This window comes from Triturus cristatus, chromosome 2_1 (genome assembly GCF_964204655.1).
Source record: "Triturus cristatus chromosome 2_1, aTriCri1.1, whole genome shotgun sequence".
Classification (NCBI taxonomy): domain Eukaryota; kingdom Metazoa; phylum Chordata; class Amphibia; order Caudata; family Salamandridae; genus Triturus; species Triturus cristatus.
Window position 1 is genome coordinate 62,143,888 of NC_140581.1, and position 72,089 is coordinate 62,215,976.

Sequence of the window (72,089 nt, forward strand, 5' to 3'; positions counted from 1 at the left end):
ACATTAAAAGGGTTAAAACAATAAAAGAATTTTAGTAAAGAGCCTTAAAGAGCAATATATATGCTTGTATAAGAAAACATGCACATTTTAATTAGGGGTGGGCGGAATTTGCGAAATTAACTTTCGCAAATTATCGCGAAAATGTTTAAAATTATCGCAAACAAGCGGAAATATCGCGAAGATGCGGAAGTTTTTTTCCGGCATGTTTGCGAGATTTTCTGCATGGTTGCGGGTCGCCAACTTACCCATGTGGTTGCTTGCAGGTGCGGCAATCTTGTTTTGGGTTGTCTCGCGGTGCATGATCGCGAGAAGAAAGACGTGATCGCGCGACGCATGACGTCACTGCGGGCGCGAACTGTCGCGAGACAGCGCAAATGGCTAAAAACAATACAACATCTCATGGAGAACGCGACCGGATCAAGAAAACTTGTCGGCGAACGCAGGGATTCAGGTAAGGCGATCGCGCACGCGCGAGAATGTATTAATTTACAGCACGAGCAAGAAACAAATTATCGCCAAGCTGCGGAAACCGGAAATTTTGACATTTTCGCACTCTCCGCGGAACGCGAACATGTCAAATTATCGCAATTTCCGCGAACGGAACGAAATTTTCACCCAGGCCTAATTTTAATATCAAGGTTTTGCATATTTTATCCTCTGAGAGTGTTTATATGACTGAAAACGGTCAGTCCTTAAGGCATGAGTGCATATTTATCTGCCAAATAAATGTGGAAATATACTCATTTCAGATTCATTTTTTCACAAAACCCAAAATATATATGGATAACTATAGATACAATTATTTAAAAAAATATGGAAATGCCCAAAAAATAAATACCATAAAACCGGGAGCTATAATTAAATGTTATAAAAGACTACTATTAAATTAGTTTTCACTATAAAAAGCACACACCTTCTTTTTAAAATTTACTTAAAAAACATTATAGGTTTTAGACACATTGTGGTCAGAAATTAGCATTTAAAAAACCTTAGAAATTCACTGAAAAAACCATAGGTTTCAGGGGCGTTATAGTTAGCTGGACATTTCACTCATGCAGAACGATAGAAATTCCACCGTTATAGTTAGTTCAGCTAAATATAACTCGCGCCCCCGCAATGCACTGCTCATGACATCACATGTTACATCATTCATGGCATGGTCAGTGACATCACTGATGACATCACTAATGACACCTCAAATGACATCATCCACGTGATCATCCGATGCATCTCCTCACACCCTAATATAACCTTTGATACACCCATTCTAAAATACAGATTTACATTTTTGAAATCATAGACACCAATACCAGTTACTACTTACCCACTCACTGATTCTTAGGTCTACACACACATCTACTCATTCACCCATACAATCACTTATACATGCAGTCACTCCTCTATACAACACTATGATATGCAGTCATACACCTATTCAGACAGTCACATACCACCACTCAACCATGGAGTTACTCACAGACCTAGATAGTCATATAAAGAATCAATCAGACACCCATTTACTCACCTATACAGTAAAACACACAATACCTCACTAATTCATACAGATAGTAGTGCATACTAACTCTCTTATAAAATCAGTTATACAAGTACACAGTCATCCATACAGCCACTTTCGTAATCACTCACTGTCAAATATAGTTATTTATATACACCATCACTCACATAAACTGCATTTTACATATGTAGCTACTTACATGTACCACTGAGATCTCCATTCACTCAAAAGCACACCCATACACATACCAGTAATAGGTCTGTTTCAACATGCACTCTTAAACCCATACAGGCAGTGAATCAACTAGTCACACATCTATGCACAGAGTCATAGACCTCCAACCCACCCACACACACACACTCAGGCACCGCTACAAATATTGAGGCAAACAATCAATAACCCATATAAACTAGCTACTGATTAACCCATGTACTAGCTTACACAACAACAGACACACAGTTTAGTCACTAATGCATGCATTCAGTAAGACACGTTTAATCAGTGACTTATACAATCAGTCACACAACTCGTAAATCCTTCATCCAGACACTTATACACCCACTGATTCTTCAATGCACCTTGGCATATTTATAAAACATATTTAAACTTTACAGAAACACACAGTCACTGGATGATGTCATCAGTGATGTCTTTTGAGATATCATCAGTGATGTCACTGACCATGCCGTGAATGATGTAATATGTGACATCATGGGCCGTGCATTGCGGGGACGCAAGTTATAGTTAGCTGAATTAACTATAACAGTGGAACTTCTATGGTTTTGTACGGGTGAAATATCCAGCTAACTATAACGCCCCTAAAACCTATGGTTTTTTCAGTGAATTTCTAAGGTTTTTTAAATGCTAATTTCTAACTATAACATCCCTGAAACCTATTGTTTTTTCAGTGTATATATATATATATATATGTATATGTTCTACATTTTAAACACAGCATCTTGCTCTCCGGGCTGTTCGAGGCCTACCCTATGGCTGACTTATACATATTAAAGGAAAGTTTGGTTCTGGCAAAAGGCTATTTTTCAAATTTGAAATGGCAGTTAAACTGCACAAACCAGCTGCAGTGGCAGGTCTAAGACATATTTGAAAGGGCTACTCAAGTGGGCGACTCAATCAGTGTTGCAGGTCCACTAAAGCAGGAAAAACAAATGATGAATGGCATTCTTACCAAATTAAATATTCACCTCTAATCAGTTTGGATCCAGCCATTTGCAAATTAATCTTGACACTTCTCCCTATGGGAACAGTCCAGCCCAAACTGCAAGGTTAGATCCTCCCTGGACAAGCATCCTGGGACAATTTTTGGGTCATCACCCCATATCAGCCAGGTTAGCTTGAATCCAGCAAGGGACCCACGTCTGAGCAGACCCTTCCCACTTAGGGGGAATGAGGCAAAAAGAACACATGATGGATGGAATGCTGAACAAATCAAACATTCACCCCAAGTCACACGTCTGGATTTAATCCATTGTGTTTTTGCTCACCATGCCACATTAGTTTGGACCCAGCCATATGCAAATCAGTCTTGGTCCTGCTCCCCATTGGAATAATCCAGCCAGAACTGCCAGGTCATGTCCTCCCTGGACCTGAAACAAGCATACTTGGACTGGTATGATTCCAGTAGCACAGCGAGCATGGGGCCCACGTCTGGCCAAACCCTTTCCACTTAGGGGGACAAAAACCAGCCCTGTCATCAAAACTGTCATCTTCAGGTAGTCTGAATCAGAACCAAAAACATGGCGGACCCTTTGAGTATTGCTGTGCAGTAGATGAAGCACATTATCTGAACCAGAATGTATGGGAACTGGGTCGCTAGAGTGCAGTCAGATTGCACTTTCAATCAGCGTCAAGACAGATTGAGCTGAGGGTCAGCTAGTGGAGTCAGAAACAAATGTTCCTCCAGTGCCAGACAAAAATACACAGCACAGCCCCCTTAAAGGTATTAACTTTCTGTAGCATCACCGATGGCCCAGGGAGTTTGGGGTGCAACGGCAACAGTTGTGGAATTGGCTCCTCATTCAGGAACAAGTTCAATTTGCACTTTGTTGCACTTGAAACTTCTCTTTAGACAGAGAGTGTCAGGATGGGGTTGAGTCCTGCTTCGACTTCCTATTCTTTTTTTCAACTTGGACTTTTTCTTCCTGGTCAACTATGACTGTGAAGAAGGCCAGTTGTGGGAGTGGCCTCAAGAGCATGATTGGCTCTTCACCCTCAACTCGAAGCCCAACGTACATGACTTCTAAGATGTCTTTCGATGTTCATGACATACAGTTTAATTTTTGAATTCCAAATCACTTTCAGTTGCATGAGTATGCATTTTTTGCATGACTTGGAGTCATGCCTGAGCCCAACCATGAAATACACACCTCACGCAGGTCTGTTACTGACATCTGTTACACCAGTCATAGCATGAATTGAACCCTGTACTCAGAGGTGTGGACTTTGTTCCCTTGTACCCTGGAACTCAATTCGCACAAAATCATATATTGATGAAAATGGAAGTACAGCTCTGGATTTGCGTACATAATCACAGAAAGAAAGGAAATTATGTTGTCATGCCTAGTTTGCAACATCACTTATGGGGTGAAATGAATCATATACATAGTGATACAGCTCCCTCTAGCTGCATGCTGGATCACAAGTATGAAAATCTTCAAAATTCAGTCTGGTGCCGGGGATTATTACAAATGTGAGGAATCTGTGGTTAAAAGAACCTATCAAAAGAGGTTTATCTGTAAAATTACAATGCCAGAATCCTCTTGTAGTTAGGGTTATTAATAGGTCTTCATCTACAACATGATTACACCAATCAATCAATCCATTTCATTGTACTACCTCGTAGCAAAGACGTGGAACACCCTGCCTCTCCACCTCAGGCAATCATCTTCACTGCCTCAATTCAGGCCGGACCTTTTGACCTGGCTCTTTGACTGAACCAGAGTGACTTTGATGGATCAGCAGTCTCCCCCAGCACCTTGAGACCCACACGGGTTAGGAGTTGCACGCTCCAAGACAATTGATTGATTTAATTATTTACGTTGGGAACTTTGATGGAGGTCCATGTAGAAAGTTAAAAAATACATGTACAAACATACATTTACACCGGAAACAGCCTTTACCAAGCAGTCAAAACCCCACATGCATTTACCACACATTCTAAACCACAAAGGCGATATTACCACACAAGTCTTTACTACGCAGGATTTTACAATGAATATGCCTTTACCACACATGCATTTACAGCAAAATTCATAGTGAATGTTGATTGGTAAAGGCGTGTTTGGTGTGAAAGTTTTAAAGGTAAATGTTTGTAAGTATTCAATTTTGGAGTAAAAAAAAAAATATATATATATATATATTATCTACTGCCGGTCGCCAGTAGATAGTTATAGTTAGGACCGAGTTTCCATAGGAAATCTCAAAATTCTATTTTGAATAACTTTGGCGCTGATTGACGAATCTTCGCAAAATTTTCAAAACTAATGGGGCGCTCCGCTCCGCTCCTACCCTGAAAGTCTCGGGGTGATTCCTCAAGCGGGGGCCGAGAAAAAGGGGGGGTCCCAAAACACGTTTTCCCCATGGATTTTTCCATAGGGACTTTAGTCGCAGCTACAGCCCGAACGGCTGAACAGAATTACGTGAAATTTGGCAGAGAGGTAGCCATAAGGTCCGTTTGGTGCCTTTTGCAGGTTTGGTGTAAATCTGTTCAGTATTTTCTGAGAAAATAGCATTTAAATCAATATATATATCTATACGCGCGAAGGGTGCGCGCACTCGGCCGTCCGCGAGTGCACTTCTGATTGGTTGTTACATCTTAGTAAACATTCGAATCGGTCGAAACCAGGAAGTGTCGGCCGCCATTTTGTCTCTCGCACTGAGAGGGGGGTTAAACACAAAGGAGAAAAATATGTAAAGGGGGCACGCTGGACAGTTCCATGACCCCCTAGCAGGGGTCAAGGAGTCCCAGGAGGTCCCCCAAGGGCAATTAAAAAAATGTAATTTTTTTCGGTAAATCGCCGAGTGCGCGAAGCGTGCGCGCACTATAGAAATGAAAAAAATTCTGCGATGTTCGCGCAGCGTGCGCGCACTGTATAAATGCTTTAAAAAAAAATCACAATGTCAATCCCCCCATGTGCACACGCTGAGCGCAGCGCAGTGTGTGAGCATGGCTTATGTAATGTTTAACAGTTTATACCAAAACCCTTAACATCAAACCGTATCATGTGTCCTCCTTGTGCGGACGGTGCGCGAAGTGCACGTGCGTACATGGCCCATTAAGCGTAACGTGGGTGCGCGGTGCGCGTAGCGCACTGCGTGCCCACCGTGCACCGTGCACCGTGCGTGCACAGCACTAACTGCGTAAAGTGGGCGCGAGGTGCTCACCGTGCGCGCACGGAACAAACTGCGTGAAGTGGGCGCGCGGTGCGCAAAGCGCACAGCGTGCCCGCCTTTCGCGCACCGTGCGCGCACGGCACGAACGGCGTAAAGTAACTTAGCATTTAAAAAAACGTACAAATTCACTGAAAAAACCATAGGTTTCACACACGTTATAGTTAGGAATTAGCATTTAAAAAACCTTGCAAATTCACTTAAAAAACCATAGGTTTTTCGCTAAGCAACATTTCTCCTATCATCAAGCCCCACGCTATGAAGCATAGCGGCAGGAAAAGTAGCGATAACCCCTGTTATCGCTACTTTCCTTACGCCAGCTTCAGGATTTACTTAGCCATGATATCCTATGGAAGGTGGATATCATGGCTAAGTATGTGAGGCCCCATTATCAAGCTAACGCCAAACTTTGTGGGATTATCGCTGGATTTCCAGCGATAATCTCACGTGCGGCAGTTAGCACTAGGATTTTTATCGCTTTTGAGATAAGCATTGCTAATAGCACGCTATCTCAGCGATAAAAATCCACTCTAGCCGGCGATAATTATCTTAGCACTAAGTGCGCTTAGCGATAATTATCGCCGGTTGTTGCTGATATGCCCCTCTACTTCTGCCTTTTCCGACTCTCCACTCCGGCTACTTTCATGTTTTATTTTTGTGTAACTGAATCTGCTTTGCATTTGCCTAGACGTCTCAATAACAAAAAGTCATTTTATCGGGTTTCACTTAAGCAGTTCACAACTCCATTCATTCAGGCATACAAGGTTCACCTCCAACTGAGCATGAATATCTAGAAAACCTATCTGATTTACTGGCTCCTCTTTATATCGCACTCCAATACAAAAATAAAAATATAAGTATAAAATAATGTCATTTACAATGCCAATAGCTCTAACTTTCACACATGTGAGACCTATTGCTTAAATAACTTTTTGCAAAGTATTGTGAAATGTTCTCAGAAGCCATTTCTTGGGCCTTCAAGTTGCGTCAGCGTGCTGGGGGCACGGCAGGTGAAGACATTTGGCAGGCATGGGATATAGCTGCAGGGGAGGGGTCATTGTGCAGTAGGACATCCCACCTTTTGCCTCCTCCTATATTTGCATTCCAGGCTCTTTAAAAGAAGAGCGTCTGTGGCGGAGGCATCCACTGTGCAGAGGGATCCTTCAAGCACAGACTGAAGCACCTGTACCTGCAGTGACCTCTTCAGACACCAGGTAAGGGACAAGCAATGTGCGTGAGTCCAAACCAGCGCCCCTGCTGCAGGTACTAACCCAGACCAGCACCTGAGGCAGTGGACTGGCCCTGACTGAGTCAACAAAGTAACGCAGGGTCAGACCTGATTCTCTTATCATGTGTTTTTTTTACCATCCCTTCTGATTGTTCATGATAAACATTTCATTTCAAAATAGAGAAAGCGTTTTAGCTGTGCTGTTTTTAGGCAACCACAAATGGGGAATGCAGCCAGGGGATTCGATGCCACACAGCCTGAAACAGTCAGTGCAATAGAGAAGGAACCAAGTAGAACAACCGTTGCCCACCTCAATGGTAAGCTGCACATTGACCATGCCTTATGCACATTAACCCCTTGAGTGCCCCGCCCTTTCCACGCCCTGTGCCGGGCGTTTCATTAGCGGGCGGGGCACATGACGAGATAGTCTCGTCATGGGCACTCAAGAGGTTAATCATGTCTCCTTGGATTATGTAAATACGACACAGCATCTGTAAAGTTGTGTATAGTTAATATGTTTTTTTTTTAAAACAGTAGCATTTTAACTATTAGCCGTACATATATTACATCTTTGTCACACTTGTATTTTGCAGCCACGATAAAGCTTTTTGTAAGGTGAAATGAATTGGCTGCGCTATCTTAAAAATATGTAATAAAGGAAAATCTGCATCATCGTGCAAGACCCATGTTTACTAAATGTGTTTGTATTCAAGTGTTCCTGTTCTTAGGAAAGCCAGCTAGCAAATCTGCAAAAAAATAAATTTGCATGCCTGAACTCACCGTTGATTATTTCACAAACTCCAAAAATGATGTAGACGTGACAATGAAAATAACTCATTTCCACCTCCGCTGCTTTCTCTCATATCAATGGATTTAGATGTGTGGAAATGTGCACTTGAAGGGCCATCTTGTCTTGTTTTTCTCTCTAACGAGACAGTATTTTTCCATGTAGAGATAACTCTACGAAACAGGAAGATTTTGACTACTTCAACTGTCCTGTTTTTTTTTCCAGTTGTCCATTGATATCGATAAAGTAAGTACATGTTAGACTCAGTGACTGACCAAGAAAATATCTGGGCATGTATGTGGAATTTGTATAGCAGGAACCTCGCCAGACAGCAAGAGTGAGAGTTTCATGGTGTACTCCCATCATCCAAGGGAGAGGTGTCAGCATGTAGGGGGCTGGCTGCAGGGCTGCAGGGCCTTTGGTCATGCCAGGCAGGGGGTTGTATTTACATGGAATAGTTAGCCTTAACTTAGTGGACAGAATTGTGTCAGCATGATAATTTCTATATTACATAGAAGACTGTGAGCACCATATGGTAACCTATGTACACGTGCTTGTTTTTATTCTGAAGATAGGCTATCTGTAAAGTTTTCACCACAGTATGAAAGGTGCAGGTAGTATGATCTCCAGCACATTTAGATCTTGGTTATTTCTAGTAAATAGTGTATTTTTGACAACTGTTGCATGGAGTGTACATTGGTCTTAGTAGATACTTTTGTAATATTTCTTTGGGATAGAGTAAACTTTCTTCAGAGAGTAAACACTGTTTAGCGTACCCACTTCTCTACTGATATCATCTTAATTTCTCAGTGTAGGTTGGTTGAGTGTCTGGAGTTTGATTGGATGAGTGCATGGAGAGTGCCTGGGTGACTAGATAATTCCATGGGTAGTACCTGAGAGGATGCAGGCGTGTATGCATAGTGCCTGAGGGAATGGTAGAGTGCAAGGATAGTGTGTGAGTGATTGGATGTGTGCATGGGTAGTACCTATGTTGATGATTGAGTGCACGTGTAGTGCCTGAGTGATTGGATGAGTGCATGGGTGGTAACTGAGTAAATGCATGAGTTCTAGGATACTGACTGAGTGATTGGATGAGTGCAGCAGTAATGCCTGGGTGATTGGATGAGTGCAAGGGTAGTGCCTGGTTTATTGCATGAGGGCATGGGTATGCCTGAGAGAATGGTAGAGTGTATGTGTACTACCTGAAAGAATGAATGAGTGCAAGGATAGTGTTTAAATGATAGGATGAGTGCATGGGTTGTGCCTCAGTAAATGCATGAGTGTAAATATAGTGTCTGGGTGATTGAATGAGTGCATGGGTAGTGCTTGAGTGAATGGATGAGTGCAAGTGTAGTGTCTTGGTCATTGCATAAGTGTATGGGTAGTGCCTGAGACAATGGAGATGTGCATGTGTAGTACCTCAGTGAATGTGTGAGTGCAAGGGTATTGCCTGAATGATTTGATGAGTGCATGGATAGTGCCTGGGTGATTTTGTGAATGCATGGGCAGTGTGTGAGTGATTGGATGAATGCTTGGGAAGTGCCTGAGTGAAGGTATAAGTGCAAGGATAGTGCCTGAGTGATTGAATGAGTCCATGGTTAGTGTCTGCATGATTGGATGAGTGCATGTGTAGTGCCTAGGAGATTGGATGAGTGAAAGCATAGTGCCTGAGAGAATACATACATTTGAGGTCAGTGTCTGAGTGAATGCTTGAGTTCATGGGTAGTGCCTGAGCAATTAGATGAGTGCATGGGTAGTGGTTAAGTGTTTGGATGAGTGTATGGGTAGTGCCTGGGTGACTGGATGAGTGCATGGGTATTACCTAGGAGAATGGATGAGTGCATGGGTAGTGCCTCGGTGATAGAATGAGACCGTGTGTAGTGTCTGAGTGAATGGTTTAGTGCAAGGATAGTGCTTGAATGATTGGATGAATATATGGGTAGTGCCTGTGGGACTGGATGAGTGCAAGAGTAGTATCTGCGTCATTGTGTAATTCCATTGGTAGTACTTGAGACAATGCAGGAGTGGATGCATAGTGCCTGAGTGAACAAATGAGTGCAAGGATAGTGCCTGGGTGATTGGATGAGTGCATGGGTAGTGCCTGGGAGATTAGATGAGTGCATGGAAAGTGACCAGGTAACTGGATAAGTGCATGGATAGTACCTGATACAATGCAGGAGTGTATGCATAGTACCTGAGTGAATAGTTAAGTGCAAGAACAGTACGTGAGTGATTGAATGAGTGCATGGGTAATACATAAGAGAATGACTGAGTGCAAGAGTAGTGCCCGAGTGAATAGATAAGTGTAATAGTAGATCCTTTTCTCTGGCAGCTTCACTATTCACCAACTGCTCAGAATGTTGGGTCTACCCAAATATAAAACAGCAACCCTTCCCTTGTCCCTGTTGTAAGTCTCATCATGTTTCGGAAGGCATCAATGCACATGGTTATGCCTTTTCCAAGTGACATGATACATACAAAGACACCTAGAAATAGTAGAATATCTGTGGCTCAGACCGCATACTCTTTAAGTTTCTGTACAGGAATGTGTATGTGTTCCTTTTTTCTCATAATACAGGGCACATGGATATTCAACAGTCTATTTGAGGGGGTTCTGTGACACCTATATAGGTAAGACATGTCTCCCTCGGCGACTGAATGATGGAGCGGAACTGAGAGGATTTGTGCACCTGTATGGGAAGCTATCAGGTTTTTAATCTAGTATCTTAAAACACACAGCACATGTCAGAATACATGAACAAGTAGACACATACAAGAGTCACAAGAGCACACAGACCTTTAAACTTGTCTGAGTGTACTTCCCATTGCAAGCAGACACCTACATTTATGCGGCCTATTTCAAGTTTACCTTTCCTGAGACTCATACGAAGAAGTCTAATCCATAATCTCTCTGCCAACATGTCTGAAACCTTACTTTTCTCTGGCAGCTTCACTGTTCAGCGACTGCTCAGACTGGTGGGCCAAGCCAAATATTAAACAGCAACCCTTCCCATGTCACTGTTGTAATTCTCACCATGTTTCTGAAGATGTACCTACTCACACCACTGTAGAATCTTTTATACACCCACTGCTGCTCCCACACAACCATTCACAAACCCATTCACAAATCCATACCAGTACTTTACACACCCACTCACTGATTCATTAATCTATACACACATCCGCTCATTCCCCCTACTGCTACTCATAGATCCACTCAATCACTGATACAGCAATTGACATACCAACTCTTACAGGCATACAGGTGCTGATACACTGAGTAAATCACCCATAAAACTACTCACACACCTAGACACTCATGCATACAGTCAGTCATACCTCCACCTACTTACCCAAACAGTTACATACTCACCCACTTACTTACTCATGGAAAATAGGAACATTTTCCTACTCAGCTATACAGTCACTGACAGAAGTATGCGCTCATCTATATAGACACTCTCACATTCACTCACTCACAAATACAGTCACTCATTTACCCCGTCACTCATGTATACTGCCTTTCACATACTCAGTTACTCACCCATACTGACACATGCACTCAATCACTGACACAGCCATACAGACACTCAGTCACTCATACAACTTTTCATATATCCACTTTGACATTAACTGAAAGACAGATACACACATTCATACAACCAGTCACTCACTCATTCCTTCACCGAGACTCCTAATCACTCACTTATACAGTCAGTCACACACACACTGAGTCATCCATACACTCATTCATAAACCCACTGATTTACCAATACACCTTTGTATATATATTTAACACTCATAAAATTTTAGAGCTTCTCGGCCTTCAAGGTCCCTCGGGAGTAGTGCACCACAAAGCCCGTTTGCAGAGTAGTGGTAAAAGGGGGGCAGGGCCTCCGAAAACCTCTTAGCAATCCCACTGTGTGGGAACTACTGGAGGTAACAGGTAGGATAGTATGCCCCCAAGGACGGCCTTTCAGGCCAGATACCCCTCCTATTACCTTCAGTAAGTCCCACGCAGCAAAGTTGCTGAGTTCTGATACCAGGCCATGCCCTCTTTATCCACCACCCTGCAAACACACCTCCTGGTACACTCTTTGTTGGGGGATGAATACCCCATCGGTGCAGGGGGTAATTAGGGGCCAACTAACCTACCTAATACCTCCAGTAAGCCGGGAGCTAGCATTGCTATTGGACACAGTGAGCTGCTAACATGCAGCTCCCTTTGCTAGAAAACAATTCTGCTTCCCTTCATGGAAGTGAGAGCATTATCAATGCTCTTGCTTCATGAAGCAAAGTAGTGTTTGCTATGGAATGGCGGGTGGGATGAAGAGTAAGGTGCAAGGTAGGCTGGTTTCCCAGTGTGAAGAGCTTTGTTAGTAAGAAAAGCAGTTCTGAAACTGCAACGAACTTCAGTAGGGAGCCAGTTCAGTTCTTTCAAGGCAGGGGAGATGTGGTTATATTTTTTGATTCCTCTGTCCATTCTTGCTGCTGCATTGTGCTTGGTTTTAAGAGGTACAAGATGGGATTTTGCTGTGTCTGTGAGGGTGGCATTTCTGAAGTCTAATCAGGATAGAACCAGTGTTTGTGTGGAAGATTTAAGATGATGCAGGAGTAGGTAGGGTTTAATTTTGTTTAGAAGTTTTAGGTTGTAGAAGGCACTCTTTGCATCATTCTTTATATGATCTTTAATGTTCAGTTTACAGTCCAGTATAATTCCAAAAGACGTGATGGAGTTAGCTAGGGCTACCGTTCCATTAAGAGCGCCAATGGAGTTTAGCCAATCTTGCATCTAGGGTGACTGCTCTGCATTTGATATGAGAAGAACTTCTGTCTCATCCTGGTTGAGTTTTAGGTGGTTGTTATAGCCATAGTTGGACTTCTTTGACAGTGGAATATAACCGATGCATGTCTTCTAGTGAGAAGATTTCCATGTATAGCTGGGTGTCATCTGTGTATAGATGGAAGGGTATTTTTCCGGGGTTGAAAATGACGGTGAGGGGCCCTATGTTGATAATAAACAGAGTTGGCGAGAGGAGAGAGCCTTGGAAGACACCCCAGGCATTGCTGTTGTATCAGAGGTCAGATTGTTTGTTTTTATTTGTTGAGAGCATTTTTTAAAAAAGGGTGTGAACCAGCGAAGGACCATCCCATTCACACTAATCCCTTTTTAGAGGTAGTCCAAGAAAATTGTATGGTCAACCTTGTTGAAGGCCGCCGCTAGGACTTGGATAACGAGAAGGCAGCATTGGTTTGTATCCAAGGATTTGTGTAGGTCATCAACTATGTTCTTGTCTATTTTTTATCACTTTCAATCTCATTTGATCTAGTCACTCATGTTTAGCACAATGGTCTAAATATAAAATATTCTTAGTGCTAAGCTATAGTTTCCAAAAACTCCAAACTTTCCCCTGAAATGCCATTGCTTTAATCTTTGACCTGACTGATGCAAATAATTTGCTTAATGTTTTCCAGGAGCTGGTATTCCTCCAACTGATTGAAACAAATCAAAGGCATGGATTCCACACGACTTTGGTCCTTTGTTTTCACAGTGATCATAGGTGAGTGACTTCACATTTCAGATCTCTCACAAATCTGCATAAGTAGACTATGATGGCTTACCAGAGGGATTAAATACAAGGTAATTCATCATGGTATATGGACAAGAGAAATAGACAGTCCACTCCTTGTGCAGAATGACCCATCCAAAACTCGACCTAATCACTCTTTCTACATATCTGCACTTGTGTAGATAGCTACTTTAAATCACATTCTGCGTTTGTTTATAGTAAACTTATTTACTTAATAAATTAAATGAATTTGGTTGAATATAGGGTGTTAAAAGGTCAGTGGTAAATCCACTTGTTAAATTTACAAAAAACTAAGTGACTTATTTATGAGTAGTACATGTGTGATGCAACTGTTTGAAGACACGCAAAGCAACTTTGAGTGACTCTGAACGTCTTCAGTTATCTGGAGTAACACACTCCTGTGTTGAATTACCCTGCACTGGGTATGAATTCCATGGGGACTGCATTGGTGTTCCCACGCAACTCCCATAGATTTTGACGCATCCTGAGATTTGCAAGAACTTATAAACCGTGGGAGGAGCCAAAATATTACACATTCCCACCTTCCCAAAGGCAGCCTAGCAAGGAGCAATATCTCTATTTCTCCTTGTTTCTTCTTATTTATGTGTGTGCTGCTTTCTTCAGCATGTGTTGCCTTAAATATGCCACATTATTACCCTTTCCCTGTCTGCAGTGCATTGCAACAAGGTGACTTGCTGCGCTGCATCAAAAGCTCATAAATGAGCCCTTCAATTCAGAAATGCATCCCTCCACTTGAACTAGCAGTTAATGGAAAGTTGTCCCAAGCAAGTATTTCCTGGTACATTACAGTGTTATCCATAGGACATATTCCCTGGGGTGGCATTTCCCCAGAGTATAATTGTACACAGTGTGGAATAACACACTGGATAAATTGAGGCTGATGCATAAATGCATATGTTTCCCATTTCTTTTTTTCTCCATGGGCTACCCTCTTCTATTCTCCTCCCTCTCTTTTGAGTTTGGGGTGATCTGGTCTCCTTCCCACTCTGAAGGGGATTAGCTCTAGCACTTTCCAGAGAATCTGAAATACCCTCCCCCAACACTCTGGACAACAATTTGGTAACAGTGCCTTCAAGAAGGGGATGAAAGCTTTCTTATAAAATGGTCAACTCAGCATTAATGGGGGCATCAGGCTGATGGGACCTGGGATACTGGAATACTGGGTCCACTGTCAGCATCCACTGGAGCTATTATAAAACAGGTTTCATCCCATTCTATTGTCATCAAGATAGGGTCCATGTTGATGCTCAATTCATACATGTGCATGTACTTTGTTTGCATTGATATTACTTTTTTATTTGTCCCTGGGATGGAATACACCAGGACATTAAGACCCTGCATGGACTGTGCTTGGCACCGGAACCTGGTTCTGATCAGCAGAGGCAGATAGGGAAGCATAGGGGTACCCTGTGACTCACAGGGGTCAGGAGGGTAGGAAGTGGAACAAGTAGCTTCCACGTGGCGCATGCTCCTTACTCCAAGGCTAGTGTACCGTATCTTCCAAAGCCAATAGTGCTGTGATTGCATGCACACCCACCACCATGAAGTGCCCCACAAGCACATTATGCATCCACCACAGTGAAGTACCCAGAAGCAGTTCAGTGTGAGCATGGCTGACCTGGGAGTCATGTGCACTCCAGAAGCCCTTGTGGCTGCCCTGAGGTTCCTGATGAAGTTGCAAAGTCTATAGAGATTGCAGGGGCCATCTTGCAGTCAGGCAGAATGAATAAAAAACTATGGAGGTGGCCAATTTAAAGTAAGACATTGTGATGTCTCCATAGGAAAAAGCCTGGGCAACCATTTTGGAGTTGGCAAAGGAAGTCTTTCTCCAAGTTAAGGTCAGGTCACTAAATGTTGTGAGGGCACTGGACACCTAGAGAAGTAAAGGACTGGACTGATAGCCCTAGCAGTCCTAAACAAAGCACACACATATGCAGGCAGTGGAAACAGCTAGTTAGTCATGTCAGAGGAAGACATCCCTATCTTCATATTTCACCATCCTCTGCCATTCAACCTCTCTGATTTGCTGATAAAGGTTGCCTGGTGTGAGAAATGGATCAGGTGCTTTGAGCAATACTTAAAAGCCACCTGCAAGAAACACACAGATGAGCAAGCCTGAGACCTGTTCCTCAACCTTGTGGGAGACGATGTGCAAGACCTGCTTGTAACATCCCCTCTTGAATTAAATAACTACATACAAGGGTCAGATCAAATGTCTTACAGACACGTTCAATACCTCATGCCAACAAGTGGATATATCATGTAACATACTGTGAATTTGAAAGAGGAGGCATATTTGAAAGGTGCATTTCAACTGACTTTAGAACACAGATTCTCAAAGAAACCTACATGCTTAACAAGACACTAGCCATGGCAAGGATGGAAGCCAGGGCCACATCACATTCCAACACCATGGAGAGTGGCCAAACAAGAGCCCTGGATAAGAGTCCACCACATGGTAGGGGAAGTAACAGATATGACAGCAAGACACTATCACCAACGATGCCGGAAGTATAACAAGGGCAATCACTTTGCAAGTATCTGCCAATGTGGGCCCTAACAGCAGACAGAGGTCTGCCCAAGTGGCTGAGGATGAAGTCAAATCAACATGTAAACAGACAACCACGGTTCACCTGATGCCACTTCGATACAAGAGGTAAAGGAGTGCTTGTATCTCATGGTGGATGGTGATGTGGGTGGCCAATCTGAACACATACAGTTACTAGACAAGCAAAACATCAAGAAAACAGCAACGATGGCCCTAAAGGTAGGAGGTCATATGGCACAGCTTGCGTTTAACACCGGAGTCACCTGCAACATCATGTGTGCATAAGAATATGATACACTCCTCCCTAAACCATAACTATCACCCTCAAAGGTTGACCTCTTCAATTGGGGTCTGAAACATCCAGTGATAAACTTAGGCAAGTTTGCGGAAAAGTTCACGTACAATGACATATTGCAAGAAGAGCTACATGTACTACATGGAGATATCCCTGCAACATGCTTGATCAGTATATTTACAGCACAAGTGATGGGGATGCTGGCCATGGCTTACCATGTGTCAGGGCATCACAGTATCTTGAAAGCCATTCCAGTGCTGTTCAGATGACTTAGCAAACTGAAAGACATACAGGTCACCCTTCACATCATTGTAGCCTTAACACCCGTGGCTCAGCAACATCGCCAGGTTTCAGTGCATCTTCATCCACAGGTGGATGAAGAGCCTACTAGCAAAAGATGTCAATGAACACATGGATGGGCCAACTCTGTGGTTCTCACCCATTGTCACTGTGTGGAAGAAAAACACACAAATGATATGTGTCTGTGTGACATGTGTATTCCAAACACAGCAATACATAAGGAAAGGTACCCAGGCCTCCATCTAAATGGCATGATCAGCTGCCTAAATGTTCTGTGTGTGTTTTCCAAACTGGACCTCTTCAAAGGCTATCACCAGTTTGAACAGGACCGCCAGTCACACTATATTACCATGTTCTCCACACTCCTAGGGCTATTGTGCTACAAACAATTAAGATTTGGTGTGCCCTCCGCAGCTGAAACAATCTAGGAGCAGGTGAGGAGGTTGAGAAAGTCAGTAAAAAACAACTTAAATTACAGTGATGCCATTCTGGTGTTCGGCTGCACCAAAGAAGAGCATGACACAGCACTGGTAAATGTATGCAGTCACTTGGAAAAAGCACGATTGACCCTAAACAAAGACAAATGTGAGCTGGAGAAAGACATACTCATCTTCTTTGGACACATATTTTCCCACAATGGAAAGAGACCAGATCCAACATATGTTGATATGCTACACAAGACAGTGGCACATGCTGATGTTGCAAAATGTAGGTTATTTCTAGGGCTAGCAAGCCACTGTGCTCAGTACATCAAGGTCTTTGCCACTGTGAGTACCCATCTTTGGGAGCTCACAAAACAAGGGCAGCCATTCATCTGAACCCCAGAATGTGAAACAGCATTTACAGACATCTGAAGTGCTGTCACAGCTATGTACCACCAAGGCTTATTTTGATGCTTCCCTCTGCACAGAACTGATGGTAGACACCAACCCATTTGGTTTGATTTGAGAGCAATTTAAGCTCAACACAAGGCTGGTCATGACCAAGGCAAGTTGTTGCATATCCAAGCAGTAGTCTAACAGAAGTGGAAAAGGTGTACTCTTAACTTTAAAAAGAGAGTCTAGCAGTGGTGTCGGCATGAGAGCGCTGTCACATGTTCATATATAGGAAGCTATTTACAATAGTGACAGACCACCAAGCACTGCTAACAATACACAGAAATCAGAATTCAAAAATATCATCCTGCATCGAGCAATGGGGGATACGTCTGATGTACTATGAGTTAAAAATTGTTCACAAGCCAGGGAAAGAACACAGCCTTGCTGATTACATGTCGAGACACCCCCTGCCGACTACCAAACAGTTAACGTCCATAGTTGAACAGTTCTACTTTCTGTTGTGACAAAACATGCCACCAGAGATTAACGTGGATAAACTGATACAAGACACAATTAAAGATGCCAATCTGACAGCAGTGAAGCACATCATGCGGCAACAGAGGTGGACACACGGGATAAACAATAGCCAAGATAATGAAGACAACAACAAGGAGGAAGTGCTTGTGTTCAGTAATGTACAAGAAGAATTGTCAAAAACGGAGCAGGGGATACTACTCTTTGACACCAGAATAGTAATACCACAGACCGTTCACCAACAAATGAAAGACACAGGGGACCCAAAAAAATTATGCTTAGGGAAATAGTATGGTTCCCAGGTCTTGATCGTCTGGTGGAAGAAATGATCCTAACATACCACCTATGCCAGACCATAGGAAGGCAACTTAAGCCAGAGCTACTACGCATATCAGAACTCTCTGATGCAGTCTGGTCAACACTGGCCACTAATTGTTTGGACCAATGGACACTATGGGTACCTCCTTGTCATGGTCGTCAAATAGTCTTTCTTCCCTCTAGAGCTGAAAGTGTCATTCACCTCAGTAGAAGGCATGCTGCCTATCCTGGGTGAGATATTTGTGGCTTGGGGTGATCCCCTGATGCTCAAACTGAACAATGCCCCCACCGAAGGAATTCCACAGAGGTATGGCCTCCTGGGAATATATCATCAGGAAGTAACAACACTATGGACACAAGCCAATGGCATGGCAGAGCACTTTGTGAGAAACATCAAAAAAGGAATTCAGAGGGCCAAGTTGACACTAATATCACCTGGCCAAGCATTCTATCAAATGCTCCGAGACAAATACATCCAGCTGCAGAGTTCCACAAGGCAATGCCCATTGGAATTAGTTCTGGGAAGAAAAAGCAGAATGTGCCTTCCTCAGCTGGAAGACAAAGCCTCGCCAGACCACAAAGACATAGTTGTGCATGACCAGAAGGCCGAGCCAAATATGAAAAAGCTTTCAGACATGCAACTCCCTACCGGCTTAAACCAGGAGATTCAGTGCTTGAGCGCCTGGAAGTCAGAGAGTTCCTTATGAAGCCAGACACTGATGGTGACAGCTGTCAAAGGGACAATGATCACAGCAGTGGCAGGGCCCTACTCCATCACCAGGAGCACATCTCTGGAAGTTTCTGTTTCTAGAAAATTATGAAGAAGTAAGGAGCAAAAGAGACTGTATGCCGCTCCGGAGCAGCGCCACTACAAGGGTGGAAGATTGGGATCCATTTGCTAGTGTTGGTCCTTGTTGAGAAGAGAACAAGGAAGACTGACTTTTTCTCTCTCTCTTGTCTCTCTCTCTTGCGCCTGCTCCATTTGTATTTTTCTCTTTTTTTTTGTTTTGTTAACAAAGAAGTGACATGCCACTGGAATGGAATGCAGCAGGACACTAGGAACCTGTGCTGACTGTGCTGGACACTGGTTCTGGCCAACAGGGGCAGAACAGGAAGTGGAGGGACACCCTGGTACTCACTTATGATACAGGGGTCAGAGGGCAGGACTCATGACAAGAAGCTCCCACGTGGCGCATTCCTACAGTGCCCCTTAAACACAAACAAAGCAAATCTACGACATCCTGCCTGACTCTGTGTGCTTCCTTTGCTATGGGGCCACACAGCCTGACATTATTATGCATATTAATGCTTACATTTCTCTGGTTTTTATTTTTTCATCTGCATTCTCATTTTCAGACTGTTGAAAAGCTTTCTCAGCACTATGCTCAGCCTCCCTGCTCAACCTTGCTACCTTACTGAGTCTCTTATGCTGTTGCTGCATGGGCCAACATCCTCTCAAAATAGGGCCAAAAATGCACAATGAATGGAAAAGGCTAAACAACACTAAAGGACACTGTGATTGAGACCATTCTTGGTCTCTTGCATGCCACTGGGAGGATTGGCGCCCCCTTCAGATGAATTCACACCTCCCCAGAGGGACACGCCACACAGTTTGAAGACCACTGTACTCTACTTTTATCCCAAGTATTTCTCTTTAATGTGGCTCTTTACATGCTCTACCATACCCCATGTTAAGAGCTTGCTTGATCACAACGATGTGGTGGGCGCCATACAGAGGTAAAAAACAAAATCATTTTAAAGGATTCCTACTATCCATGCAGCCTCATGTTAGCAGATAAGGAGGATACAAAAACTGTCTGCAATCATGACACCTGAAAAACACCCTGAACCCACTTCTGCAATCATTTCTTCTCGACCCATCAGTTTCTGGAATTCTCCTGCCCCATTTTCCACATTGGATGTTTGCTTACTCTTGCATTCAACCTCTACCCCTATCCAGGATGAGGATCATATATGTCTTTGACTGCCAATGATAATGTGAGCGTTCGGTTTGAGCAGCTAATTTTGTCCTTGAGCAAGTACACTTACCAGTCCTGTGAACATCTTTATTTTTTCTTGAATTAAAGTATTAACAAGTCTATTCATGAGTTCAGAATAAAATCTAATGAATTGCTATAACTAATGTTTCACTTTGGTAGCATAGTCTCGTCAGGAACAGCTGCAATTGCACCTCCAACTCTAGGATCAGGAATGTGCAGAACAAGCAGCTTTCATACAAACGTAGTGGACTATTTGAGTTGTACTTCTCGGCCGCTTGCATTATGATCATATGTAATGCTTCATGTGAAAAAGTCATGCAAGATATCTACTACATTTAGGGGCATATTTACAAAGAATAGATGCAAAAAAGAACGGTAGGCGATGTTGCAGCTTTGGGTCAAATTGAGAGATAAGAATTGTGGAAAATTTTCAAAGATATGGCACAATTCTGCTCTCTCATTGCAATGGTGCACTTTGGGATACCTTTCACAAATAAAAGCACTCTTGTGCCTCGGCCTAATGGTGCCTGTTTTGTGGAAATAATATCTGTTTGGTACTGAAGGGCCTCTTTGTACAAAAAACTAACCGTTTTATATGTGCTGCAGACTGCAGCACACATGCAAAAAGGAAGTAGCAAGGAGTAAAATAAAATATTTCTCCTTGTTATGCCAGCCTCAGGTAGGCGTACCATTTTGGCACAAACGCATGTTAACAAGTATTGGTATATACCAGTTTGCATCACACTTCATAGGTATGCCCGTGTATCACCCAGGTAACACCTAACTGATGGAAGATAATGCAAGGCAGTGTAATGTGATAGTTTTGTTTACTTAATTTGTTTTACAAACACATGCCAATCTCATTTGATTGGCTTTGTACATTCCAAAACAAAATTTGAGTCAGGGCTGCATCACAAAAATGAGGCACTCCCTATTAAAATCTAATCTGAGTAAATATGGGCCTTATTTCAAAATAGATTGACACAATGAACATTCTATGCAAAGCACTTGCACACCCAGTTTTCCTGCTACCTGCTTGTTTGCTTCTGTTTAGATGAGTCTTCCACATGTAAATGTTTTACAGAATGTGTAAACAGATAATACAACTAAAGTGAAGCAATTTAATTAAGCATTTTTTTCTGAGCCTATCCTGGACTAGAAACACAAAACATTTCTTTTGGATATGATAGATTCTTTTGGAGATGGTCATCATCCCTTCCATTATACATTTATCAGATGTAAATTTACAACCATATTCAGTGTGGAAATGCACATGCATAATGCATATAGGGTAGAAATGTCCATGTCAACTACATTGAGGGTGGAAATGTCCGTGACAAATGTCTTTGAGTACCCTCATCTACTTTGGTACATTTGAAATGTGAGCAAGTGGGTTTCCAAGTTCAGTTTTACATTTTGTAAATCAGGGATCTCAATGTGTAATTATAAGAGATGAATCTCAATTTTAAGTCCCCCCTAGTTTTTTGTTTTAGATCTAAAATGGTTTTCAGAGCTCAGAGCCTTGTGTCAAATGTCTTAGATTCAACACCCTAAACCACTTTCCAAAGATTCTACAGGGAAATTGTTCTAAATGACATTGCCCTGCAAACAAATAAAATAAATAATAATCTTCAGTTAACCATGTCCTTGTGCTAGCCCATCAGCGGAGAAGATCCTTCTCACAAACACAAATATATCAATGTATGCAGACGTCCTCTAAATGGACTTTGTAAATGAACACACATCACTCTTTCCTGGCTCCCCTGGCAGTATTCAATATGCTGATGAACTCATAGCCCTTTTGAAAGGTTGGTGGAAGGTTAAGAAAGTGCTTTGGACAAACACATTTCACCACCATGTGATGAAAGCAAGTTTTTGTAGGAATGTATGATAAGAATGTTTATGAAGTTTTGTCAGTGTGGTGATAATTTCTATTTTTTTGTGATGCTGTGTTTGTGTGCTGCATTCTTGCAATGTAATGTTGTGCTGGACTGTGGTTGCTGAGTTGGATAATTTTTTACTGATTTTACTCTGTTAATTTCATTGTTGTGCTGTTTTGAGTCCTTTATTGTGTTATGTCCTCTTGTTAATTTTAGATAAGATTAGAAATACTCTATTATTTCTAGCTTAGAGCAAATGACTTTAAAATCCCATGAATAAGCAAACACCGCTTTGTAAGGGGACACCATAGCCCTGCTTCAGCTTTTCAAATTTTTAAGACATTTGTCAGCCCAAATCCGAAAGTTATGTTATGTACGTCTTCAGAGCCTCTATCACCTGGGAGGGTATTCTGGCACTGAGCACTCTAGATAAACTTAGAGCCTAGTGGCAATACCTGAAAAGCAAGATTGTGGAATCCAAGGAGTGATGTAGGTGAAGGCTCAACCGCCGGATCTGGTTTCCCGTACACATGATGGACCCGATTCAGATAACTAACTTAAGACAAAATCCTAAACTTACTACCATTTTGGTATTCACAGAAGGCACTTACTCATTTTGGTATTCACAGAAGGCACTTACTCATTTCGGTATTCACAGAAGTTAGGAGTCCTAACTTTAAGACTCCTAAATGCCTTCTGTGAATACTGAAAGTCTTAAAATTAGGATTTTTCTCAGTTTAGTAGTAGTATAGTTAGGACTCCTAACTTTAGGACTCCTAAATGCCTTCTGTGAATACCGAAAGTCTTAAAATTAGGATTGTTCTCAATTTAGTAGTAGTAAAGTTAGGACTCCTAACTTTAGGACTCCTAAATGCCTTCTGTGAATACCGAAAGCCTTAAAATTAGGATTTTTCTCAGTTTAGTAGTAGTAAAGTTAGGAGTCCTAACTTTAGGACTCCTAAACTGAGAAAAATCCTAATTTTAAGACTTTTGGTATTCACAGAAGGCATTTAAGAGTTCTAAAGTTAGGACTCCTAACTTCTGAGAATACCAAAGTGAGTAAGTGTCTTCTGTGAATACCAAAATGAATAAGTGCATTCTGTGAATACGACAAAGTTTAGGATTTTGTCTTAAGTTAGTTCTGTTAATCGGGCCCGATATTTGTGCAAGTAGGAGTCTGGAAAAGTACAGGTGTGAAATTTGATTCAGAGGTTCTTGGCATGAGTAGTGGGGATGAGTGTCATTCAACCTTAGCTCGGTTGACCATCAGTTGTAGTCCCACAGTAAAGTGTTCTTACCAAAGATCACAATTTTAGTCTTTTCAGGGTTCAACTTCAGTCAGTTGATCTTTATCCAGTGGGCAATATCAGTCATGCAGGCATTGAACTTAATCCGGGTACTGTGAGAGAGATAATGAGTAGTGTGTTGTCAGTGTTGGAAACAACATTGATGTCATCAGAGCAGATGATGCTGGCTCCAAGGATCATGCATGCATTGGAGAGGGTCAAGTTCAGGTAGGATTCTTGTGGAACTCTGCAGATGAGTTGTCAGGCATCCGAGGTTTAGAATGTCAGGCTCACTGACTGGGTCTTTCCAGTCAGGAAGGAGCAGATCCATGGCAATGTGCGTCCTTGGAATTCAATGTTGTGTAGGCAAAGGATGAGGATGGGAATGAGGTGGGAGACCACGTCAAACAGTGTAGCAGATACCATCTCTTTAATTAGCATTCCAAACTCCCACTTCATGTGGTGCCACTCCATGTATCAGCCAATGACTGAAGGACTAGATTTAGCCCAGAGCATGACTGGAAATCAAGAATTGCAAAACAGAAAACAAAGAAGCAACTATTCATAGACTATGGCTTCTTTCTCTCAGAAATCACAGTTTTTGATTCAAGTGTTAATATTCTTCCCCAAATGTTTCTTAGATTGTAACAGTGTGTAATGAGATGTCAGGTTTCAGTTAGAGCTAGCACAGAAAATGTGTTCCAATTCACCATATGGAAAGTACTCTACAAGTTTATTGAATGTATTTTTTGTGTTATTGGGATTAAGCACACAATTATTTGAAACAGGCTTTGGTTTAGAATTTGAGACTAAAGAGACACCCCCACTTGTCCAGGAAACTGAGCAATATACAACATGTTCCTATTTGAGAGTTTACATGTAGATGGGGAGGCTGCACAGGTACTTTCCCTCTTTGATACCCATGGTCATACCCACAAAGAATATTTATTTAGGACAAAACCTACAGCGTTTACTTTAAAATATAGCCTACCAATTAATTAATGTATCCTCTTGCTTTTGAGTAATCTATATAGTTATATGGTTATAGAGATGAAAATCATCAAAGCTTCCTGAAACTGATGTATCACACTTTGTGCTGGAGTTAATAGCTGAACTTGATACACTGCTAAAGTGTGGTGATGATGAAGAGGTGTGTGTGTGAGCTGAAGGATGGTTGCAATGCTCAAAGGTCATGCAGAACCATAAGATGCTTTCCGCTGAGCAGGATCCGGTGTCTTGTCATGATTTACATTACTGTCTTCATCATGAAAAAGATCATGTAGTGTCACTTCCAGCGATGCAATGGTAATGATATTGGTCTGGCATTAGATAGGGTGAGGAATCACAAGCGAATGAATCTGAATATCAACTTCTACATTTGTTTTTTAAAACTGACACAAAGATATTGGAAAAAAGGACACATGCAATAGTTATTCTGCTCAGGCTTTTTGCATTTTAAAACAGCATATGAGATTAATACATCTGCTGCAGAGGCCTTTGTGTCCCATGCAAGTTAGGCGGTATTAAATGAATAAGACACCTGTGGTGTTCAGTGCCATTGTTGGTGAAATCAGTATACACTCTGATCACCACTTTGACTCATTACCACATCGAATGGACAATTAGTGAGTCTGCTGAAACAAACACCATTTAGTGTACCAGTCACAGATTTGTATTTTGTGCCCACTGCTCAGCAAGTTACTGCTTTATTGACTGGCATCTAGGAGCTACATTTAAATAGTTTTAGAGCCTTATTGCTTATCTCAATGTTGTTTTAATCCAATGTTGCTAAAATTAATTCCTATGGCAAGCTATAAAGACTTCAAAGTAAATGTTTATCTGACATCCTTATAGGGCATCCATAGTTTTCATATAAATCTTAAAAAACTAAAAACCTGTATCCAATTCACAGTTTTCCTCTTTACTACCCGTGAAGATGATTGTGTTTGCTTTGTGGCATCAAGATGTGAAAGCTCCAGTGAACCCCCAGCCAAAACCTATGGCCAGACACATCAGTATTAGGATTTCCTAATTTTGATTCCAGCCCAATTGCAATTTGGAAATCGGTATTCCTTATGTGATTCCTAGTGGGTCGCAAATCGACCTACCCCTTGCATAGTAAGGAGGTAGGTCGCCATTTGCAAACTATTAGGCATCACAGCCTCACCATCGCCATGTCTGTGATTGCATCTAAAAAGGAAAAATGAAACTTTGGAGATTTATTTTCTTAAAAGTAGGCAGAGGTTCATGGTACTGCTGCCTCCTCATGTAAAATATATTTTTTCAATTTTCAAAGGAGTCAGTTAAATATGAATGTTTTGCAGCTGAAATTTGTTTGTGTAACATTCATATATCTGATTTAGATTCAGTATTTGAAAGGGTTGCTGTGAAAACGCCCCTTCCAAGTACCAAATCACAAACAGAAGTTGTGATTCGGTAATGTGTTATCGAAATGCAATTTGTGTTTTGTAAATATGTACAAAAGCATTTTTGCAGTCGGAAAAGGCCCAAATGGCCCTTTCTGAATGCAAAAATGGTTTGTACATCTAGCCCTAAGGCTAAAATAAAAGGAAGGGTACTAACCTCCACTAACCTCTTATTCGATGCAAAAAGAGCACCATATCTGTGATTGCTTTTTAATAAAGCCATCTTTTTTTTTAACTGCCCCCATTTTTCTTAAAGGGAAACGACATGCATTTAAAAAAGAAAAGTAGGAAGCGCCTGCTCTTAAAAGGTATCTTTTTTCCTTTTTAAATGGTAAGGGGTCCTCTGGGCACTCCTTTGAGGAGTTGGTCAAATATGAATGTTTAGCAGCCCTAAACATTCATACATCCCATTCACATTCATTATTTGGAAAAGATCCCTCGAACACACCCCTTGCAAATACCAAATTGCAAACACAAATTGCAATTTGTGTTTTGTACATATATAAAAGAATTTGTTTTTGCAAAAACTGTCTGATCGACCCTTTCCAATTGTAAAAATACTTGGTACATGTGGCCCTAAGACTCAATCAAAAGGAGGGGTGCTGACTTCTTATTTGAGCCATTCCTGTGGGGCCCAGCTGGCACTGAACTCAAGAGGCCTTCCTCACCCATTCAGCTTAATGTGCTGAATTCAAAGCACACAATGTGCCGCTCTGCTGAAAGGGCCCTTTGTTAGGCACCAGGACATTTTGGTAGATATCAGTGGGGTTAACCGGATCTTACTTTGCAATATCTGCCAGATGAATCCCCTGCATTTCCAGCACTGTTTTGAAACCCAAAAAGTCTTAGCTTTGTTAGTTGCTAAATATTCTCAAGCTGCATAGCGGTATCTTTGTAGTTTGATGGTGGCCTCCTCCTGAAAAGGTCTCTAACCTTTATTCTTCTCTTCTACCCTTTTAGGCACCGTTCTTCCGGGTCACATTCTGGGAGTCAATCCATTTACAGAAAAGAATTATGGACAGGCTGTTGTGACACCCTTTGTGGATGCCTTAAGTTCCTTGACGGCTGTTGCTGATACTTTGCTGACCAGCACCGATCTTCAGCAAGGCATGCAAAATGTTCACCAGCTCCTTGAATCAGCCCTCGAAAGTCTATCAAAGGCAGATAAGTTAACCGTGGCAGAAATGAAATCAGTGGGCGCTTATGTGGAAGAGGGCTTAAACAAGATAAGCTATCTGAATGAAGAAGAGAAGGTGCTACAAGCTCAGGAACAAAGTCTTAACTTGCAACTCTCTGCTCTGCAAGGGCAGGAGTCCATCCCCAGACAGCAAGTACAAGCCTCAGAGGAAGCTCTCAAGAATGCAGAGGATGCTCTACACAGAGCAATTCAAGAATGGCATGATGCAGAGAAAACAAGAAAAGCAGGCATAGGCATGCTGACTCTTCCTTTTGTTGGAGGAATAGCAGGTATATATTGCTTTTTGGCTCATATTGAATGTCATAAAAGAAATAACACCCCCACATTCACATCACATAGTCACAAAAAACAACCAGATGAACATCTAGGGCCAGATTTACAAAGCTTGTATGCAACATAGGGCAGCTGAACTGTGCCATATCTGTGAAGAATTAGTACAATAATGCTCTCTCCATGTGCTGGGGAACATTCTACAGCCACGAGTCAACGTTAGCGCCCTTAGACCTAGGACACTGGTGTGTAAGTTGTGGGCAGGATAGTGTTTGTACACAAAGGATTTCCTTGCTGCACAAAAACTATGCTTCAATGTAATTTCCTCTGTTGATCCATGCTACAGAATGCAGCACAGAAGCAGAATGAAGAAAGGAAGGAACATAAACATATTCTCTCATTATGCCAGCCTCGGGGAGGTGTAATTCCATGTATACAAGCCTTGATAGCTATAAATGTGATCCAATGTGGGGATGCACAGGAATGCCCATGCCCAATCTATTGAACACTCCTTTCATATAAAGTAATGCAATTCAGAGCCTTGCAAAGCAGCTCATCATTTGTGTTGATTTATAAATGCCATCCTGGAATCTGCATCAGGTCTGTGTTTAAAAAGAAACACAAGACAGATGCAACATCTGTGCAAATCTGGGCCCTGGTTTCTAACACACACATTAACCTAGACAGGCACTTCATACTGGCTGACATAGTCACAGAAACTCACCATGCTCACAAACATAAATACACATAGAGAGGCTCATCTGCAAAGACATAACTCCCAACACACACACACACGCACACGCACACACACACACACACACGTGCACACACTTGTACAAATATCAAATCTCTAGGCATAACTATAGAAAGACACAAAGGTCCTAGGTGAACCTTGAGTGGCTCTAGGTGGCTTAGCACAAATGACTGCCTTGCATTATGCTGAATTGAGAAGACGTAGCATGGGTTCACCTATGAATTGAGAAACAATTCCTTATTTACTAACGTCGATTAACCTGGGATTGCATCAGAGTGTTACACCTTCCAAAGTGAGGTGAAATATCTTTATTTCTTATTGTTATTTACTAATATTCTGCAGCACACATAGAAAGATGGAAATGCATCTAAGGAATATTTTTGTGCAAAAAGGTTACCCTTTCAGTGAAACAACAAGCCTGCATGATGCAAGGGTATCTGCATGGGACAGGAGAGAGAAGAAATGCTCAAATCTTCTCAAATATGGAACATTTCTGCTCTATCCATTTTATGCAATGCAGGGCAGCACAGCATCTTTACTTGCTGCCCTGCATTGCATAGACATTTATTTAAGGTACCTCCAGTATTCACTCACTGTGAATCCATGCAATATTCAAATAGATGTATATTAAAAGTTTCACCTAGGCCATGACAAGTAAAGTTTAAAATCGAGAGCACATGGCACATCTGCATGGGGCATACAAAATGCAACGTCATTTGAATTGTTTTCAAGGAATTCATATTTTTTCCACATAATAACAAATGGGGAGCAGAAGTGGCAGAGTTTGATTCTGCTGAATTCCATTATAATTCTATGCAATTCCACATGGGGTGGAGAAGGCATTTGGCACTCTTTGCTTAACACAAAATGCACCCTTGCATCCAAACAATTGATGTGAGGATACATTTTGAACTAAGAATTGGCACAGCCAAATACCAACTGCACTGCATTGCATACCCCTTGGCGACCTTACGTACATTCAAATTATTACTGCAGAGTACTTACGGGCATGGAGGGGTATGCACTGCTGGCCAGTGGTTTCTAAACAGGGCTGGATGTGGGAGTAGTCCATCAAGTTAAACAACACTGCAGATTAAAGTTTACTCAGTAGTGTTTTTTTAAACATAGAAAGGCTACTTCATCCTTCCCGCCCTCTTTAGCAAACACAGTAGTGCACTCCCTTCAGCACCCTTACATACTCTGTAGTAATCACTTCAGTGCAGTCTGTTTCCAAACAGGGCTGGAAGAGGGAGCAGCCCCTCTCTGTTTAAAAAATGTAGCAGATTAAACTTTAATCTGCAGTGCTTTTTCAACATCGAGAGACTGCTCCTTTACCCAGCCATGCTTAGAACCCATCCACTGCAGATTAATTCCACCAGCGGAGTGGTAGAATTTATCAGTAATTCTGCACAACATGATAACACAGAATTAACAAATTCTTCTGATTCCACTGGTGGAATAAAAAAATCGTCCAGGTCAAATATTAATAGTTAGAATGTTATTCTAGAAGCAAAACATAAAATAGAAGTTGCCTTATAGCCAAATAAAAAAAAATGCAATTGTATGATTTGTACACTGGTAAGTGCATCTATTCACACACTTCAGTGTTTCAGTGTGCCAATAAACATGTAGTATTTTTTTCCATTTCTGTTAGGTGGTATGATGATCAATAAAGCAAATCAAGCCACTAAAAAAGTTGTGGATGCAGTTAAAGAAGCTGCAATAATGTACGGGAACCACCAGGACGCTGTGGCCAAGTATGAATCTCAGCTTCAATCCTACAGGGAGACAATTGATTCCACGGAAAAGACCATTGCAGTTAACTCCGTGGAAAGTATCGTCCTGGAAATAAATTTAAACTCATCAAGGGAGCTGTTTCAAAATTGGAAAAATTTTCTCATCTCGATGAGGACATGCTCCAGTTTCCTCAGCATCCTGTTTGACAATGCCAGTGTGGACAAAATGTACATGGAGTTCAGTGAGATGCTTGATGGTATTCTGGAAGTCTCGGATGAAATCATAGCAAGTTTTCAATCCCTGCCTTTCATTAGTAAAGATTTCTCAATCCTACTCTCTGATAGAATGCCAACTATCAAACATAAGCTGGAAGAGGCTAGCCAAAGGTTAAAGAAAGCTGCAGCATCCTAAAGCAGTGTGTTGCTATAACACTGCAGTGTGTGGCAATCCCTATAACTGCTTCTTTTCTTGCATTTGCATTGTGCTTTTCAATACCTTTGGGTTGAATTCTCATATCTCCTAAGCTTCTCTCCTTAATTGTGAATGTGCTGCTAGCTGATCAGGGCCTCTAGCCTAAAGAAGAAATAAAATCAAGAACAATATTAACCCCCTGCCAGACCCACCTTTTCCTCATCACACAGAAAAGTGTGATCCCATTAACCTCTTCTTCAGCCAAATAATGCAGAAAAGTCAACAGCACTCTAAAACCATCAACCCTGCTTCATCTCTTGGACCAGCACCTTCCCATAAAATCCAGCAACAAATTCATATCTCTCTCACATTTCACCATCATATTGAACTCCCTCAAATTCACTTTTTGTAAAGATAATATCTTACTCTCGCCCTTCATTAAAGCTCACTCAAGAAAGTCCATCTCACCTGTACTCTCCATTGCCAATGCCTTCCTCACTCAAGGTATCTTCTCAGAAGCTCTCAATACAGGCAAGATACTCCCACTCCTAAAGAGTCCTCCACTGGACACTGATGACCTCATCAACTATCAGCCCATCACTTACCTTCCATTCATCTGGGTTCATCTGCAAGCTCATTAGATCTGGCTGATACTGCAGCTGTTGTGGGACATTAGGCAATCGATCTAAAAAACAACTTTAAGGAGGACTTACAGATAAGAGTCTTTGACTACATCCTCATGTTGGTAGCCTGGAGGACTTACCTTGATTAGGCAAAGGATATGTGCTTCTAAAAAAGAAGTGCTTACCAAACACACAGATGAGATCATTTTGTTTATTTAGCCAGCTGCATTTGTATGGCACACACAACATCATCTTAGATAACAAGATGCTTTACAGTGTGTGTTCCTCTCTGGCGGCAGCACAGCTGAGAGGAGGGTGGTCATTACATTTGTGCTTCAGCCTGCAGCTTTGTGTTTGAAACCCAGGGTTTCACTATCATATATGAACATTTTTTCTAGTATGAAAGTGAAACTGTTACCTGATCTTATATGGTCATCAAAACCGAGCTTTGGAAGTCTTAGGAAAGAGGGGCAGAGGCGCCTCCCACATATTGGTTCTCTACTGGATGTGAATTGGCACAATTTGTGTGTTTTTAGTAAAACACTACTTGTATTGCACTTTGTAGTTAATAGCAAAGTGTACACTGCAGTAGGACTAGGCAAATTATAGGGTCAAGCCAGCGATTATGACTATAGGCCTGGACTGTCTATGAGTAAATAATATGATAAAGACAGTAGGCTGATAGGAATTTAAGGTTGGAATGTTCCTAGTCTATTTTAAAGCCTACAGATAGGTATGATGTAAAATGGAATCTCACATATGTTCCATAGTAGGCAATGGTCTTCGTGTCAATCACTCAGTGTGTGGATATAGAAGGCTTGTTGTGGGAGAATCCTTATTATCTGGTCTTTGGACAGACAGTAGTTTGGATAGATTTCTGGTTTTATGGCTGTGTGTCCGATGGTTTAATTGTGGAAAAGCTTACTCTCAAAACTGTAAGCCTTAGATGGTTAGAGTGATAGGCTATGCGCCTGTTTGTTGCGTTGGAAATGTTATGTCAGATGACTTCGGTCTGGTGTTCTTATTATGAAACATGATGACAAAGGCAATTGGTCTAGCTTACTAATTGTGTAAAGCATATGTTAAAGTCAGCAATCTTTCAAAGTTGGGTATTACATGGTGTTACAAGCTACAGACATAGGGGCCTATGCATCAACAATGCCATTTGCGATTCCTTATTAGCGAAAAATAATGAATCGCTAATAAGGAATAGCAAAAGGCTATGCATGTAGGAATCGCTATTCAAATAGCGATTCCTTAATATTCCTTATTACCGAATCGGTAATACCGAATCGGTAATAAGGAATACCTACCCATTCATTCCTATGGGCTTGGAGGCCCATAGGAATGAATGTAAAGCCATTCTGTATTAGCGATTCGGTATTACCGAATCGCTAATAGCGGGAGCACTTTCAAGGGTGCCAGGGTGTCAAAAGGACACCCTGTTGCACCCCTGAAAATGATATGTGCACATATGTTGCACACACACATGCTCTAAGGGCATGTGTGTGCGCAACATGAAACTTTGAAAAATGCACAAAAGTGCATTTTTCAAAGTTTTTGCAAATTACCATGCAGTTCATCTTCATGGTAATTTGCTCCCCTTATTAGCGAAATCGCTAATTTTTTAACTTTGATGCATTGCATTTAAGGAATCTCACTTTGGGATTCCTTAAATGCAATCGCTATTTAAGGAATCGGTATTTAAGGATTCCTTAAATACCGATTTCTGCTTTTGGGTTGATGCATTGGGATTGGGTATTTTTTACTTAATACCGGGAGCTAATAAGGAATCGGTATTTTACCGACTGGATTTTGGCTTGATGCATAAGGGTGAATATTTTTAGTTACATGTAATCTCACAGATTACTGTAGTGGGCAAGGTTTATTGCATCAGCCACTCACTCTGGCAAATGTTGAGGTGATTATCCTTAATAGACCACATCTAGAGGGGTTGTTTATTAATTTGTAACTCTTTTTTTACATATTTGTAATTTTATAACTGTATGCATGGGGTGCAAGATAATGAGCACTCAAATATGCCTGTCATGGTTAAGGTGTGAATCATAAAGGGTAAAGGTGAACGTCATGACAGATTTCATAGGTTTCATCTGTTTATCATGAAACAATATGAGAAAGTCAGTCAGCCCGACGTACCTATTGTGAAAATCATGCGTTAAAGACAATAGCCTGATAAGGATGGATTGCTATTCTACTGTGCTCAGTCTATAGGCAGGTGTATTGATAGATGGAAATTTCACTGGTTTAGTAGTAGGCAAGGGTTTTGGTGTTGGTGATCCCCCCGAAAAACCACTGTGAATTCAATGATCCTTGTTAGGCTCTCTTGGGAGTGATTGTATTTTGTTTTGACAACTGTGATTTTCTTCACACTTGTACATATATGACTGTATGCCGATAGTTGGCATGTGGAAAGCTTACAGACGATTTTAAAGACATGATTTGCTTTAGATATGGAAGAAAGGCAATTCACTCTGCAGACGATGGAATTCTAAAGGACATTTTACTCCCATCTGCAAAGGAGGCAAGAACACTTCCTTTAAGTGCAACACAAATGTGAATAGTGTGGCTTTAGAGGATCCAGATGATGATGAACTATAGAAGGCTTGAGTTGGCATGGTGACAAGCCAATGATAAAATTAATGGCTTGACTGTTTATAATGAAAAGTTAGTAGGTCTGACATATTGATTCTAGAAAGCATATGTTAAAGTTAATTGGCATTTAGAATTAGAACTCTCTATTTAAATCTACAGAGAGATATTTTGTATAGCATATTGCTTTGTCAACTGTTATTTAATGCCTGACAGTTGCCTAGTGGAACACTTAAACTCAGTACAGGAGTCCTCAGTTGTTTATGGTGATGAGACAATTGTAACAGATAGAGGCCTGATGGGTTCACAAGGAGAAAAATATTTCTGATGACATAGGATATAACTGTTTATTATGGAAAGCATATGTAAAAGGCAACACACATTACAGAACAAATTGTTATTTCTCTATATTAAAGCCTACATATAGATATGTTGGTATCTTTAATGGATCTATGTCAATGTGCCGGCTCCATCATTTATAATGAGGAAGACACCAATGAATCTGGCAGAGACCCTTCACCTGTGAATGTCCTGTGCAGCATCTAAATGTGAAGAAGAGTCTCCTGAGCAAAGCTGAAGCCAGTTTTACTATAGAAGGCATTGTATGAGACCACTTATCCTGTAACTGTACTTTGGAAAGATCTGCATGACAGGTGAAATGAGATGTGGCCTAGTGGCTTGAGCTGGCAAACTTTAGACTTTGGAAGCCAGGGGGTATATTTATTAGGTGTTCACAAACATAGGGCAACAAGGAAAGTTGCAACTCTTTGGTGCATTAACGGGCGAGAGCTAAAAATCTCCTAAGCTATGGTTCCCTTCACCTCTCACCTAGCACCTTGAAGCTGCCTAGCACCAATGTAGTCACCAAAGCACATAGTGGAAGGGTTCCTGTGTTATGGGCAGGATTGCGAGCAAAGGAATACCTTCCTGCAAAAAGCAATCCAAATAAGCAATTTCCTTTTTCAATGAGTGATGCAGAATGCGTCATGTATTGAAAGAGGAAATAACGAGGATACGTACAAATATTTTTCCTCATTATTTGCACCATGGTTGGAATGCTGCACTATTTTGGTGTAATCCCATGTTTTCCAAATTCTGTAATTCTCGGATTGCATCAAATGTAATTGTGGATGCATGGGAATGCTCATGCTTCATGTGGATGCATCGCCCATCAAATACCTGTCAATATGAATGTTAAAGCAACGCAGAACACTCTGTTGTGCTGCAATACATTTATTTACAAAGTCATGCATATTGCCACTTGTGTTGTTTTGTAAATTGTACCTAAACCTTTACCTTGTTGATGCAAGGATAAGGCAAAGACTTAGTTTATCTAGGCCCAGGTTAGAATTCTGGACCTCGGCTCAACATTATGCGAATCTGGACATTAACTTAACATCCTCATGAATTACACATTGTTCTTTTGCAAACTGTTCCATTGCTCTCAAGCCTGGCCCGCACAATATGAAGCTCTGAGAGAAAATTACTGCAATAATTCCAACCTGAATGACATCCTCTAACCATGATAGGAAACAGGGAAGACTTGTAATTCTGACTCTAATAGTCTGAAGAAACTTAGACTTTTTTACACACTAACTTGTATTTTTCCATTGTAATAGGATCTGGGATTATCAGTATAATGCACTACATATGGCCACTTTCCTCTGATAAACACATGGGGCCCGATTCACAGAACTAACTCAAGACAAAATCCTAAACTTACTACTTTTGGTGTTCACAGAATGCACTTACTACTTTTGGTATTCACAGAATGGATTTACGACTACTAACTTTACATCTGCACTCGGGCTGGAGATTCCAGCCTGGAGGCGGAGATTCCGGCCCGGAGGTGGGACTTCCGGCCTGGAGGTGGGAATTCTGGCCAGAAGGTGGGGATTCTGGCCCGGAGGTGGGGATTCCGGCCCGGAGGTGGGGATTCCGGCCAGTGGCGGAGATTTAGCCATGGCCAAAATCTTCACCTCCGGGCCGGAATCCCCAACTCTGGGCCGAAAGTCCCACCTCCGGGCGAAAGTCCCACCTCCGGGCCGGAAGTCTCACCTCTGGGCCCGAATATCCGGCCCTTGTGCGGACGTAAAGTTAGTAGTCGTAAATCCATTCTGTGAATACCAAAAGTAGTAAGTGCATTCTGTGAATACCAAAAGTAGTAAGTTTAGGATTTTGTCTTAAGTTAGTTCTGTGAATCGGGCCCATGGAAATTTAATGTATCCAAATTAAAGGTGGCACCTGTGTTTCTCTTGCTATGTAATTTATGACTCTTGATGATGATGCCATTGCGTTTTTTTATAGAATATCTGCACCTAATGAGATTACCACCTTTCTGCCTTATTATTGACTGTTTAATAAGTAATGTTTCTTTCATAGCCGATTTTCACTGTTTTGCTTGCAAATAAAAATATCATATTAATGAACAGTGTGCCTTGACTTAGTCATAATTTGCATGGGTCAGACTCATTGCAGCCCATGCACAGCCCTTTCATATTTAACAGGAGCAACATGAAAGCCACACCTATACAATGGATATATTATTTTTGTTGTATAAAAGCATACTGTTATGTTTCTCTGCAACTCGCACCGGGAACATGAATTACACTTGAGAACTCAAACGATTTTCAAAATATTAAGATTCCATGAGCTTTTTATTGATGAAAAAAATATTAAAAACATATTCAATTGTTTGCAAAAAAAAATCTTTTAACCTGAAATAGCCTTCACTGCACCCCTGGTTGAACATATACTTTCAGTTACATTTAGAGAAGTGTATACAATATGTCCTAAGAAGAGACAATTTTATTAAACAAAATGGACAAAGATCTTTAATAAAATATCTTCAAGGGCAAAAGTAGAAGGAAATATATACAGAATACAACATGTTTCAACACCAAATGTGACACGATCATATCACAGTTATGGATTTTTTATGTTTCCAATCTATATATTTCATGGTGAAATAACAGACTGTGTATCAATCACCATTCATAGGGTAATGTCAGAGTTTTAACATAAGGCCCATCTTTCTATTTTTGGCAGTAATAAACAGAAAAATTCCTCTTTGGTAACTCCGGAGGCTGAGATGGCAGGCGGCTGCAACATATGTCAAAGGCCAGATGCAAAGAATTAAATTCCCCTTTCACTGAAAAATGTGCCATGAATAAATAAGATCCACCTCATTTCAAACCTGTCCCAGCACCAATGCAACAGCCCTGAGTATTGAATAGTAATGGAAGGTTTGAAGAAGGAACATTTGAAGGATTAGGGTGAAATACAATGCTATAGAAAGAAGCTGTAATGAGAAAAGAAACAAAGAGAGACGTATGCATTTAAAATATGAAGAGAGTTGAATTATACATTGAATAAAGCAATATCTTCTGTACATTATAAGTCTATTAGAGGTCAGAGATGAGTTCTGTTAATTGTTTTGTAAAGGTCCTTCCATTACCAATACACAGCTTTGTTTGCCTACAACCATGGAGGCCGGCAGCGAAAATCTTAGGAGTCCAAGGGTAAAGCTTACAACAATGGGGTCCCTCCAAAACCCAAGGGACATGCACCAGTATAATTAGCGAACTCTCCCACCCTGTATACACTATGCCCCTTGTATTCTACACGCCTTGCAGGCACGTTAAGACAGTTGCAACATTGCCAGGCTTACTATAACATACTCAACATCGCCAAGTATACCCTACAGGGCCTAGATCCCCTCGTCTAACAGAGCTCTGAAGTATTATCTTGAGTCCTAAACATTACTCTGAGCTAATTAGCTGCACGGAAGAGCATTCAACCTTAGAGGATTCACGATACAGCCCTATTAAACAATGCGTCCCAACTAACGACGTCTGCCCGTGTGGTCAGCTCCGAAATGGTCCTTTTACTATGCTCCTATCATGCTCCTCAGCGGGTGCATCGTTGTATGGTTTACATTGACGAGGGGTTCGTTCAGTACAGGCATAGTAGCGATCAACAGTGTTATGCAGGGCAGTGCGCGACTCAACAACTAGCAGGCAGGTCATGTCAGCGTGCATACAGGCAGTTGGGCATTCCAGCATTGTTTCGCTATGACAGTGTTGAAGCTATCTACTATACTTCTTATATCAAGAGCTGTCGAGAAGGTAACCAACCAACTGGGAAGAGGTGAGAACTAGGAAGAAGAGAGAAGGGAGCATAGGAGTAGAGGAAACAAGTGTGGCGGGGGGAAGGATTGTGGGTCCAATTGTCGCTATCCGGTAAAGGCCGTGAGTTTAACCCTCCAGAATCGAGGTTCCCAACTCAGGGAGAGTGGCTGCAAGTGGAGTGTTTTGCAAACCGTCTGTAGGTCTCCAAAAACCCCCATGATCCGTAGGTTGTACTACATCATCAAACAACTTCAAGGCCCGGAGTCATGGAGGTTGTAACCTAACATGTTCCAGTCTCCCCAGGTGGTCTACCAAGGGCTTTCAGACCTTACCGAACTTGGTATCTCGGAATTGAAGACGTGCAGTGAGTAACTCCATCGCCACCACATGCCATAGGCGGGCAAACCACAAGTTTATAGAAGGCGTTTCTGCTTTCTTCCAATATAAAGCTACAGTTTGTTTTGCAGCACCCAGAATGTGGAAGCTAAGGTGTCGATCGCGGCCCGTCATGACTCGCATATTCGCTGGTCTAAGGCCCAGTATGACTACAAGCGGATCTTCAGGCAGGGGGTATCCTATCACTTTTTTTATATGGCTAAGGACCTCCTTCCAATAGGTAGTCAGGAGGGGCCACACCCACCAAATGTGTATGAAATCTCCAAGCGCCTGAGTACAACGCCAGCAGAGGGGGGATGCCTTGGGAAACATTTTTTGGAGTCTAGCAGGGGTGTAGTACCATTGGGTCATTACTTTGTAAGCCGATTCCTGTTGAGGAATGCTACGAAAGTTTTTGGGGATGTCTCCCCAAAGTAGTGTCCATTTAGAAGGGGTAACACCAGAGCCGGAGGTTGTTTGCCATCGCAGTTGGTATGGGTGAGGGTCCAGACGCCTAGCGTGTTGGAGTACCTTATATATGCGGAAGATCAGCCCCTTATAAGTGCCAAAAGTGCGTGCCAACCGCTCGAATGGAGTGTAGGGCCGCGTGGCCACCTGCGCCAAAGAGAAGCCCTGTATCCAGTGGCGGAGTTGTATGTACTGGAATTTGTCCTTCTCCGTTAGCCCAAATTCTTGTTTGCACTGAGTAAAGGTTTTAAGACTGTCCCCCAGAAATAGGTCTCGTATCGTCCTGCAGCCGGTTTCCGTCCAATTCGCAAAGTAGGGCGGACGACACGCCGGAGGAAATTGCGGATTGTGAGCAATTGGAGTGTGAGGGGACGGGAAGGTGGTAAGGCCCCTGCGAACTGCCACCTTGTCCCAAATCTCGAGGACTGTTTTGGTATGGACAGCCATATAGGCGCTGCGGTGGCGCGCTTCCCGGGGTAACCAGGCATGTTCCCATAGCGGGCGACAGGTGACTGCCCTATCCATGTGAAACCACACTTTTTCACTCTCCCATGCTCCCCATTCCAGTACAAAGCGGAGATGCGATGCCCAGTAGTAATCCAATAAGTTAGGGCAGGCAAGCCCGCCCCTATTGCGGGGGAGAATCAAGATTTTACTAGAGAAGCGTGGTTTATTCCCATCCCAAATAAATACGACAAGCTCGCGTTGAAGCCCCTGAATTTGGTGCTCCGGGATAGGCGTCGGCAGGGTTTGGAAAAGATAGAGAATTTTCGGTAGTATGGACATTTTCACCATGTTAAGACGGCCAAGCCAAGAGAGTGGCAGCGCTTTCTATGTGCGTAGATCGGCCAGGACCGAGAGTTTATATTCCTGCCAGTTAGCCTGCGTCCAAGTGGCTAGGTCTGGAGTCAAATTAAGGCCCAGATAGCGTACCGACTCGCTCGCCCACTGATAAGGTACGCAGGCCTGGAGGGCTGTAAGTTCCTCGTCTGAAATCGTGACATTAAGGGCCCAGGACTTCCCATGATTGATTTTAAGCCCGGAAGCGCGTTCCAAGGTCTGGAGCAATGAGTGTACCACAGGCAGCGAGCGTAGAGGGTCAGAGAGAGTGAAAAGGAGATCATCCGCAAAAAGAGCAATTTTATGTTCCACACCCCGGAGAGAGATGCCCCGGATCTCAGGGGACCGACGGATCAGAATGGCAAGGGGTTCCACCACAAGGGCGAACAACAAAGGTGACAGAGGGCAACCCTGCTGAGTGCCCCTGCAGATGGGAAGCGGCTGTGTGAGCTGGCCATTTACTCACACCCTGGCCACCGGTGAGATGTATGGAGCCACGATACGCGCCACCATCTTGGGACCCAGACCCACCCTTCGCAGGACCGCACGTAGGAATGTCCAGTCCACCCGATCGAACGCTTTTTCGGCATCAAGTGATAGCAGGCAGGCCGGTATTCCCCAATGCTTAGCCTTCCCAACAATATGCGCTATTCGACGCACGTTATCTGCACCCTGTCGTTGGTGAATAAAGCCCACCTGATCCGGTTCAATGAGGTTGGGCAAGTGGACGATAAGCCGTTTAACAAGGATTTTGGTGTACAGCTTGAGGTCGGTGTTTAACAGGGCGATAGGCCGATAGGAGGAGCATAGGGTAGGGTCCTTCCCGGGTTTTGGGATGAGGGCTATTTCGGCCATTGCCATATCTGGGGAGGGCCCAATCGACTCCGCGAACGAGTTGAAGAGTCGCAGGAGATAGGACTGTAACTGCGGCAGGCAGGCGCGATAGAACGATACCGGGAGCCCGTCCGGGCCAGGTGTTTTACCAAGTGGAAGATCTTGCAGGGCACCGGCAATTTCTGTCGGGTGATAGATTCTTCCAGGAGCCCAGATTGGTGCTCGCTCAGCGGTTCCCAGTCGCATGCGTCCATGGCGGCTGAGATCTGGTCAACCGCGGGTGGATCTCCAGCATACAGTGCTGCGTAGTACTCCTGAAACGTTTGTAGCTTCGCCGACTCCGTAGTAACCCATGACCCGTCTGGCTTCTGCAGCTGTGTGATGTGAGCTTTAGCTGCCCTCGTTCGCAAGCGCTGCGCTAGCACATTGCCCACCTTATCGCCACCGTCATAGTAACGCTGCTTGAGCGCCAGAAGGGCATGTTCAGCCTTGTTCATTCTGTGCGCCCGAAGTTGACCTCTAAGGACGGCTAAGCGTTGTTTGTGTGCTGCCAGTGGACGCTTCTGATCCATATTTTCAAGCGTCTTAATTTCCCGCGTAAGCTTGGTCTCGAATAGGCGGGCCTCGCGTGCCCTAGCTATAGCGATAGCTGTGAGGGTACCCCGTATCGTGGATTTGAAAGCGTCCCACAGTAGATGGAGGGGGGTCCCACTCCCCGGCAGGTTGTTAGTTTCAAAATACGCCAAGATAGCCGCTTTGAGCTCCTCCCTATCTACGAGTCTCGAAGGACGTGGGCCGGGAATCGCCAGCGGCTCGACCGCGAGGAGCGGTGGGGACACTCGCGCAGATGCAACTCCACATGTGCGTGGTCAGAGATCGAAATGCTAGAGTGAGACGCCGATACGGTGTCTTTGAGCAGAGAGTGTAACACAAAAAGAAGGTCTATGCGAGAGCATGAGCGGTGCGTATGAGAATAGTAGGTGTAGTCTCGCAGCCCCGGGGAGTGGTAGCGCCAGATATCAACCAGGTTTAAGGCAGCGTGGGAGTTTTTCACCGCTGCGGACATGGCCACCACCCCATGAAAGGCACCCCTGCATCGGTCTAGCTCCCCATCCCATACCAAGTTGAAGTCTCCTCCGACTATGAGGTCCGAAGTCACCGGCTCAAGGTGTTCCCTTATTATGCCACGCAAGAAGGCATCCTGACCCTGGTTGGGGGCATATATATTACACAGTGTGAGTGTGCGGTGCCCCCTCCTGACCTCCACTCTCAAAAACAGTCCCTCAGCATCTCTAAGTATTTTAGAGCCCCCTTGGGTTAAACCCGCCCTGCAGAGAATAGCTACCCCTGCTGTCTTAGTGACCGCTGAGGACCAAAATTGATGAGGGAAGCGTGGGTGGGCCATTCGAGCTACATCAGACTTAAGAAGGTGAGTCTCCTGAAGGAAGATTATATCGGGATTCTGTATTAACAGATACCGCCAGATTTGGCACCGCTTGTTGGGTGAGTTGAGCCCTTTCACATTAAGGGAAATGACCTTCCAAGAGGGTGTAGTAGTCATGTCCCTGGGCCGACTAGTGGGGCTGTCCCCTTGCAGTTCTTCCACATGCTAACCCGCTCCCCCTGCCAAGAGGGCACAGAAGGGTAAGGAAGAGGGGAGGAGGGATGGGAACAGGGAAAACAGCTAGAGCACTGAAACGGCCAATGTGGCCAACAAAGCCTATTCCAGTCTAGGGAGTAGTCAGGCACAACGGCACAGACTGTCCCGGAGATGTCACTCTCCCAGAAATAGGAGCGGGGGTCGGTCATCGCCTATCTGTGAATCAAGATCACCGAGGGACTGCTCCGGGCCACCGCCCCAGCAGTGTAGGTGTTGCGGTGAAGAGTGGGAGAAGGTGCGCTCCTAAGGAAGGCGTCAGGAGCGTTGAAGGGGGGGGCCCAGGCAGTCGCCAGCTACTCGAGCCAACATCCATCGAGTGCCCAATTCTGACATCCGGTGAGAGGTTCTGCAGTAGAAGGAGTCATTTGGGGGCAGGCACCTGCGAACCAGACGGCGACGGGCCACCCTCCAAGGACTTGATGTGTTGTATAATATCCTGCTTGTCCCGAGATGATCTGCTTCCATCAGGGGAGGAGGGGTGTCTGGGACCGTGCACCGTGGACCACTGTGGCTTCAGCGGGACCCTGAGGCTGGCAGGACATCGCGAGGGGCTGACTGGCGGGGTGTCCGGGATCTGAAGCAGTTGGGCCGCCTCTCGGTAGGATCTCAGCACTCGTCGCTTCGATTCCCACTGGAATATGAGGGCGAATGGGTGGCCCCATTGATAGCGGATATTGAGCTCCCGCAATTTGTCAGTAATGGGTCGAAAGCCCCTCCGGCGTCGGAGAGTCGTGGGGACCAGGTCCTGGAACAGCTGGACAGGCTTGCCTCTGCAGAGGATTTCGGGTTTGTCTCTAGCCGCTTTGAGGATGGCTTCCTTTTCGACAAAGAAGTGGACCCGCGTGAGAATATCATGGATGAGTCCAGGCCTCCCAGTTGGGCCCGAGACCCTGTGCGCCCGGTCCAGGGTTGGCGGGGAAGCATCGTCGTCCCCTCGGATATCATGAAGCAGGTCCGCCACAAACGACATTATGTCCGTACCTTCCGCCCCAATTGGAACACCCCGTATGCGGATGTTGTTCCGTCTCCCCCTATTTTCCAAGTCCTCTTGTTTAATATGAATCTCAACATGCTGTTCTTCCAGAGTTGCAAGCCACTGCCATAAGTGTTCCTGGTCCTCCGTGCGCGCGTCCAGAGTCTTTTCCAGATCATCTACTCTGCCTCCCAGCTCCTACACATCTCTCCGGAGCTCTTTAACACATGCTTGGACTTCTGTACGAAGCAAGCCAATTTCCGTCTTGAGTTCCTGCATAAATAGCGCCATGAAGGATTGCGTGACTGGCTCAGCTGAGGATCCAGCGCCCGATGACAGAGCGCCCGTTGGTGCCGCACCCGGCTTGTTCCAGAGCTCCATAACTGTGGTGTCCTTGGAGGCCGCAGACGGCACCTTCCCAGTCTTGGTGCGAGTCATAGTGCTGCAGTGCCGGTGGTGAGATTGGCAGTGTAGAGGGCAGGTGGCCACACCACCTCCACCCCCCAATCAGGAGCAACACCGCTTCCGCAGCGCAGGAGGGCAGGGTAGGAGGGCGCCGCAGTGGCGCAAGGCAGGCCCTCAGGGATTTCCTACTAGCGACCCCAAAAGCAAGCACACCAACAGGCAGTGGCAAACGTCAGGAGCCCAGGCCCCACAGGCCCCCCCGACGCCACCGGCTCCCAGTCTCTTCAGTTGCCGCATGCAGATAAATGCAGGCGCGTGGGGGCCCCCGGCCCGTCCAGTGCAGCAGTGCTCTTCCCAGGGTCCACTCGCCGGTTCAAGTCAGAAGGACGGAAGCTAGATCCCTCCGTTTTACAGGGTGCGGACAGCAGAGCAAGTAGGTAGCAGGTATCCGTCCGCCGGAGCAAGCAGGGAGCCGCTATTGACGTGCGCCCCGCTCCGGTCACTGCATCCACGAGGCCCCTCCCGGGACAACCACCTCAAAATGGCAACTAGTGTCCCCTTGTCTGCGCCCTATCGCACCCATCAGATGGCTTCGCGTTGAAGAGGTCCCCGGTCTCACCTCGCGGCACGGCCTCCGGTCAGCGCCTCTCCTCCAGCCCGCTGCGTTAACCCAGACGGTCTCAGCTCGCCCCACCCAGGCGATCCGTGCTCAACATCCAGGGGTCACTCAGTCCAGGCAGCAGAAGGTCGGGGGCAGAAGGGGCCCCCCAGGGCGATGCTCCCCCAGCCGCACTCCGCGTGGGCTCTCCCCCACTCCAAACGCCACCTAGCACCAGGAGGTCAAGTTCAGGGCAGCGCGGAAGGCTTCAGGCCCTCTCAGACCCGCGACCCAGGCCTCTGCTGTAGTTCACACTCTGTTCGGAGGCCGGAGCACAGCGGGGGGTCCACAGCAGCAGGTGAGCAAAAGCCCAATCATGGGAGCTGCCCGCAAGTCCCCCCCAGGGCAGTGAAGGACCGGAGGCAAGCGCTCGGGGCAACAGGGTGCAACCGCTCAGGGACTCACCAGGCTCCCGCTGTGTCAAAGGTCGCGGCGTCGGCAGCGGGACATAGGCGGCGGGGCAGAGTGTACACGGCAGAGCGCTCCCCAGCTGACAATGATGAAATGCCCCAGGCCAGGTACCTTCGTAGCGCTGGATATCACCGCGGCGCTGCCGATCTCGATTCTGGGGTCATGTGCCAAGGCCAGGGCTCGCTCCGGGTGCTTCAAGGAGGAGTTCGCAAAATAGCGGTCGCGGTCGTCTCCACCTTCTCAGTTCAGTCTCCCCCGCTGTCCATCCCGGAAAGTCAAGGGGCCGACACCAGCCGTCCGTCGCACTGCTCCGCCGCCCGCCAAAAGCACTCTGCTGGCGTCCCCCGTCTTCTTGGGGCCTCCGTGGCGCGTTGGGTACGGACGCGCAAAATGGCGGGCGCGTTTTCTCCCGTGGCAGCTTCTCCTCGGCAGCGACTTCTCCCTGCCGCCGCTCAGCTCCAGGGATCTCGAGCTGCCCAGTAGTCGCCCTCCTCCGTCTGCCGGCAGGTCACTGCCAGCTGGGGTGTCCCCGGGGCCGTCACCCTGCTTTTAGAAGCTGACTCCACCAGCGGCGGCCCGGAGCTCCAACAGCGCGCGGCTCACTCCATCTGCGGCGAGACCACGCCCCCCCCATGCATTGGTCACACCAATATCATTCCCAAATTCCTTACATTATTAGAATCGTGCTCCCTTTTGTGAAAGACAAAGTCTGATGCAGACATGATGAATAAAAGCAGAATCTTTAGTATGAAATAATTCACCAAAAAGCATTTAGTAATATTTTGCAAAAACATATTAGAATTGGTTTAATATAAATCAGATTACTAATTGTTAGAGCTTAAAATTAATAGTGCCATGAAGATATCCATTCTACTGGCCATTCTTCATTGTACAAAAACTGTTCATAAAACTAAAAGTCAGTTTTTATTGTTATTGTTGAAGTGCACCCTCCTGATGCTCCATGACTTGATTTCAAACGTGGCTGCAGGCATTAGGACATCAACTGTAATGAGCAAATTAGTTGTTTATATTGGGATTTAGGATTCCCAAGACATATAATGATATTGAAACTATGGATGTTAAGTAATGACAGGGGTGTGCGTGTGTGAGTTTGTGTGTGTTTGTGTGTCTGTTACTATCCTTGTGGAGACTTGGATGTGATAATACACTCACACTGTGAGGATTTGATTGGACAGCGTAGACCTGAACCCAGGTCCCTACAGGGCAACATTTTTAAATGATAAAAAATGACTTCAAGAATATGTGTGTAAATTTTATTTAAATTATCTTGTGAGGACCAGAGTCAAGTATGTTTTTATTTTTGCTTAGCTCTGCCTCTGTGGACAGAAGATGGTACTGCAGTATGAAACACAGTTTGCATTTAAACACACTTTGCTCATCAGGAAGGGCAGAAGTTTCAAAGAGAAACATCCATAATCCTTTATCTATCCAAATATTTTTTGTGAAAACCTTCTTTCTATTTATTAAAATAAAAGTTTATTTACTTGAGGCTAAGTGAAATTAGACTGTTAGTGTCTGAAAGTTGTTTGTGGTTTTATAAATATTCCTAAACACAATTAGTGTCCATTTCTAATCCCAGAATACTTCACTATTGCCGTTTGATCCTTATATGCAATTGCACTCCACTGAGATAGGATATAAATGGATCTGATTGTTTGTTGCCTCTCTTCACATACTAATATGCACTTTGGAATATGTTGTATTAAATGGTGGCGAGATGAATGAGTGACTATTTCTGCACTGTGCTAAGGGCTACATTTTTTCATACAATGAATGGAAGCAATGTCATGCCCACAGCATGGGGAAGTATATTTTTAACAGAAGAGGGATGTTCTTATGAAATGATTTATCGTCTTATATATGTACAAATATTGTGATAATATTTATTTTCAGTGATTTAAAGAGCACAATAATATGCAGAGAATAGATTGAGCGTAAGAAATTTGTGATGAGGGACAGTGTGGAATGCGAGATGTGGCACTGCGGCAAGTTGTTTGATACCTTTGCAGCAGGTCATCTTTCCTAGTGAATATTAAGTTAAACAGAATGTTTGAATATCTTTCTTTACATCTGTATGGTAGAACTGTTAAAATTATAGGTGTATTTTATTGTAATCTTTTTGATTAGATGCACTTAAACAAAAAGAGATTAATATATGTTGGTTGGCTGAGTAATGAGAAATTTCTGGTAGCACACTTTCTGTTGTGTCCCAATTGACCCAGGGGCTCAACCAGTTTATCAATGTATTAAATTACTGACATCCAAGAATGTTCAGGTTTTTAATGTGGTGTAGTCAAAGGGGAATGAGTCACTTGTCCTATATGTTACCAGGGTGCCTTAAGAACCCTCATTCACAAAATAACCGTGGTCTTGTTTATGCTTTTCTCCACCTGGAGGATGACAGACTGGTATTTACAGTAGTGATTAGAGAAAGTCAGGGTGGGAGTGCAGTATCATTAAAATGACACTCATCCGTTGATCTTGGTTTCATTGTGTCAGGGATGGGGTAAGGGTAAAAACAAGGTGGTGGTAGAGTGATAGAGAAGGCCTACTTTTCGATCGCACCTGTTCAAAATCGTGGCTGGTCCACATGTTTTAACCCAAGAAACTCCCAATCGGGTTAGTGGGCCCGGTTGAAGACGACGCCAGCACAAGTTGCTCAGAGGACCCACAGAGAGAGAATGTGACCACCCGTCCCCCGACGAAGCCCAATTATCTTCCTATAAGTTATAGACACAAATTCATCTATAACTCGCAAGTGTGCAAAAGGAAGCACTTAAGAAGAAGGGTGAGTGCACTACTTACTTTTGCACGTTATTACCTATCAACGTGCTTTTCTTGGTCCTGAAGAAAGCCTGCTGACCCGATTGGGCATACTTGGGCTGAAACATGTCGACCAGCAAACAGGCATTTGATTCCTTAGAATGAGAGTTTCTGTTCTAGGTTCTGTGATAAGTGGCTTTCAGACAACACTTTTTGGCATTTGTTAAGGTCCTCTATGCCCAACTTCATGCACAAGTGTGGGTAACTTGGCAAATTTAGTTCTTTCAGGTCAATTCCCCACTGGTTGAGGAACCGGCAGGGCTGCCTGGTCTCACCACTACTGTTTGCCTTGACAATTAGGTCCCTGCCACATGGATCTGCTGTGATGCTCAGCCTTTGGGTTCCATTCGGCCGATGACTTTGAGGAATAGATCTTTCTATATGTGGATGAGATCGCCTCTTTATGGTTTTCTCCATACCTCTGGGCCCCTTCTCCTTTATCTCCTCCAGATCCTGAATCTATATGGCAGGGTCTCTGGTCTCTGTGTCAAATGGAGCAAATCCCAGCTGCTTTCCCTCAAGAGAGATGACTTGAAAATAAACTTGCAGTCCCAGTTCTCAATCTAATGTCTTAACTTTAAATATCTAGGTATCCAGATCACTTTTAAGCTGAGCCTGACATGGAACCTCAACTGTTGACTCCTGAAGCTGTGAATCCACAAGGACATGGCCATATATATCAATCTACCACTTAATATCTTAGGGCGAGTGGCTCTCCTTAAAATGATGATCATGCCTCAACTTTTATGTCTTGCTGTTTGAAAATCATCTTTTTGCCCTGATCACCCCCATTTTTTGACTAATACTGGTGGTTACTGACTCTGAATATGCCCTGGGCCTTGTTAACCAGGCCCAGGGCCAGTGCTCTATTTAAAAAGGTATATGATAATTGATGTGATTACAATTGGGTCTGACAACAAGACCCCAGGGAATATTTGTACTTAAGTTTGCGCTGCTGTGGTATCCAGAGTCATTTAAAAGTCAGCCCTGCCTTGCAGGCTGGTTTTAAAATAAAACTGTGCCCAAAATAAGGTTTGGAATTAAATGTACTTCCAAAGTCTAAAACAACATTTTTATTACATATACGTCATCCTTAAGGCCTCCTCTAGTTGCCCCAAGGGTAGGGTGCCTTGTTATACAAAACAGGGACATTTTAAAACATGATTTATATGTCCTGGTGAGGGAAAGCAGCCAAATGTTTTCCCCATTGTAGCACTGCTAGTTCTATAGGCTCAAATGGGCAGGCTTTATTAGACTTTAATGAAGTCTAACTTTTGACAAGGGTGAGCATGCCACATAATTCAAAGCATTAAATTAATAGTTACAATAACTGCAACAACATACCAAGGTCGGATTTATTGAAACTATTGTAGGGAATGAGTTTTAGAACTTACTTTCCTGAAGTCACCTAAAGCAGCCCTGAAGCAACCTCTCCTGATTGTTCTGCCTTTGGCAGGCTGAGCCAAGGTGCTCGCTGAATATATGTGAAGCTTGGGGCTGAAACAATACATTCATTTGGTGGGAAGAGATCTGGTTTGCAGAAAAAGCCAGGGACAGGAAGGAGGCTGGGGAGATCGACTGGTCTGAGAAGCCCAGATGTCACAGGACCCAGGCCAGCCGCCACTTCTGTTATCCGAAGCCAGATGGAAACCTTCTAATTAGGTTAGGAGAGAGAATGGAAGAGGAGGTTGCGAAAAAGTTAGCCACACCTTTGGGTTGGGTTAGACAGACCTGAACTCCAAGAAAAGATTTTCTCCATTATGATTTGTGCTGAGATGTGCATTTTGGGATAGAAATATACAACACTTCTCAGGAAGTAGTCATGGCAGAGCGTGACAACCTGAAACCCATTGTTTGAGGTGTCCCCCCTCTTGCTCGTACAGAATGGGGAATAAATATGGGAAGGCTGAAAGAGCACTTCAGATCCCTGCCTGAAAATATCTGGAGAAGAAGAACTGGCCTACCAGACCATTGTACTAAACAAGAGAGGACTGCACCTGCTGCACTATAAAGGTTTCAAAACCGAAGCAAATTTCCTGTCTTGAAAGATAAGGAGTGGACTCCCTGAGCAACAACAGGTAGAAAAGTGCTGGAGGAAGTAACGTGCAGCATCCACATCAAGGACAACTGCAGTGCATGCAGTCCTCTAACCACCTACACACTTCAATTCCCCAGTCAGTATCTATACACTTCCAGCAATCACCCAGTCACTCCCCTTGGACTCCTCCAGTGACCCATTCAGTACCATGTACTAATCCATTCACTGCGCCAAAACCCAACCACTTATAAATTCACCCAGGCACTCTCCTTGCAGTACTCTAATCATTCAGTCAGTACCCAAGTACTCATGCAGTGAGCCAGGCCTTAGCACATGGACTGATTCAAACCCCTATCCTCTATGCATGCATTCCTCTAACCACCTACACACTTGTCTTTCATACCTTCAACTCCCCAGTCAATATCCATACACTTCATCAAACACCCTGTCGCTCCCCTTGCACTCCTTTAGTGATCCATTCAGCACCATGCACTAATCCATTCATTGCGACAAAACCCAACCACTTATAAATTCACACAGGCAGTCTCCTTGCAGTAATCTAATCATTCAGTCAGTGCCCGAGTACTCATTCACTGAGCCAGGCATTTCTACATGGACTGCTTCAAACACCTATCCACTATGCATCAAAAGAAGGCGGTACAAGTACAGAAGAAGGTTTTATGTACATATAAGGTCATATAGAAATGCACAGTCGACAAGTAGGAGGAGTTAACAGTTAGCCAATGCTAGTAAACACATCCTGACAGTTACATACTACTAACAGCTGCAAGGACAGCTGCAAACTCAACTGGGCATGTGCGAAGGTGGAAGATACTAAATATAGTTTGTTTCTAGGCAGATTACAAGCAGTCAACACTGAGGGAGGACAGGGAACATGGTGAGCACGTGGCAGCACATGGCAAACAAAATGGCTGCCAGAAATACAAAATGGATTCCACAAAATGGACAAGATAGCCTCTAAATACAAGATGGCTTCCGCTAATGCTAACCCAATCGCTGCCAATTTACAACAAATCCCCTTGCACTAATCCAGTGACCCATTCAGCACCATGTACTAATCCATTCACTACACCAAAACCCAACCACTTATAAATTCACCCAGGCACTCTCCTTGCAGTACTCTAATCATTCAGACAGTACCCAAGTACTCATGCAGTGAGCCAGGCCTTAGCACATGGACTGTTTCAAATCCCTATCCACTATGCATACAGTACTCTAACCACATACACACTTGTCTTTCGCACCTTCAATTCACCCAGGCACTCACCATGCAGTACTCTAATCATTCAGTCAGTACCCAAGTACTCATCCAGTGACCCAGGACTTAGCAAATGGACTACTTCAAATCCCTATCCACTATGCATGCAGTCTTGTAACCACTTATACACTTGTCTTTCACACCTTCAATTCCCCAGTCTGTATCCATACTCTTCCAACAAACACCCTGTCACTCCCCTTGCTCTCCTCTAGTGACCCATTCAGCAACATATACTAATCCATTTATTACGTCAAAACCCAACCATTTATAAATTCACCCAGGCTATCTCCTTGCAGTACTCTAATCATTCAGTCAGTACCCAAGTATTCATGCAGTGAGCAAGGCCTTAGCACATGGACTGCTTCCAACCCCTATCCACTATGCATGCACTCCTCTACCAACCTACACACTTGTCTTCACTCCTTCAATTTCCCAGTCACTTCCGGCAAACACCCTTTCACTCCTCTTGCATTCCTGTAGTGACCCAATCAGCACCATGTACTAATCCATTCACTGTGCCAAAACCCATCCACTTATAAATACACCCAGGCACTCTCCTTGCAGTAGAATAATCATTCAGTCAGTACCCAGGTACTCATCCAGTAACCCTGGCCTTAGCACATGGACTGCTTCAAATCCCTATCCACTATGCATACAGTCTTCTAAGCACCTACATGCTTGTCTTTAACACCTTCAGTTCTCCAGTCAGTATCCATACACTTCCAGCAAACAATCTATCACTCCCCTTGCACTCCTCTAGTGACCAATTCAGCACCATGTACTAATCCATTCACTGCGCCAAAATCCAACCATTTATAATTTATCCCAAGCATGCTCCTTGCAGTTCTCTTATCATTCAGTCAGTACCCAAGTACTCATGCACTGTGCCAGGCCTTTGTACGTGGACTTCTTCAGATGCCTATACACTATGCATGCAGTCCTGTAACCACCAACACACTTGACTTTGAAACACCTTCAATTCCACAGTCAGTATCCATACACATCCAGCAAACAACCTGTCACTCCCCTTGCACTCCTCAAGTGACCCATTTAGTACAATGTACTAATCCATTCACTGCACAAAAACCCAACCACTTATAAATTCAACCAGGCACTCTCCTTGCAGTACTCTAATCATTCAGTCAGTACCCACGTAGTCATGCAGTGAGCCAAGCCTTAGCACATGGACTGCTTCAAATGACTATCCACTATGCATGCAGTCATCTAACCACCTCCACACTTGTCTTTTACACCCTTAATTCCCCAGCCAGTATCTATACACTTCCAGCAGCCACGCTGTCACTCTCTTGCACTCCTGCAGTGACCTATTCAGAACCATGTACTAATCCATTCACTGCACAAAAACGCAAGCACTTATAAATTCTCCCAGGCACTCTCCTTGCGTTACTCTAATCATTCAGTCAGAACCCAAGTACTCATCCAGTGACCCAGACCTCAGCACATGGACTGCTTCAAATCGCTATCCACTATGCATGCAGTCTTCTAACCACCTACACACTTGTCTTTCACACCTTCAATTCTCCAGTCAGTATCCATACCCTTCCAATAAACACCATGCAACTCCACTTGCACTCCTCTAGTGACCCATTCAGCATCATGTACTAATCCATTCACTGTGCCAAAACCCAACCACTTATAAATTCACCTAGGCACTCTCCTTGCAGTACTCTAATCATTCAGTCATTATCCAAGTATTCATGGAGTGAGCCAGGCCTTAGCACATGGACTGCTACAAACCTCTATCCACTATGCATGCAGTCCTCTAACTACCTACAAACTTGTCTTTCACACCTTCAATTCCCCAGTCAGTATCCATACACTTCCAGCAAACACCCTGTCACTCCCCTTGCATTCTTGTAGTGACCCATGCAGCACCATGTACTAATCCATTCACTGCGCCAAAACCCAACCACTTATAAATTAACCCAGGCACTCTCATTGCAGTACTCTAATATTTCAGTCAGAAACCAAGTACTCATTCAGTGACCTCGGCCTTAGCACATGGGCTGCTTCAAATCCCTATCCACTATGCATGCAGTCTTCTAACCACCGACACACTTGTCTTTCATACCTTCAATTCTCCAGTCAGTATCCATACACTTCCGGTAAACACTCTGTCACTCCCCTTGCACTCCTATACTGACCCATTCAGCATCATGTACTAATCCATTCACTGCGCCAAAACCCAACCACTTATAAATTCACCTAGGCACTCTCCTTGCAGTACTCTAATCATTCAGTCAGTACCCAAGTATTCAAGCAGTGAGCCAGGCCTTAGCACATGCACTACTTCAAACCTCCATCCACTATGCATGCAGTCCTCTAACCACCTACACATTTGTCTTTTACACCTTCAATTCCCCAGTCAGTATCCACACACTTCCAGCAAACACCCTGTAACTCCTCTTGCATTCTTGTAGTGACCCATTCAGTACCATGTACTAATTCATTCACTGCGCCAAAACTCAACCACTTATAAATTCACCCAGGCACTCTCATTGCAGTACTCTAATCATTTAGTCAGTACCCAAGTATTCATGCAGTGAGCCAGGCCTTAGCACATGGACTGCTTCAAAACCCTATCCACTATGCATGCAGTCCTCTAACCACCTACACACTTGTCTTTAACACCTTCAATGCCCTAGTCTGTATCCATACACTTCCAGTAAACACCCTGTCACTACAATGTACTGATCCATTCACTGCGCCAAAGCCCATCCACTTATAAATTAACCCAGGCACTCTCTTTGCAGTACTCTAATCATTCAGTCAGTACCCAAGTATTCATGGAGTGAGCCAGGCCTTACCACATGGACTGCTTCAAACGCCTATCCACTATGCATGCAATCCTCTAACCACCTACACACTTGTCTTTCACACCTTCAATTCCCCAGTCAGTATCCATACACTTCCAGCAAACACCCTGTCACTCCCCTTGCACTCTTCAAGTGACCCATTCAGCACCATGTACTAATCCATTCACTGTGCCAAAACCCAAACACTTATAGATTCACCCAGGCACTCTCCATGCAGTACTCTAATCATTCAGTCAGTACCCAAGTATTGATGCAGTGAGAAAGACATTATCACATGGAATGCTTCAAGCCACTATCCACTGTGCATGCAGTCCTCTAACCACCTACACACTTGTCTTTCACACCTTCAATTCCCCAGTCAGTATCTATAAATTTCTAGCAGACACGCTGTCACTCCTCTTGCACTCCTGCAGTGACCCATTCAGCACCATGTACTAATCCATTCACTGCGCCAAAACCCAACCACTTATAAATTCACCCAGACACTCTCCTTGCAGTGCTCTAATCATTCAGTCAGTAACCAAGTACTCATTCATTGACCCAGGCCTTAGCACATGTACTGCTTCAAATCCCTATCCCCTATGCAAGCAGTCTTCTAACCACCTACACGCTTGTCTTTCACACCTTTAATTCTCCAGTCAGTAATGATACACTTCCAGCAAACACCCTGTCACTCCCCTTGCACTCCTCTAGTGACCCATTCAACACCATGTACTAATCCATTCACAGCGCCAACACCCAACCACTTATAAATTCACACAGGCACTCTCCTTGCAGTACTCTAATCATTCTGTCAGTACCCAAGTACTCATGCACTGAGCCAGGCCTTAGCACATGGACTGCTTCAAACCCCTATCCACTATGCATGCAGTCCTCTAACCACCTACACACTTGACTTTCACACCTTCAATTCCCCAGTCAGTATCCATATACTTCCATGAAACACCCTGTCACGCACCTTGCACTACTCTGGTGACCCATTCAGCACCATGTACTAATCCATTCACTGCGCCAAAACCCAAAAACGTATAAATTCACCCAGGCACTCACCTTGTAGTATTCTATTCATTCAGTCAGTACCCAAGTACTCATGCACTGAGCCAGGCCTTAGCACATGGACTACTTCAAACTCCTATCCACCATGCATGCAGTCCTGTAACCACCTACACACTTGTCTTTCAGACCTTCAATTCTACATTCAGTATCCATACATTTCCATCAAACATCTTGTCACTTCCCTTGCACTACTCTAGTGATCCATTCAGCACCATGTACTAATCCATTCACTGCGCCAAAACCCATCCACTTATAAATTCACCCAGGTACTCCCCTTGCAGTACTCTAAGCATTCAGTCAGTACCCAAGTATTTATGCAGTGAGCCAGGCCTTACCACATGGACTGCTTCAAACGCCTATCCACTTTGCATGCAGTCTTCTAACCAGCTACACTCTTGACTTTCACACCTTCAATTCCCCAGTCAGTATCCATACACTTCCAACAAACACACTGTCACTCTCCTTGCACTCCTCAAGTGACCCATTCAGCACCATGCACTAATCCATTCACTGTGCCAAAACCCAAACACTTAAAAATTCACCCAGGCACTCTCCTTGCAGTACTCTAATCCTTCAGCCAGTACCCAAGTATTCATGCAGTGAGACAGGCATTAGCACATGGAATGCTTCATACCACTATCCACTGTGCATGCAGTCCTCTAACCACCTACACACTTGTCTTTCACACCTTCAATTCCCCAGTCAGTATCCATAAATGTCTAGCAGACACCCTGTCACTCCTCTTGCACTCTTGTAGGGACCCATTCAGCACCATGTACTAATCCATTCACTGCGCCAAAACCCAACCACTTATAAATTCACCCAGACACTCTCCTTGCAGTGCTCTAATCATTCGGTCAGTAACCAAGTACTCATCCAGTGACCCAGGCCTTAGCACATGTACTGCCTCAAATCCCTATCCCCTATGCAAGCAGTCTTCTAGCCACCTACACACTTGTCTTTCACACCTTCAATTCTCCAGTCTGTAATTATACACTTCCATCAAACACCCTGTCACTCCCCTTGCACTCCTCTAGTGACCCATTCAGCACCATGTACTAATCCATTCACTGCGCCAAAACCGAAACACTTTTAAATTCACCCAGGCACTCTCCTTGAAGTATTCTAATCATTCAGTCAGTACCAAAGAACTCATGCACTGAGCCAGGCCTTAGCACATGGACTGCTTCAAACGCCTATCCACTATGCATGCAGTCCTCTAACCACCTACACACTTGTCTTTCACACCTTCAATTCCCCAGTCCGTATCCATACACTTCCAGTAAACACCCTGTCACTCCTCTAGTGACCCAATCAGCACAATGTACTAATCCATTTACTGCGCCAAAACCCATCCACTTATAAATTCACCCAGGCACTCTCTTTGCAGTACTCTAATCATTCAGTCAGTCCCCAAGTATTTATGCAGTGAGCCAGGCCTTACCACGAGGACTGCTTCAAACGCCTATCCACTATGCATGCAGTCCTCTAACCACCTACACACTTGTCTTTCACACCTTCAATTCCCCAGTCCGTATCCATACACTTCCAGCAAACACCCTGTCACACCCCTTGCACTCCTCTAGTGACCCATTCAACACCATGTACTGATCCGTTCACAGTGCCAACACCCAACCACTTATAAATTCACACAGGCACTCTCCTTGCAGTACTCTAATCATTCTGTCAGTACCCAAGTACTTATGCACTGAGCCAGGCCTTCAGTATCCATATACTTCCATGAAACACCCTGTCAAGCACATTGCACTACTCTAGTGACCCATTCAGCACATGTACTAATCCATTCACTGCGCCAAAACCCAAACACTTATAAATTCACCCAGGCACTCTCCTTGTAGTATTCTAATCATTCAGTCAGTACCCAAGTACTCATGCACTGAGCCAGGCCTTAGCACATGGACTGCTTCAAACTCCTATCCACCATGCATGCAGTCCTGTAACCACCTACACACTTGTCTTTCAGACCTTCAATTCTACATTCAGTATCAATTCATTTCCATCAAACACCTTGTCACTTCCCTTGCACTACTCTAGTGATCCATTCAGCAACATGTACTAATCCATTCACTGCGCCAAACCCCATCCACTTATAAATTCACCCAGGCAGTCCCCTCGCAGTACTCTAAGCATTCAGTCAGTACCCAAGCACTCATGCACTGAGCGAGGCATTAGCACATGGACTGCTTCAAACCCCTATCCACTATGCATGCAGTCTTCTAACCACCTACACTCTTGACTTTCACACCTTCAATTCCCCAGTCAGTATCCATACATTTCCAACAAATACCCTGTCACACCCTTGCACTCCTCAAGTGACCCATTCAGCACCATGTATTAATCCATTCACTGTGCCAAACCCAAACACTTATAAATTCACCAAGGCACTCTCCTTGTTATACTCTAATCATTCAGTCAGTACCCAAGTATTCATGCAGTGAGACAGGCATTAGCAAATGGAATGCTTCAAACCACTATCCACTGTGCATGCAGTCCTCTAACCACCTACACACTTGTCTTTCACACCTTCAATTCCCCAGTCAGTATCCATAAATTTCTAGCAGACACGCTGTCACTCCTCTTGCACTCCTGTAGTGACCCATTCAGCACCATGTACTAATCCATTCACTGCGCCAAAACCCAACCACTTATAAATTCACCCAGACACTCTCCTTGCAGTGCTCTAATCATTCAGTCAGTAACCAAGTACTCATCCAGTGACCCAGGCCTTAGCACATGGACTGCTTCAAATGCCTATCCACTATGCATGCAGTCCTCTAACCACCTCCACACTTGTCTTTTACACCTTCAATTCCCCAGTCAGTATCCATACACTTCCAAAGACACGCTGTCACTCCCCTTGCACTCCTGTAGTGACTCATTTAGCACCATGTACTAATCCATTCACTTCGCCAAAATGCAACCACTTATACATTTTCCCAGGTACTCTCCATGCAGTACTCTAATTATTCAGTCCGAACCCAAGTACTCATCCAGTGACCCAGGCCTTAGCACATGGACTGCTTCAAACCCCTATCCACTACACATGAAGTCCTCTAACCACCTACACACTTGTCTTTCACATCTTCAATTCCCCAGTCAGTATCCATATACTTCCAGCAAACACCCTGTCACTCCCCTTGCATTCCTGTTGTGACCCATTCAGCACCATGTACTTATCCATTCACTGCGCCAAAACACATCCACTCATAAATTCACCCAGGCACTCTCCTTGCAGTAAAATAATCATTCAGTCAGTACCCAAGTACTCATCCAATTACCCAGGCCTTAGCACATAGACTGCTTCAAATCCCTATTCACTATGCATGCAGTCTTCTAAGCACCTACACGCTTCTCTTTCACACCTTCAAATCTCTAGTCAGTATACATACACTTCCAGCAAACACCCTGTCACTCCCCTTGCACTTCTCTAGTGACCCATTCAGCACCATGTACTAATCCATTCTCTGCGCCGAAACACAATGACTGATAAATTCACTCAGGAACTCTCCTTACAGTACTCTAATCATTCAGTCAGTACCCAAGTACTCATGCAGTGACCCAGTCCTTAGCACATGGACTGCTTCAAACCACTATCCACTAAGCGTGCAGTCTACTAACCACCCACCCACTTGTCTTTCACACCTTCAATTCTCCAGTCAGTATCCATATACTTCCATGAAACACCCTGTCATGCACCTTGCACTACTCTAGTGACCCATTCAGCTCCATGTACTAATCCATTCACTGCGCCAAAACCCAAACACTTATAAATTTACCCAGGCACTCTCCTTGCAGAAATCTAATCATTCAGTCAGTACCAAAGTACTCATGCACGTAGCCAGGCCTCAGCACATGGACTGCTTCAAATCCCTATCTACTATGCATGCAGTCTTCTAACCACCTACACACTTGTCTTTCACAACTTCAGTTCTCCAGTCAGTATCCATACATGTCCAGCAAACACCCTGTCACTCCCCTTGCACTCCTCTAGTGACCCATTCAGCATCATATACTAATCCATTCACTGCGCCAAAACCCAACCACTTATAAATTCACCTAGGCACTCTCCATGCAGTACTCTAATCATTCAGTCAGTACCCAAGTATTCATTCAGTGAGCCAGGCCTTAGCACATGGACTGCTTCAAACCTCTATCCACCATGCATGCAGTCCTCTAACCACCTACACACTTGTCTTTCACACCTTCAATTAACCAGTCAGTATCCATCCACTTCCAGCAAACACCATGTCACTCCACTTGCATTCTTGTAGTGACCCATTCAGCACCATGTACTAATCCATTCACTGCGCCAAAACCCAAACACTTATAAATTCACACAGGCACTCTCCTTGCAGTACTCTATTCATTCAGTCAGAACCCAAGGACTCATCCAGTGACCCCGCCTTAGCATATGGACTGCTTCAAATCCCTATCCAATATGCATGCAGTCTTCTAACCACCTACACACTTGTCTTTCACACCTTCAGTTCTCCAGTAATTATCCATACGCTTCCAGCAAACACCCTGTCACTCCCCTTGCACTCCTCTAGTGACCCATTCAGCACCATGTACTAATCCATTCACTGCGCCAAAACCCAAACACTTATAAATTCACCCAGGCACTCTCCTTGTAGTATTCTAATCATTCAGTCAGTACCCAAGAAATCATGCACTGAGCCAGGCCTTAGCACATGGACTGCTTCAAAAGCCTATCCACTATGCATGCAGTCCTCTAACCATCTACACACTTGACTTTCAGTCCTTCAATTCTCCATTCAGTATCCATGCACTTCCATCAAACACCCTGTCACTCCCCTTGAACTAGTCAGGCTATCCATTCAGCACCATGTACTAATCCTTTCACTGCGCCAAAACCCATCCACTTATAAATTCATCCAGGCAACCTCCTTGCAGTACTATATTCATTCAGTCAGAACCCAAGGACTCATCCAGTGACCCCGCCTTAGCATATGGACTGCTTCATATCCCTATCCAATATGCATGCAGTCTTCTAACCACCTACACACTTGTCTTTCACACCTTCAGTTCTCCAGTAATTATCCATACGCTTCCAGCAAACACCCTGTCACTCCCCTTGCACTCCTCTAGTGACCCATTCAGCACCATGTACTAATCCATTCACTGCGCCAAAACCCAAACACTTATAAATTCACCCAGGCACTCTCCTTGTAGTATTCTAATCATTCAGTCAGTACCCAAGAACTCATGCACTGAGCCAGGCCTTAGCACATGGACTGCTTCAAAACCCTAAACACTATGCATGCAGTCCTCTAACCACCTACACACTTGACTTTCACACCTTCAATTCCTCAGTCAGTATCCATACACTTCCAGCAAACACCCTGTCACTCCTCTTGCACTCCTGTAGTGACCCATTCAGCACCATGTACTAATCCATTCACTGCGCCAAAACCCAACCACTTATAAATTGACCCAGACACTCTCCTTGCAGTGCTCTAATCATTCAGTCAGTAACCAAGTACACTGCCAGTGACCCAGGCCTTAGCACATGTACTGCTTCAAATCCCTATCCCCTATGCACGCAATCTTCTAACCACCTACACACTTGTCTTTCACACCTTTCAATTCTCCATTCAGTAATTGTACACTTCCAGCAAACACCCTGTCACTCCCCTTGCATTCCTGTAGTGACCCATTAAGCACCATGTACTAATCCATTCATTGCGCCAAAATGCAACCACTTATAAATTCACACAGACACTCTTTGCAGTACTCTAATCATTCAGTCAGTACCCAAGTATTAATGCAGTGAGCCAGGCCTTAGCACATGGACTTCTTCAAACCCCTATCCACTACACAAGTAGTCCTCTAACCACCTACACACTTGTCTTTCACATCTTCAATTCCCCAGTCAGTATCCATACACTTCCAGCAAACACCCTGTCACTCCCCTTGCATTCCTGTTGTGACCCATTCAGAACCATGTACTTATCCATTCACTGCGCCAAAACCCATCCACTCATAAATTCACCCAGGCACTCTCCTTGCAGTAAAATAATCATTCAGTCAGTACCCAAATACTCATCCAATGACCCAGGCCTTAGCACATAGACTGCTTCAAATCCCTATTCACTATGCATGCAGTCTTCTAAGCACCTACACACTTCTCTTTAACACCTTCAATTCTCCAGTCAGTATCCATACACTTCCAGCAAACACCCTGTCACTCCCCTTGCACTTCTCTAGTGACCCATTCAGCACCATGTACTAACCCATTATCTGCGCCAAAACACAACGACTTATACATTCACGCAGGAACTGTCCTTACAGTACTCTAATCATTCAATCAGTACCCAAGTACTCATGCAGTGAGCCAGGCCTTAGCACATGGACTGCTTCAAATGCCTATCCACTATGCATGTAGTCCTATAACCACCTCCACACTTGTCTTTCACACCTTCAATTCTCCAGTCAATATCCATAGACTTCCAGCAAACACCCTGTCACTCCCCTTGCACTACTCTATTGATCCATTCAGCACCATGTTCTAATCCATTCACTACGCCAAAAGCCAACCACTTATAAATTCACCCAGGCACTCTGCTTGCAGAAATCTAATCATTCAGTCAGTACCAAAGTACTCATGCACAGAGCCAGGCCATAGAACATGGACTGCTTCAAATCCCTATCCACTATGCATGCAGTCTTCTAACCACCTACACACTTGTCTTTCACACCTTCAATTCTCCAGTCAGTATCCATACATTTCCAGCAAACACCCTATCACTCCACTTGTAGTGACCCATTCAGCACCATGTACTAATCCATTCACTGCGCCAAAACCCAAACACTTATGCATTTACCCTTGCACTCTCCTTGTAGTATTCTAATCATTCAGTCAATACCCAAGAAATCATGCACTGAGCCAGGCCTTAGCACATGGACTGCTTCAAAAGCCTATCCACTATGCATGCAGTCCTCTAACCACCTACACACTTGACTTTCAGACCTTCAATTCTCCATTCAGTATCCATACACTTCCATCAAACACCCTGTCACTCCCCTTGCACTCCTCTAGTGACCAATTCAGCACAATTTACTAATCCATTCACTGCGCCAAAACCCATCCACTTATAAATTCACCCAGGCACTCTCTTTGCAGTACTCTAATCATTCAGTTAGTACCCAAGTATTCATGCAGTGAGCCAGGCCTTACCACATGGACTGCTTCAAAAGCCTATCCACTACGCATGCAGTCCTCTAACCACCAACACACTTGTATTTCACACCTTTAATTCCACAGTCAGTGTCCATACACTTCCAGCGAACACCCTTTCACTCCCCTTGAACTAGTCCAGTGATCCATTCAGCACCATGTACTAATCCTTTCACTGCGCCAAAACCCATCCACTTATAAATTCACCCAGGCACTCTCCTTGCAGTACTTTAATCATTCAGTCAGTACCCAAGTACTCATGCACTGAGCCTGGCCTTAGCACATGGACAGCATCAAACCCCTATCCACTATGCATGCAGTCTTCTAACCACCTACACTCTTGACTTTCACACCTTCAATTCCCCAGTCAGTATCCATAACTTTATAGCAGACATGCTGTCACTCCTCTTGCACTCCTGTAGTGACCCATTCAGCACCATGTACTAATCCATTTACTGCGCCAAAAACCCAACCACTTACAAAATTCACGCAGACACTCTCCTTGCAGTGCTCTAATCATTCAGTTAGTAACCATGTACTCATCCAGTGACCCAGGCCTTAGCACATGTACTGCTTCAAATCCCTATCCCCTGTGCAAACTGTCTTCTAACCACCTACACACTTGTCTTTCACACCTTCAATTCTCCAGTCAGTAATTATACACTTCCAGCAAACACCCTGTCACTTCCCTTGCACCCCTCTAGTGACCCATTCCACACCATGTACTAATCCATTCACAGCGCTAAAACCCAAACACTTATAAATTCACACAGGCACTCTCCTTGCAGTACTCTAATCATTCAGTCAGTACCCAAGTATTAATGCAGAGAGCCAGGCCTTAGCACATGGACTGCTTCAAATGCCTTTCCACTATGCATGCAGTCCTCTAACCACGTCCACACTTGTCTTTTACACCTTCAATTCCCCATTCAGTATCCATACACTTCCAGCAGACACGCTGTCACTCCCCTTGCACTCCTGTAGTGACCCATTAAGCACCATGTAGTAATACATTCACTGCGCCAAAATGCAAGCACTTATAAATTCACCCAGGTACTCTCCTTGCAGTACTTTAATTATTCAGTCCGAGCCCAAGTACTCATCCAGTGACCCAGGCCTTAGCACATGGACTGCTTCAAATCCCTATCCACTCTGCATGCAGTCTTCTAACCACCTACACACTTGTCTTTCACCACACCTTTAATTCTCCAGTCAGTATCCATACACTTCTAGCAGACACCCTGTCACTCCCCTTGCACTCCTCTAGTGTCCCATTCAGAATCATGTACTAATCCATTCTCTGCGCCAAAACCCAAACACTTATAAATTCACACAGGCACTCTCCTTGCAGTACTCTAATCATTCAGTCAGTACCCAAGTACTTATGCACTGAGCCAGGACTTAGCACATGGTCTGCTTCAAACGCCTTTCTACTATGCATGCAGTCCTCTAACCACTTAAACGCTTGTCTTTAACACCTTCAATTTCCCTGTCAGTATCCATACACTTCCAGGAAACACCCTGTCACTTCCCTTGCACTCCTCTAGTGACCCTTTCAGCACCATGTAATAATCCATTCACTGCGCCAAACCCAAACACTTATAAATACACCCAGGCACACTCCTTGTAGTATTCTAATCATTCAGTCAGTACCCAAGTACTTATGCACTGAGCCAGGCCTTAGCACATGGTCTGCTTTAAATGCCTATCCACTATGCATGCAGTCCTGTAACCACCTACACGCTTGTCGTTAACACCTTCAATTCCCCGGTCAGTATCCATACACTTCCAGGAAACACCCTGTCACTCCCCTTGCTCTCCTCTAGTGACCCATGCAGCACCATGTACTAATCATTTCACTGCGCCAAAACCCAAACACTTATTGATTCACCCAGGCACTCTCCTTGTAGTATTCTAATCATTCAGTCAGTATCCAAGAACTCATGCACTGAGCCAGGCCTTATCACACGGACTGCTGCAAAAGCCTATCTACTATGCATGCAGTCCTCTAACCACCTACACACTTGTCTTTCATACCTTAAATTCTACATTCAACATCCATACACTTCCATCAAACACCTTGTCACTTCCCTTGCACTCCTATAGTGATCCTTTCAGCACCATGTACTAATCCATTCACTGCGCTAAAACCCATCCACTTATAAATTCACCCAGGCACTCTCCTTGCAGTACTCTAATCATTCAGTCAGTGCCAAAGTACTCATGCACTGAGACAGGCCTTAACACATGGACTGATTCAAACCCCTATCCACTATGCATGCAGTCTTCTAACCACCTACACTCTTGACTTTCACACCTACAATTCCCCAGTCAGTATCCATACACTTCCAGCAAACACCCTGTCACTCCCCTTGCACTCCTCTAGTGACCCATTCAGCACAAAGTACTAATCCGTTCACTGCACCAAAACCCAACCACTTATAAATTCACCCAGGCACTCTCCTTGCAGTACTCTAATCATTCAGTCAGAAACCAAGTACTCATCCAGTGACCTCGGCCTTAGCACATGGACTGCTTCAAATCCCTATCCAATATGCATGCAGTCTTCTAACCACCTACACACTTGTCTTTCACACCTTTAGTTCTCCAGTAATTATCCATACACTTCCAGCAAACACCCTGTCACTCCCCTTACACTCCTCTAGTGACCCATTCAGCACCATGTACTAATCCATTCACTGCGCCAAAACCCAATCACTTATAAATTCACCCAGACACTCTCCTTGTAGTATTCTAATCATTCAGTCAGTACCCAAGAACTCAAGCACCGAGCCAGGCCTTAGCAGATGGACTGCTTCAAACGCCTATCCACTATGCATGCAGTCCTCTAACCACCTACACACTTGACTTTCAGACCTTCAAGTCTCCATTCAGTATCCATACACTTCCACCAAACACCCTGTCACTCCTCTTGAAATATTCTAGTGAGCCATTCAGCACCATGTACTAATCCATTCACTGCGCCAAAACCCATCCACTTATAAATTCACCCAGGCACTCTCCTTGCAGTACTCTAATCATTCAGTCAGTACCCAAGTACCCATGGACTGAGCCAGGACTTAGCACATGGACTGCTTCAAACTCCTATCCACTATGCATGCAGTCCTCTAACCACCTATACACTTGACTTTCACACCTTCAATTCCCCAGTCAGTATCCATACACTTCCATCAAACACCCTGTGACTCCCCTTGAGCTCCTCTAGTGACCCATTCAGCCCAATGTACTAATCCATTCACTGTGCCAAAACACACCCACTTATTAATTCGCCCAGGCACTCCATTTGCAGTACTCTAATCATTCAGTCAGTGCCAAAGTATTCATGCACTGAGACAGGCCTTAGCACATGGACTGATTCAAACACCTATCCACTATGCATGCAGTCTTCTAACGGCCTACACTCTTGACTTTCACACCTTCAATTCCCCAGTCAGTATCCATACACTTCCAGCAAACGCCCTGTCACTCCCCTTGCACTCCTCTAGTGACCCATTCAGCACAAAGTACTAATCCATTCACTGCACCAAAACCCAACCACTTATAAATTCACCCAGGCACTCTCCTTGCAGTACTCTAATCATTCAGTCAGAACCCAAGTACTCATCCAGTGACCTCGGCCTTAGCACATGGACTGCTTCAAATCCCTATCCAATATGCATGCAGTCTTCTAACCACATATACACTTGTCTTTCACACCTTCAGTTCTCCAGTAATTATCCATACACTTCCAGCAAACACCCTGTCACTCCCCTTGCACTCCTCTAGTGAACCATTCAGCACCATGTACTAATCCATTCACTGCGCCAAAACCCAAACACTTATAAATTCACCCAGACACTCTCCTTGTAGTATTCTAATCATTCAGTCAGTACCCAAGAACTCAAGCACTGAGCCAGGCCTTAGCACATGGACTGCTTCAAACGCCTATCCACTATGCATGCAGTCCTCTAACCACCTACACACTTGACTTTCAGACCTTCAAGTCTCCATTCAGTATCCATACACTTGCATCAAACACCCTGTCACTCCTCTTGAAATATTCTAGTGAGCCATTCAGCACCATGTACTAATCCATTCACTGCGCCAAAACCCATCCACTTATAAATTCACCCAGGCACTCTCGTTGCAGTACTCTAATCATTCAGTAAGTACCCAAGTACTCATGGACTGAGCCAGGACTTAGCATATGGACTGCTTCAAACCCCTATCCACTATGCATGCAGTCCTCTAACCACCTATACACTTGACTTTCACACCTTCAATTCCCCAGTCAGTATCCATACACTTCCAGCAAACACCTTGTGACTCCCCTTGCACTCCTCTAGTGACCCATTCAGCCCAATGTACTAATCCATTCACTGTGCCAAAACCCACCCACTTATAAATTCACCCAGGCACTCCATTTGCAGTACTCTAATCATTCAGTCTGTACCCAAGTATTCATGCACTGAGACAGGCCTTAGCACATGGACTGATTCAAACACCTATCCACTATGCATGCAGTCTTCTAACCACCTACACTCTTGACTTTCACACCTTCAATTCCCCAGTCAGTATCCATACACTTCCAGCAAACGCCCTGTCACTCCCCTTGCACTCCTCTAGTCACCCATTCAGCACAAAGTACTAATCCATTCACTGCACCAAAACCCAACCACTTATAAATTCACCCAGGCACTCTCCTTGCAGTACTCTAATCATTCAGTCAGAACCCAAGTACTCATCCAGTGACCTCGGCCTCAGCACATGGACTGCTTCAAATCCCTATCCAATATGCATGCAGTCTTCTAACCACCTACACACTTGTCTTTTACACCTTCAGTTCTCCAGTAATTATCCATACACTTCCAGCAAACACCCTGTCACTCCCCTTGCACTCCTCTAGTGAACCATTCAGCACCATGTACTAATCCATTCACTGCGCCAAAACCCAAACACTTATAAATTCACCCAGACACTCTCCTTGTAGTATTCTAATCATTCAGTCAGTACCCAAGAACTCAAGCACTGAGCCAGGCCTTAGCACATGGACTGCTTCAAACGCCTATCCACTATGCATGCAGTCCTCTAACCACCTACACACTTGACTTTCAGACCTTCAAGTCTCCATTCAATATCCATACACTTGCATCAAAAACCCTGTCACTCCTCTTGAAATATTCTAGTGAGCCATTCAGCACAATGTACTAATCCATTCACTGCGCCAAAACCCATCCACTTATAAATTCACCCAGGCACTCTCCTTGCAGTACTCTAATCATTCAGTAAGTACCCAAGTACTCATGGACTGAGCCAGGACTTAGCATATGGACTGCTTCAAACCCCTATCCACTATGCATGCAGTCCTCTAACCACCTATACACTTGACTTTCACACCTTCAATTCTCCAGTCAGTATCCATACACTTCCAGCAAACACCCTGTGACTCCCCTTGCACTCCTCTAGTGACCCATTCAGCCCAATGTACTAATCCATTCACTGTGCCAAAACCCACCCACTTATAAATTCACCCAGGCACTCCATTTGCAGTACTCTAATCATTCAGTCTGTACCCAAGTTTTCATGCAGTGAGCCAGGCCTTACCACATGGACTGCTTCAAACGCCTATCCACTATGCATGCAGTCCTCTAACCACCTACACCCTTGTCTTTCACACCTTCAATTCCACAGTCAGTATCCATACACTTCCAGCAAACACACTGCCACTCCCCTTGCACTCCTCTAGTGACAAATTCAGCACCATGTACTAATCAGGCACTCTCCTTGTAGTACTCTAATCATTCAGTCAGTACCCAAGGACTAATCCAGTGACCCAGGCCTTAGCACACGGACTGACTCAAATCCCTATCCCCTATGCAAGCAGTCTTCTAACCACCTACACACTTGTATTTCAACCCTTCAATTCTCCAATCAGTAATTATACACTTCCAACAGAAATGCTGTCACTCCCCTTGCACTCCTATAGTGACCCATTAAGCACCATGTGCTAATCCATTCACTGCACCAACATGCAACCATTTATAAATTCACCCAGGTACTTTCCTTGCAGTACTCTAATTATTCAGTCTGTACCCAGGTACTCATCCAGTGACGCAGGCCTTAGCACATAGACTGCTTCAAATCCCTATCCACTCTGCATGCAGTCTTCTAACCACCTACACACTTGTCTTTCACCACACCTTCAATTCTCCAGTCAGTATCCATACACTTCCAGCAGACACCCTGTCACTCCCCTTGCACTCATCTAGTGACCCATTCAGCATCATGTACTAATCCATTCTCTGCGCCAAAACCCAAACACTTATAAATTTACCCAGGCACTCTCCTTGCAGTACTCTAATCATTCATTCAGTACCCAAGTACTTATGAACTGAGCAAGGCCTTAGCACATGGACTGCTTCAAAAGCCTATCCACTATGCATGCAGTCCTCTAACCACCTACACACTTGACTTTCAGACCTTCAATTCTCCATTCAGTATCCATACACTTCCATCAAACACCCTGTCACTCCCCTTGAACTAGTCTAGTGATCCATTCAGCACCATGTACTAATACTTTCACTGCGCCAAAACCCATCCACTTATACATTCACCCAGGCACTCTCCTTGCAGTATTTTATTTGTGTATTTTATAAAGCGCACAGCTGCCCCAACGGGGCGTCCCGGCGCTGAGAACTCTGGGAAAGGAGAGCCAGAAATGGAGGGCCTGTCTAGGAGGAGAAAAGATGTGTCTTCAGCAGTTTACGAAATGCTGATTCTGATTGGCTGGTACGTAGAGCTAGCGGGAGCTTGTTCCAGTTCTGAGAGGCACAGACCTCAAAGGTTTTTCCACCTGCACGAACTCGTTTAAATCGTGGGGTGTGCAAGAAGAATAGGGAGTTGGAGCGCAATGTCCTTGAATGGGCATACGGTCGCAAGATGTTTTTCAGGTGTGCCGATCCAGAGCCTTGAGAGGCTCGGAAGGCCAGCGTCATTGCTTTGAAGACACTTCTTTTAGCAATGGGTAGCCAGTGCAGTTTGCGTAAAAGTGGAGAGACATGGTGTCTAGCAGGAAGTCTCTCTACAAGCCGGGCGGCAGCATTTTGGACTGTCTGAAGTTTATGACACAGGCCTGCTGAGATACCAAGATAGAGGGCATTAGCGTAATCGAGATGGGAAATTATCAATGCCTGGATAACAGTTTTACGGCAGTCCGCCGGCAGGTAGTTAATAAGGCGTTTAATGGTCCTGATTTTAGCGAAACAGGAAGCAGCCACTGTCTGTACCTGATTACTGAAACTTAGATGATTATCCCAACGTACTCCTAAATTTTTCACTGAGTCTTTAGGGGTAGGGGCTTGGCTTAGATCGTCTGGCCACCAAAGGCTAGAGTCCAAAGGAGAAGGAGAGTTAAAAAACAGGATCTCCGTTTTTCCTGCGTTGAGTCGGAGGGAGTTAGCGTCCATCCAGCTAGAAATGTCCCTGAGGCAGGATTTCAGCGGATCAAAGGCAGAAGCAGAGGGGGTGTCAAAAGTAAAAAGAAGCTGAATATCGTCAGCATAGGAGGTGGATTTAATCCCTGTCTGAGCGATCAGCTTAGCCAAAGGGGTAAAATAAATATTAAAAAGGAGCGGACTCAGGGAGGAACCCTGGGGAACTCCCCATTTAAGTGGTCTGGCAGGGGAGGTATAGGGAGGGGTGAAAACCTGCTGTGTGCGGTCCGAAAGATAGGATGTGAGCCATTTCAGCACAACACCTCCCACACCCAAGTCCTCGAGCCTACTCAGCAGGATCTTGTGAGAGACGGTGTCGAATGCTGCTGATAAATCCAGCAGCACTAGCACCGCCCTCGACCCCTGGTCAAGCGTCCACCTCCCCGAGTCCGCCATTTCAATAAGGGCCGACTCCGTGCTGTGGCCCGACCTGAAGCCGTGCTGGGAATCATGGAGAAGTCCATTGGACTCAATATAGTTCGCCAACTGAGAATGCACCAGTTTCTCCAGGATTTTTGCTGGTGCAGGCAAGAGGGAAATGGGTCTGTAGTTACTAGGTTGGTCGGGATCCAAGTTGGACTTTTTAAGGATAGGGACCAACGAGGCATGTTTCCATTTAGCAGGAAAACAGCCCAGTCTGAGAGAGCTATTCCAAATATGGTTCAGATGAGGATTAAGTAGAGAGGCAAGTTTTTTGTACTGCTTGGCTGGCCAGGGATCGTTAGGCGAGCCTGATTTACAATTGAGTAGTTCAGCCATAGATTCGACTTCCGAGACGGCTGCAAAATCGGATAAGATAGGCAGTGATGGCGAGAGAGTGGTGGGCTTTTCTTCCCAACCTAATGTGTCGTGGGTGGGGAAAGAGGAGTAAATGATTTCTATTTTATCCTCAAAAAAATTGGAAAGTTTATCACATAATGATTGTGAAGCAGACTGAGTCCGAGTCAGCGCGTGGGGGTCTGTGAAGGATCTGACTATATTAAAAATCTCCCTAGAGCAGTACTCTATAATCATTCAGTCAGTACCCAAGTACTCATGCACTGAGCCAGGCCTTAGCACATGGACTGCTTCAAACCCCTATCCACTATCCATGCAGTCTTCTAACCACCTACACTCTTGACTTTCCAAACCTTCAATATCCCAGTCAGTATCCATACACTTCCAGCAAACACCCTGTCACTCCCCTTGCACTCCTCTAGTGACCCATTCAGCACAATGTACTAATCCATTCACTGTGCCAAAACCCAAACACTTATAAATTCACCCAGGCACTCTCCTTGCAGTACTCTAATCATTCAGTCAGTACCCAAGTATTCATGCAGTGAGACAGGCATTAGCACATGAAATGCTTTAAACCACTATCCACTGTGCATGCAGTCCTCTAACCACCTACACACTTGTCTTTCACACCTTCAATTCCCCAGTCAGTATCCATACACTTCCAGAAAACACAATGCCACTCACCTTGAACTAGTCTAGTGATCCATTCAGCCCCATGTACTAATCCATTCTCTGCGCCAAAACGCTAACACTTATAAATTCACTCAGGCACTCTCCTTGCAGTACATTAATCATTCAGTCAGTACCCAAGTATTAATGCAGTGAGCCAAGCCTTAGCACATGGACTGCTTCAAACCACTATCCACTGTGCATGCAGTCTTCTAACCACCTACACAATTCTCTTTCACCCCTTCAATTCTCCAGTCAATATCCATACACTTCCACCAAACACCCTGTCACTCCACTTGCACTCCTCTAGTGACCCATTCAGCATCATGTACTAATCCATTCTCTGCGCCAAAACCCAAACACTTACAAATTCACTCAGGCACTCTCCTTGCAGTACTCTAATCGTTCAGTCAGTACCAAAGTACTCATGCACTGAGCCAGGCCTTAGCACATGATCTGCTTCAAACGCCTATCCACTATGCATGCGGTCCTCTAACCACCTACACACTTGTCTTTAACACCTTCAATTCCCCAGTCAGTAACCATACACTTCCAGCAAACACCCTATCACTCCCCTTGCACTCCTGTAGTGACCCTTTGAGCACCATGTACTAATCCATTCACTGCGCCAAAACCCAAACATTTATAAATTCACCCAGGCGATCTCCTTGCAGTATTCTAATCATTCAGTCAGTCCCCAAGTACTCATGCACTGAGCCAGGTCTTAGCACATGGACTGCCTCAAGCGCCTATCCACTATGCATGCAGTCCTCTAACCACCTACACACTTGTCTTTCACACCTTCAATTCCACAGTCAGTATCCATACACTTCCAGCAAACACCCTGTCACTCCACCTGCACTCCTCTAGTGACACATTCAGCACCATGTACTAATCAGGCACTCTCCTTGTAGTACTCTAATCATTCAGTCAGTACCCAAGGACTAATCCAGTGACCCAGGCCTTAGCACACGGACTGACTCAAATCCCTATCCCCTATGCAAGCAGTCTTCTAACCACCTACACACTTGAATTTCAACCCTTCAATTCTCCAATCAGTAATTATACACTTCCAACAGAAATGCTGTCACTCCCCTTGCACTCCTATAGTGACCCATTAAGCACCATGTGCTAATCCATTCACTGCACCAACATGCAACCATTTATAAATTCACCCAGGTACTTTCCTTGCAGTACTCTAATTATTCAGTCTGTACCCAGGTACTCATCCAGTGACGCAGGCCTTAGCACATGGACTGCTTCAAATCCCTATCCACTCTGCATGCAGTCTTCTAACCACCTACACACTTGTCTTTCACCACACCTTCAATTCTCCAGTCAGTATCCATACACTTCCAGCAGACACCCTGTCACTCCCCTTGCACTCATCTAGTGACCCATTCAGCATCATGTACTAATCCATTCTCTGCGCCAAAACCCAAACACTTATAAATTTACCCAGGCACTCTCCTTGCAGTACTCTAATCATTCAGTCAGTACCCAAGTACTTATGAACTGAGCAAGGCCTTAGCACATGGACTGCTTCAAAAGCCTATCCA

General features: G+C 44.3%; 1 protein-coding gene across 1 annotated transcript; it reads left to right on the top strand.

Annotated features, from left to right (window-relative positions):
- Window positions 1-7,059: 7,059 nt before the first annotated feature.
- Window positions 7,060-35,990, top strand: LOC146863732 (uncharacterized). The gene is made up of 5 exons (XM_085627891.1): window positions 7,060-7,140; window positions 13,417-13,502; window positions 26,919-27,425; window positions 29,835-35,410; window positions 35,614-35,990. The coding sequence occupies exons 2-4, from the start codon at window positions 13,457-13,459 to the stop codon at window positions 30,326-30,328; spliced, it is 1,047 nt and encodes a 348-aa protein (XP_085484017.1). The 5' UTR covers window positions 7,060-7,140; window positions 13,417-13,456; the 3' UTR covers window positions 30,329-35,410; window positions 35,614-35,990.
- The last annotated feature ends 36,099 nt before the right edge of the window (window positions 35,991-72,089 follow it).

Bases quoted from the DNA above. Each gene is read 5' to 3' on its own strand.
- LOC146863732 (XM_085627891.1), top strand. From the start codon at position 13,457: ATGGATTCCACACGACTTTGGTCCTTTGTTTTCACAGTGATCATAG. The intron at 13,503-26,918 runs GTGAGTGACTTC...CTACCCTTTTAG, and splicing joins TGTTTTCACAGTGATCATAG to GCACCGTTCTTCCGGGTCAC. The intron at 27,426-29,834 runs GTATATATTGCT...CATTTCTGTTAG, and splicing joins TTTTGTTGGAGGAATAGCAG to GTGGTATGATGATCAATAAA.